Source organism: Camellia sinensis, chromosome 2, assembly GCF_055761805.1.
Source record: "Camellia sinensis isolate YWXY chromosome 2, ASM5576180v1, whole genome shotgun sequence".
In the NCBI taxonomy this organism is placed as follows: domain Eukaryota; kingdom Viridiplantae; phylum Streptophyta; class Magnoliopsida; order Ericales; family Theaceae; genus Camellia; species Camellia sinensis.
Window position 1 is genome coordinate 192,562,520 of NC_138962.1, and position 72,089 is coordinate 192,634,608.

Here is a 72,089-nt window from a genome sequence, read left to right on the forward strand (position 1 = left end):
GCATTGGTATTGGCATTGTAGTTCGAGACAATATAGGAATAGTGATTGCTTATCTTTCAAAGCCCATTTAGTACTGGATGAAGGCGGATTGCACTGAATTGTGTCTTCAGAACATCCACCTTAATGACGACTCACTCATTGTTGTCAAATGCTCTTCGAGATGGCTCATATCTGCTGTCATCTTCTGGACATATTTTGCGCTTTTGACGAGTAGATTTGCAATGAGCTCTTGACGAGTAGAGTTGTAAACGAATTGAGCTGTTTGCGAGCTGGTTTGACTCACTAGGCTCGTCAAGCTCAACACGTTTATCTTTATTTAAATTATATAATAAATATATTATTTATATATTAAATAATAGCATAAATATATTATTTATGTATTGAATAATATAAATAATATTTTTTATTTAAATAATATAAATAATAATAACAATCTTATCGAGCCGAGCCGAACTGAGCCAAGCTTGAGTTTCATTAATATCATAGAGCCGAGCTGAGCCGAGTCGAGCTAAGCTCGAGCCCAGTTAATTATCGAGTCAAGCTCAAGCTTGAGAAGTAAACAAGCTTGAGTTCAACAAAACTCGGTTCAGCTTGACTCGACTCAATTGCAGCCTTTTCAAAGAAATCCATTGATTTAGCCAATTTCAGATATCTCATATCCCGTGTCTTGGGAATTGAGTGGCGCATGGTTTGGCTCGCATGGTAGTGCAATTTTCTAGCCTATCTGTATGAATGAAAGACGTCTCTCTGTTTCATTTCCTTTGGTTCTTGATGAAACTGTGTAGTTAGTTCTTTAGACTTTATTTTGAGAAGTGTTTATTTTTTTTGCTTGTTGGCTTATTAAGAAAAAATATACAAAAAAAACAGAGAGATGATATGACCTAAATAAGCCAATAAAAGGAATTTTTTTTTTTTTGTTGCCTTCTCAAAAGAGACCTTAGTTTATCCTTTTTATTTATTTATTTATTTATTTAAAAAGAAAGATAGCTATCATGTAACCAATTTCAAAATTTTAATTCATTATTGGGTAAATTAAATTTGTGTAGGTACTAAGGGTGGACAAATGTCGGGACAGGTTAGTGACAAGCCGACACTATATAATAACGGACGCTCGGCCCTTCCCTAATATCGAGTCTCTATATTTGCCCAAGTCCAGTCCTAAAAACAATTATAAATGTCAAGTCTACCTATCAAGCTATATGTTAAAAAAAAAAATAATTAAAAAATTCAATAATAAAATTCAATCACATATTCTATTTCTTAAATAAATATATTGACATAATTATAAATTGAAAGATTTTGTGTATAAATTGAAGGGTTTTTTAAATAAATTCAATCACACATATTCACAAATGTGAGTTTAAATAAAATCAACAAAGATAGAATCTAAATCCCAACAAAAAATATATATTTTAATGTATTATAAATAAATAAACAATTAATTAATTTAATAACGGGCCGAACTGGGTTGAAGTATAAATCCCAAGTCTAACCTATTAATATTTCAGACTAAAAATGTTGGCTCTAGCTCAGACGTATGGGCTAAAACAACCTACCCAAACTTTAGAAAAATAGGATTGGGTTAGACCGGCCAACGGGCCAATGTCTACCCTTAGTAGGCACAACATCGTGCTGTGAGTTTGTGAGGTTTATCCTGAATCTATTTCGATGGTTTAAATCGTTAATATTATATGATTAGTCGAGTAGATTACCTATAAAAAAAAATTCATATTTATTAGACATTTATAATCCATACAAGACACATTTATGTTCTAAAAAAACTAGTGTATGATTTTAATAATTTTTTAAAAACCAATTAGTGTGTGATCATAGAATTATGCATGTTCGATTAATTTCATTTTTTCTATTGATGATATACTCGATGAACTTTATAATATAAACTATTCGAATCACTAAAAAAAAATCAAGATAAATCTTAGCAAAGGTGTTCCCTTATGTAAATAAATCGATGTGGTGCGTTAACTTGAATATTATTAGCTAAAATAGTGACGCACACCACCTTGTGTTCTCATTTGAGAAGATAACAAAGCACTTGTCTACACACAAATGATATGAAATAATACTACAAGATTATCAAATAACTTCCAGACTTAACTGATCAACTTTCGTACAAATCGTTCAAATATTTATTTTTTGTTTTAAGTTTTTTTTTTACTTTTTAATTTAATTTATTTTTAGTCATTTTTCTAAAACTTAACTTAAAAATAATTTTATTTTAGATTCATCTTTAAATGATTGAAGTTTAAAAATGATATATATATATATATATATATTTTTAAACAATTTAAAAAAAAACAAAAATGCCCCAAAATATAAATCAATAAAATAACTGAACAAATGAAGTCGGTGGAGTGGTCTTAATTTGTAAAACGGTCGAACCGGCAATGCAACTCGTAACCCGCTAAAATCAATCCCGGTTCACAATGATCGGCTGGTTTAACCAATATATTATTCAATTTAGGGCTCAAATTTTTACTCTCTCTCTCATTTTTGATTTTATCGCTTATCAGCCGCTTCAGCAACACAGCCACTAGCAGCTTCTTCTCCGGCGAAGCATTCCGGCGAATTTCTCTGGTTCCGGCATCTCTACGGCACTACACAGTCCAGGTAACCACTCTTCGCCTCCGCTCTCCTCCCTACGCCGCCACTTCCCGCCACCGCTACTACCACCACCACCACCACCACCACCACCACCTCCTCTTCCCCTTTCCTAGCTATGTATTTTTTTTAGTTTTCTTTGCTGGTTTTTTTATTTTTGTATGTATATACTCTGTTGCCTTGTTGCCATGTTGGAATTTTGACAAAACTTGATATAATTTCTTAAATGAATTCTTGGCATCAAGAACGAATGCTATATATTTGTGTGTGTGCTTTTAAACCTTTAAAATATAAATTTTGATTTTGATTTAAAAGTATATATGTTGTGTGCGGCTCAAGTAATGAAGATATTATTTTCAAAAATCAAAATGTCACATTGTGTCAATACCATCTCAAGCATTTACATATATAATAGTATAAATAGAAAGAAGATACATAATAGTGTATATATATGTTTGTATGTATGTATACTAGCGGTTGTGCAAATGCGATGAATTTGAATTTTATATTGAAATTTTTGAATGGTTTGATAATTAAGGACAGTTTAATGATGAAGAAAAATCATTATTGGATGTGAATTGACAAAATTTACAATGGCTCAAGAATCTTGTATAAGTTTCGTAAGAAGAATTTACAAGATAGAACTAATTGATCATAGATCAAGTTCAAAAGCTTCATGAATAGGGGGAGCATAATTTTAATATAGATTTATGTAGTGAGTCGAATATAGACACTAATTTTAGTATCATAATACTATAATGACTACATTTGTGTTTCATATTTTGTTTTCCATTTCATGTATTACCACTATATTGATTGAATGAGTTCTACCATTCATGTCCGTTGCTAATACAGTGATGACACATGAGATGATGGTAAATTAAATATGGTGCATAAATAATCATCACAACAGTATTATAGTTATTATATATCTAAGTTGTTTTAGTTATAAAATAACAAGTTGCAAACGAAGTTTTAGCTGGCCCTTAGTAGAGGGAAGTTATCTTTTCTCTAGCGGAGGGAAGTTTTTGTTAAACCTTACTAGTGAATAGGTATGTTTGGTTTGAATTTGTAGAGTGATTTTGGAAAAAAATTTCTAAAAAACTTGTTTGGTTGATAATTTTTCCAAAATAATTTTCAAAATCACTTTCTCTTTCTTACACATCAATCAATCACTTTTTCTCTCTCCTCTCTCATTCTCAATCACTTTTTCTTTCACACACATCTACTCAATTACAACAAAATATCAAATCATTCCAAACTCCCAAACTCCAAAACTACTTTCAAAATGCACAACCAAGCAAACCAAAAAATTTCTAAACTTTCTCCCCAAAACAACTTTTAAAAACTACTCTCTCAAAATCAAACCAAACATACCCATATATCTAAGCTGTTTTAGTTATAAAGCCCTCACCATTATACAAGAGTTCTTGTTGGACTAGGTTAAACGTCAATTGTGAAATCAATGTTCAAAAAATTCGACTAATTTTTTGAAAAAAAAGATATATATATATATTTTATAGAATGGTAAACCATTTGCAGCATCAAAAAATCCAAATTATAGTTCACCGAGTCCAAACCCTTGAACTATTACCAAATAAGAAAGAATGCCAGTCCAACCTAGTAGGGTATAACAATGGTGGCTCCAGATAATATTGTTAGGGTAGACATTTTCTTAATATTATTAGAAAGGAACTTTTTTAATTGGATATTTTTATTTTTAGTATTTTTTAAAAATATTTCTTCGTTATATATGAAGAAAAATTGAGAAATTCACTAAAGAGGACAAAAGTTGATTATTGACAAAAGAATTTTTATTTGCTTTTCTTCGTTTTTGGTAGATTTATTTATTTGTAATTCTACTTCAAAAAATTATTTTCTAGGATTTTTTAGTCCAAAAATAATAAATCAGAGGATCCAGAAGCTCAAGATGTGCAATTTGTTATAAGGGATTTGTACTTGAGATGATACTATCAACATTGCTTTGCAAATCTTTTAAATTTTAATGGCCTACTTAATATTTACATAAACTTTTTTTAAATTTTTTTTGAGTAGGTTTGGTTGAACATAAAAAGTGTATTCAATATTTGGTGTAGTGAGCTCACATAAACTAACAACTAAGGCGTTCAAATATTTTTTTGAGGGGTAACAAATGACAATCCAATGAGCTGAAGGGGTTTAAATTTTTTTCAGGGATGACAAATGACAATGCAATTAGCTTGAGGTTGTGTTAAAAAAATTTTCAAGGGTGACAATTGATAATCCAAGTAGCTTAGGGTGTTCAAAAGCTTATTTTGGAGGTGACAAATATCAAATAAACAAAATGCATTAAATGTATGAAAAGCAAACAAATTGAGGGTGTTAAAAAATTTCTTTTAGAGGTGGCCCAATAACAAATAGACAAAATGCATGCATTATATGTATGGGAAAAAAAATTAGGGGTAGTTATGAGCCGGTTATTTATCAAAAAATCCTATTCAACTTTCAGTGATAATTTATCATTGTAAAATTATTTAAAAAAAAAAAATATAATTCAACTACTTATATTTCCCACATCATATTTCAATATAAATTAACACAAATAAATTAAAAATAAATCATAATTCACAAACAAAAGTCAAAATATATCAATCATTTATCAGTGTCATTACCAGTACCAAATAATCATTGTACAAACATAAAACATATTTAAAAAGTCTCAAAATTTTCTCATTATCAAAATGAGGGGCAAATAGGTTAAAAAAAACTTAGGATTTATGAATAAGTTTAGTTAATAGGACCTGCGGGTAATTATCTCTAAAAAAATCGAGAACTTACGTGTATGTTCTATGATAGTTAATGGCTTTTCATCAAACACTACTAAAAAACGTCACTAGTTTTTAATTTTTAGCGACAGTTTGAAAATTTTGTCGTAAAAAATATCACTAATTATAAGTTTTAGTGATAGTTTAAAAAAAGTATCACAAAAGAATCACTAATTTTCAATTTTCAGCGACAATTTAAAAAATTTGTCATAGGAAAACATTACTAATTGTAAGTTTAGCGATAATTTATAAAAACGTGACAAAAAAAAGTCATTAATTGTCAATTTTTAGCGACATGCAAAAAATCATCACAAAAAAAAATTTTAAAGACGATTTTACTAGGACTTGATGAAAATTAAATCCAACTATTAAGGTGTCGTTTGGTTTTGGCTTTTTTAGTTGGTTTTTTTGACTTTTTTAGCCTGAGACTTTTTTAGTCGTTTGGTATTCTTGTTTGGCTTTTTTGACTTTTTGGCTTTAGAATGACAAAATTGCCTAGAATAATGCTTTTTTGACCTTTTGTTTGTATATGGGGTAGTTTGGTACTTTTGTAGCTTTTTTGTTTTTTTGTGATTTTGTAACTTTTTTTTTTTGTCTTTTGTGATTATATAGCCTACAAAGAAAACCAAACGAAGGCTAAGACCTATTGGTAGTTTACCTTAAAAAAAATTTGAGGGCCCCATACATGTGGCATTGCCCCTAGGGTCTAATGGTGAACTGAATTACTTATTGGCCTTGTATATATATATATATATTTAGTACACATAAGAAGAATAGTTACATTAAGGGTCTGTAACAGCCCGTTTGGATTGGATTTGGAAAGAAAAGAAAAGATAAGAAAATACATTTCTTTTGGTCCACATCACTTGTTTGGATAAGTAAAGAGGAGAGAAACGAATTGAAATGAGAAGAAATAGAGAGAAATCCATTTCTCTTATAACCCTCACTTTGAATCTCTCCAAAAGTGGAGAGATTGGGAGAGAAAAGAAATCAACTAATCACTATTTTATTATAATATCAAAACTGCCCCTTTAGATATAGAAGAAATAAAAAAGTGACACCTATAAAAGGCTATTTTGGTAATATAATATGAAACAATTTCTTTTATTTTCTTCTATCTAGTTTAACCAAACAAGATAGGAGAGAAATCATTATCTTTTCTTTTATTTTCTCTCCTATTTATCCAAACATGAGGGAGAGAAACCACAATCTTTTCTCTCCTAAATTATGTAGTTATTTATTTTCTTTTCTCTCCTAGGTTCCCAAACAAAGTAGAGTATGTTCTTGGTTGCATTTTTAGTCATCAAACTTTTTCTTTTGGATAAATACTTTTAGTTATCAATCTTTTGATTTCATCAATCTGATCCCCAAATTACAAAATGTGCGTTAAAATGGTCGTCAATGGTCATGCCATCTAAGTTGATTTAAGAGGAGCAGGGATTACATAAATAGCCCAACTTTCGTTAGGGACCATTTAAACTCACAAATAGTAGTTTGAGGACTAAATTGACAAGATTAAAAGATTGATGACTAAAGTGCAACAAAAGCATACTTCCCTAACTATTCGTGTAATTAGTCCTTTAACAACTATAGTGTTAGGTTTGCAAGGATAGTTCTTATTGGTTTTAAGCCAAAAAAATTTGTGAATGATAATTGATAGATACAATTTAATTTCTCGACATTGCCACTTCACCATGTCTCTTGCCTATCTCTTTATCTCCGTATTAACATATAGGCATATATTATACCATTGGTCCCTCTAGTTAGAACGGAATTTCACTTTGCTCCTTATAGTTTCAATTTAATCAATTTAAACCTAGTACTTTTATTTTCATTTTAATTCTATCCCTTCGTCAGTTGTCGTTAACATTTTGGATAGAAAAGCAACACGTGCAAAACTAGAGTGACCAAATTGGAATTCAAATGAAACTATAGGGACTACGAGTGTAATTTGTTCATTTTTCTTTATTGTGTTGGAATTGCTAAAATTTTCACTTGAGTTGTACGTGGCCTTTTTCCATCGAAAGTGCTAATGGGAATTGATGGAGGGACCAAATTGAAACATAATTGGAGGTGTGGGGTTTAAATTGATGAAATTGAAACTACGAGGACTAAAGTGAAACTTCACTCAAATTAAAGTGGTCAACAATGTAATTTGCGATGGATTGATAATCTTCATGTTATCTCAAATATTTTGCTTATTTGTTTTGTCCTGGCATCTTGATTTTAGTATCTTTCCCTTTCTCTCCAATATGAGAGAGAATTATTTTAGGTTCTTGATAAAACAAAGAAAGCTTGTTACATAAAAAATTATGCTTCTTGTAATTTCTAGTTTTGGGAGTATTGAAGGAGAAAGTAGCAATTATGGCTTAAGTTGTTTAATTTCATGTGTTGAGTTCTTGAACATAGACGCTAGAGTGATAGTATCCTGAGTTGTTTTATGGGTTTTGAATTTTTTTTTTTTTTGTAGAGATAGTCAATAATTTTGGGTACATATTTTTATATTTGGAGAATTTAATAGCATCCATGAACAAACAAATTCAATAAGCATGGTGTTAATAAAATAAAAAATGACTATTGGTTATGCTTTATTTTATGCTATTTTTACTGATATCTTTTAGTGTGTTTATGAAATCATTATGATGTGATTGCTTTAAACTAGTAAGCTCTTTCTGCTGTGTGTGTGTGTGTGTGTGTGTGTGTTTATATGTGTATGTTACATATAATTATTTTAACAAATATGTCATGATGTGATTGCTTTAAACTAGTAAGCTCGTTCTGTTGTGTGTGCGTGTGTGTGTTTATATGTGTTTGTTACATATAATTATTTTAACAAAAATGTCATGTAAAGAGAGATTCAACATAATCTGCGAAGTATGGGTATTTTGAAAAATATGTCGTATCTGTACTGGGTATTTATCGGTGTATGGTACTTCGTATGGTATTTCTGCATACATATTGGGTATACGAAACGTGTACCTAAATTTTTTCTTTTTAATTTTTGGTATACCCAGATGTACCTAGTATATACCCAAGCCATATCGCTCCTTAGTTAAAACAATATTTTCTTCTACTATAGAGATAAAATTTCTTTCACTTGGCTTCTTTTTTATTTTTAATTTTATGCTTAGCATAATTTTAAAATTAAATTATGGTTTGTAAGTTATTTAATATATTGACATTTAATTTTGATTTATACATTTGTTTTTGATATTAAATGTTAATTATAGGTTGGATCTTAGTAAATTAAATCATTTAATTAATTTTTGCATTACTTAAAATTTAAAATAAATATTTTTTTACAAGCGTACTAAACCCAAGCCGTACCCATACTTGTACCCTACTTTTCTTGAATTTTACCGTATCGACGTACTTGTATTATACCCATACCCGTGCTCGTACCCGTACTCGACCCGTGCTTTATAAAACATAATCTACCCGTAGAAGATATTGTTGTAGTAGTTTTGAAATTAAAATCAGAGTGCTGGTATTTTGTTTTTTTAATTGATTGGAGACACCATTGGGCTTATAGGTTAGGTGGTATGTGGTTGGTGGAGTCAAGGACCCGAGATCCTTTATTTAAAAAAAAGGTTGATTAGGAGTTGAATGAACCACATTATTTATGGCCCAGTTTGGTAGGGCTTTTTTCTAATTTATTTTAGCTTTTAGCTTATAGCTTAATTTAAGTTATTTTGATGTGTTTGGTTCAGCCTAACAGTACAGCTTATAGCTTTTTGTAAGTCAAAAATTAACTTATTCTTTGGGTGGAAGAGAAAAAGCTTAATTTATAAGTAAAAAATCAGCTTATGTTCACAGTTATAAGCTGTTAGGCTATAAGTTATAATCACTTTCCCACAGCTCCACCAAACGAGGCCTATGTATCAAATATATGCATATATATATATATATATTTAAATTTCTATTCTTTGGTATAGATAGCCTTCCGCTCAATTCAATATATATGGTTTAGCATATTACTTTGGTTTGCTACCATTCATTGGATTCTGTTATGTCATTTATTTATTATACCATATGATATGGTTTTTATTTATAATACTATATTCATTTTTATGGTTTTTAGGATTCTTTATTCACTTTTACTTCAAAAATTGTTTTATGGTTTGATTGTATAATAGCCTTGATTATTCAAATTTAATATTGGGTAAATTACATTGACTTCTCCTGAGGTTTACACTGACTTCCTTTTTTAGTAAGGCTAAAGGGACTGGAATTAATGCAGATGGTATGAAGGCACAAGGGTAAACAAGGAAAAATATACATTTCAGTATAAAAAAGATGATACTATCATTTTCCCATCTATATGACTAAACAAATTATTGATGAAAAAGGGGGTTAAGTGTTATGTGAATTTAAACTTTATGGGAACCCAATGTAATTATGTCAAAATTGTGTGACTTGCTATATTTTCTCTAAATCTATGGGGAGGTTAGTGTAATTTATCATTTAATATTTTAGAACTATTTGGAAAAGTCCCCATGGCACAGACTCTTCTTGCTTGTTGGTTGTGTTTACATTTTTTGTTTTCCTACTCCATTTCTTGTTTTATACCAAAAAAGTGCTTTTCTATTTTCATTTTCTAAGAAATAATTTGGAAACTTGGTTTTATTTTTCGAATCATCCAAAAGATGTAGCCTATTTTTCTAATCGGAACTCTGAAAAAAGAGCAAAATGAAAACACGAGGCTACATTTATCGTAACCTTATTCCCTCTATGTAAATTAGAGAGGGGTTTCGATTGGACAGAGTTGGATTTGGGCTAGACTTACTCTATATAGGAAGAACATGTGTCATTTCAAGCCTAGCCCAACTCGACATTAGGCCTAATTTAACAATCCCAAGCTTGTCCACTTAACTCAGTATATATGAGTATTAATTTTTTTCTGGATCTTGGAGCCTTAAATGAGTTTGGCCCTTTTAAAATTTATTTTAATTGAGGCTATTAACAAAATTCAAATTATAAATGATTTTTTGTATTTTACACAAATGTTTGAATTTAAGCTTTTAAAAAAATGTAATTTTTCTTATTTTTTTTATATTTTATTACTTTAGTATGTAACTAAATAATAAAATTAAAATTAATCTTTTTAATTTTTGGGCTGGGCCGGGCCGGGCTGGGGCGAAAAATAAATGAACTCAAAAACTTGGTCTAGTCTAATTTTATGAATTAAAAAATATATTTTAAATCTTAAAAATATCGAATTGGGTTAGGTGGACCGCAAAGCCACCAGCCCTCATGTCCACCCCTAATTATAAACCAACAAAAATCCATTTCTCACTTTTCCTTTGAAACCCCTCTTGATTTCCTTACACTGGAATCAAACGAAAGGCAGTGACAATCACAGATCGGGAATCCTGTGGTTCATATCAGTTGATTCCTCTACGAAGAAGGTATGAGTTCTTTTCAAATCTATGGTTGGATTCATGTGTCCTGCCCTGCAGTGCTGTACAAACCACATGAAGAAGAAGGGATGACCCTATGCTATATTACTTTGAAACTCATTTTTCTTTTTTGACTGTAAAAAATGGGTTTAATGCCAGGAGAGAGACACAATAAAATGGGTTAATGTGCATTTCATCATTATTTAAAATTCTGTCTCCCTTTCAGTTGGCCTGTAAATAGAAGCTCTGGAAACTTGAAAACACAATGGTATTTGCAGTTAACTTATCTAAAGATTTCTCTAGGTTATGGGGGTTATATAGTACTTTTTCATTCGAATTGAACTCATTGTACAAATGGGTAAGAATCTTTTTTACAGACACTACATCAAAGCATTTTAAACGAAGAATGAAAATCACACATAAAAACCGTTGACATATAACCAATTGAACTATTGTTGATGAATCGGACTGAGCTTATTGCCTCCAGAACTTCACCTGTAGCCAATTATAATCATGAAATGGTTGGAATTGGACATTAGCTAACATCAACCATGCTCATTTATTTTCTTTATGGAAAATAATGGTGTGTTTAGTTAACCAATAAAATATATTGATATGTTTCGTAATGCTACAGAGGGATTGGTCTCACCGAAAGCTGTATTAATGATGTCTCAATGAATGCTTAGGATCTATTCAATGTGTACAATTATGTTTGATCATTGATATCTTCATACATCATACATCTTACTTACAACCCCCCCCCCCCCCCCCCCCCCCCCCCCCAAACCCCCAAAAAAAAAAATTTAAATCTTGCCACAAAACGTGTTTCCACTATTTTACTTGTTTCCGGAATTGCTACACCAAACCCATTTTTCTGAGTTTTCTGTTTTTGGATGTAGCTACCAAATGCATTTTCACTGATTTCAAAATTCAAAACTTTGTTCTCAAGAACGCTTCCTTTATTATAGAAAACGATAAGGGATAATGGAAACACAACCAAATAGGCCTTTCAATTTTTGTTTTCCTATAGCATCGAAGTTGAGGAATGTAGTTTTATTTTATTTTATTTATTTGGATGAAGATCATTTAATCATAACCCTGCCTTTCCACCATTTAGGTAACAAATTTTTTTTTTAAAATTCCAGGTTATTTGGATTGGAATACTGAACTCCTGCTCCACTTATGCATGCTTTTCAGAGCAAGCACTCAAAACATAAATCTAGACATGTTAGCTTATGGTGTCTTAATTGTATATGGTCTAAAATCAGAATGACCTAGAGAAAGGGAGTTGGTATTAACTGATGTTCTAGTCCTACTTTGTTTAGATTTCAGTTCTTGCTACCTTACTAAGTTGGAGGATTCATACTCTGATGGGAGAAATCGGAAAATTCAGACTTCCCATGCACCCTTTGTTCTTAAAGTTCTAGGAACAAATATAATGGCCCTGTTTGGTAGAGCTGTGGGAAAGTGCTTATAGCTTATGCCTCAACAGCTTATAGCTTACAACTTTCAGCTTAAGCTGATTTTCAGCTTATTCTTAAAGTATCTCCGGCCCCACTCAAAAAATAAGCTGATTTCTGACTTCCAAAAAGCTATAAGCTATAAGTTATAAGCTAAGCTAAACTAAACACATCAAAATAGCTTAAATTAAGCTGAAAGCTGAAATAAGCTGTAATTAAGCTCTGCCAAACAGGCACAATATCATCCCACCGAACAAGTAGGAATGCTACTCAAAACATAATATTTCCTTGTATCCTTGTAGATGGCCAGATGGGATGAGATTTTGTCGCTTCCTGTACAAAACCCTCCAACCTTGGAGTTCTCTGCTGTTGATATTGTGTGGACTAAGGTGGAAGGTTGGCGTGACAATATAGATAGAGTTGCTCTGATTCCCTTTGCTAGAGTGGATGATTTTGTGCGTGGTGAATCCTCTAATAATGACTGCCCTACAAGATTTCATGTTGAAGCAAGGAGGCGTAGGCCTCCAGAGATGCCTTACAAACCAAAGGTTGATGGCATTCTTGAGTATATCTTGTAAGTGTTTGACTTTTTTTTTCTTTTTCCCTCCAATAATTCCTAGTAACCAGTCTTGTGCCACCAAGATGTAATTGATCTTGTTGATTCTGTAGGTATTGGTGTTCGTTTGGTCCAGATGATCACAGAAAGGGCGGCATTGTTCGACCCAGCAGGAGTACTTACGTCCCGAAAAAGAAACCTGCTGGTCGGCCAAATACAAAGAGAGGGTGCACCTGTCACTTTATTGTGAAACGCTTAATTGCTGAGCCGTCAGTTGCACTTATCATATATAATCAGGATAAGCATGTGGATAAGAAAGGGTTGCCGTGCCATGGTCCACAGGACAAGAAGGCTGCTGGAACTCGTGCTATGTATGCCCCATATATCTCAGAGGATCTCCGCCTCCGCGTCTTATCTCTACTATATGTTGGGGTTTCTGTAGAAACCATAATGCAGAGACACAATGAATCAGTGGAAAGACAAGGGGGGCCATGTAATCGTGATGACCTTTTAACTCACAGATATGTGCGGAGACAGGAGAGGAGCATCAGGCGTTCTACATATGAAATGGATGCAGATGATGCAGTCAGCATCAGCATGTGGGTTGAAAGCCACCAGAATAATGTTTTCTTTTATGAAGATTACTCTGATTCCGATCCTTTTGTCTTGGGTATTCAAACAGAGTGGCAATTGCAACAAATGATACGGTTTGGAAATCGTGGCCTTGTGGCTTCAGATTCAAGGTTTGGAACAAATAAATTGAAGGTCTGTTTTTTCAGTTTGTGCTCTACTTTCTTATGCTGTCATTGTCCATATTTGCCTGGTGCTTTAATACATCAGAAGCTCACTATTCTCTTTTCTGCATTTTTATACAGTATCCCATTCATAGTCTTCTTGTGTTCAACTCAGACAACAAGGCCATCCCAGTAGCATGGATAATAGCACCAAGATTTGCATGTGGGGATACCCATAGATGGATGAGGGCTCTTTATAACAGAGTTCACACAAAAGATCCCATGTGGAAGTTGGCTGGGTTCATAGTGGATGATCCTTTGGCTGACATCCTCACAATCAGGTTGGCTGCTTAGCTTTTCATCTGACTTAACTGGGATGATAAGATGGTCCAGTCATTACCTTCAGTTTATATGTATTCCTGGATCCATAGCCTAACAGTAGTGCAATTGATACCTGACTGTCCTTTTGATTAATATGTCTACGGTTTTTAAATATTGAGTCCAGCTCTTTTGATGAGTCTTCACTAGTGGGTAGGGTCTGGGGCCATGCTGTCAGCATTGGATCCATTGGATCTCAGCATAGACATATATATTGTTGAAGAAAATTGTTGGGTGTCTAAATAAATTGATTCCAGATGAAAATTAGTTTTCTAACACCCTCATTCCCTGCAATGGTCCGTCTCTGCTTGCTTAACACTAAGGGCACGTGCTTGTTGATTTGGATAATCTTTCTGATGCCCCACCTCTTTATCCATTTTGGTCCAAAAGTTTTCTTAACAATGTGATCCCAACTGTCTAAAGTATTGAACTTCATCGCATAGCATTGCTCATGGAAAGGTTCGATGACATGCTGAATGTTTGGTAGTTCTGTTTTTTGGTTTTACAGTTCACATCCAGCCCCCGAGAGGTAGCATTAGAAAGTTCAGATCAACGAGTGTGTAGACAACTCATTGCAATGCAGCAGGTCATTGTAGAATGTAGAGATAAAACATTGTGCGTTTTCCTAGCAAATATTACTTGCATGGTGTGGTATATCTTTGTCTGCAGGGAGGATACTTATAAAAAATTGTTTTACGCAGGGAAGTGTTTCAGTGCTCTGCATTGATATCCTTTTGGCGGGTTCGTCATGCATGGCATAAGAACTTAATAAAGAGATGTTCGGAGATTGAGATGCGTGCTGAGATATCAAGACGGCTTGGTCAGGCAGTGTACAGCATCTGTAGAGGACATGGAACCATGGATTTGTTTGATAATTTTATGGAAGATTTCATTGATGGAGCAGATTTCATGGATTATTTCAAGGCGATTTGGTATCCTAGAATAGGTTAGACATTTATCTACTCTTAATCTTTTTTCAGAATAAGGGATTTTTATTTTCTATTCTTTTCCCTCTCACAATAAATTTAGTGACATTGGGATTTCTTATTCCAATTCATCAAGCATGCATTGCCATCATTGGGATTGGTGAATTGGTGAACCGCTTGTCAGGTGGACCATAAAACCCGGAATATACCTGTTTGGATATCCTGTTCAGCTAAATCATATTCTAAAATCTCTACAACATTAATAATAATTGATCTGGTTGTTTGTATTATCTTCTTTTCGGGGGATATTATCAATTCCGACGAATTAGAATTTTAATTGGGGCAAGCTTGGTAAGGAGATCAAATTATTTTTTTATATGGTGAATGTGTGTAACAGTAATAGCTTGCTCGTTTTCTTTCTCTTCCCACTCCCCCATTTATCCTATGTGACAGTCAATTTTATTTTATTTATAAATAATTTGCTGTCTGACTCAGGTTCATGGACTACTATCCTCAAAACTCTTCCGCTTGCAAGCCAAGAGACTTGTGCAGCTATGGAATTTTACCATAACCAAATGAAGCTTAGGTTGCTAAATGATAATGATTCTGGTGTTTATCAACGTGCTGATTGGTTGGTTGATAAGTTGGGTACTAAAGTGCATTCCTACTTCTGGCTTGATGAGTATTCAGGAAAAGATGATTTTGCACGATATTGGAAGGATGAATGGATGAGTGGTTTAACATCTTGGCGCAAATCCTTGAAGATTCCCGACTCTGATGTTGTCATGGTGGGTAAATGTGCAAAAGTTGTTGACCAGGAAGATCGAAAAAGAGCTCATGTTGTATTTAACCCAGGTACAGAGTTTGCAATCTGTGATTGCAGTTGGGCAGAAATGGGCAACGTCTGTGAGCATGTGTTCAAAATTATTAAGGTTTTTCGCAATAAAGGGTTAAGTTTACCATCTATCAGCATGTTTCAATATAACCAGGCTTTGATTAATATGTTACACTGCCCACCCCATGACTCTCTGATTCGGGATCATGCTGTTTCTCTTGCTGTCTGGGTACAAAGTCAGTTAAACACACTGGTTGATCAAGAGAGCGTACAGACCATTGTGGATCCTACTGAGCAACAAACCGTTGGGCTGCTTGCTGCTAATCAAGAGAGAGATAAGATAAATGAGAACCATTGTACAAATGAGAACATCTCATCTTGTGCAGAAAATGGTTCTGCAATTGGCCAGAAGGTTCCAGAGCGTATCATGGATGATTTGGGTGGTTCCTTGCTTGATCAGGTAGCAAGTGAAAATGGCATTTGTAGTGAAAGAGACGGAGTAGAAGTTTCTTGTGCTGAGATGGAAGTTGATCCAGCATCCCTCTGTACCCCCTCATCAGGATTATTTTCTGTTGCCACAGAAAACGGAGAGAGAGTGTTGATTGATGCAGGCCCAGACATAACTAAGAATCTTCCATCTACAGATGATTCATTTACAAGTCTAAATGGTTTTGAAGATGATATCCTGGACAAAGATTCTGGTGAAATTGCTATGGATATGGAGCCACAATTTGTACCTACACTGGAGTTACAAGACCAGTGCACAATGGTCAATGAGATTGGTGTTTACACAAATGACGACGAACTGTCAGCTGTTCCTCACCAAGTTCATGTTGAACCCAAAATTGACAATACTGCTGGATCCATATCCATCCCTGTTGATTCACAGCTAGTCAATGTGGTTGAAACTGCAGGTCAAATTGAAGAGAATAGAGGGACGGGCTTGCAAAATGAGAATGGAAGCACAAGTCAAAACTTACACTCCACGAATGATGATGTCCCATTAGCAGGATTTCAAAATAGCATGGCAGAAGGTTCCAGCCTTGGTCACAATGCAAAGGAAGTGAATTTTGCTTCAAAGAGTGACGATACTTCTGCAGTGATCTCTGACTCCAGTAATCCACAGCTCGTTGATATGGTTGAAGCTGCAGGTGGAATTGAAGAGAATCGAGGGATGTTCTTTCAAAATGATAGTAGAATCACAATTCATAACGTAAACCCCATGGATGATGCTGTTGTCCCATTAGCAGGAATTCAAGATAGCATTGCAGAAGATTCCAATCTTGGTCATGATGCAAAGGAAGCAAATTTCAACCCCGAAATTTACAATACTTTTGCATCCACATCAGTCTCTGCCTCCGTTGATTCGCCTCTGGTCAATACGGTTGAAGCTGCAGGTGGAACTGAAGAGAATGGACAGATGTGCGCGCAAAATGAGAATGGAAGCACTAGTTGGATCCTACCCTCCATGGATGGTGACATGCCAGTAAAAGAGTTTCAAGATAGCATGGCAGAAAATTCCAATCTTGATCATGATACGAAGGGAGCTGGCAGTGTGATGGCTGTGCGCCCAGAATCAAATCAAGACTTTTCATCAAAGTCAAATTCTAGTGAGTCACATCCCCGTGTTGACCCCACCGCTCGTGAAACCTCTGCGGAGCTGTCTTCTATTGATGAACCTTTCGTTGTTAGATGTGGGGCTCAAGATCACGTTGAAGTGATCAGCCAGCAGGAAACTGTTAACGATGGCAATGGTCCTGTGCCTGAGGAAACTGTTTCAGCAGAGTGTCTGCCTACCTCTCCTGTAAGGCAGGAGAATCAGAAAGCTGCTGATGTTGCAACTGGTGATGGATAATATTCTTGCTCTCTCTCCATGTACATACACGATTACATGTAGATGGACTCATTTGTAATATTATCTCAATTCAAACAAAAAGTGGTTTTTTGAAATTCTACATTATCTTGTTAAGCCTTCTACAATTTTGAAGGTAAGGTTTTTAATGTTGTTGCAATATTATAATTGTTTCAATCACTTCTGGCCCTTACAGGTGGAGACTAGGTTCCTTTTGCCTTGGCAGCTGAGCTGATAAATAGTATGGTTTTGAGCTTTTTGTAGTACCAAAATTTGTTTCTATCAGTTTCTTGGACAAACAAATGCTTGAAACAGGATGAGTATAAGAGATGGGTCAAGTGAAGCAAGTGATGAAGTTAATATATATTTTGTATACTACCATGAACATTGATTTGTCTTTGGGGAAAAGAAGGTTGTAGCATTTATGCATACATTAACCGAAGGCATTTGGTGGTTGTTATTCTACTGCTGTCTTGGTTATTTGTTGTTTTATATTGTTCTTGGCATACTTCCATATCCATCCTACAAAAGCTTTTAAAGTAATGACAGGCTTGTTTTGCATCTGAATCACCATATTTTGGAAATGAGAAAGATTCAGTTATTAAGAGAAATAAGGATTATTTTTGGTCATTTTTTATTCGTTAATTGTAAATTATTTGCATCTCTAGGGAAGCATGGCCATTGCAGCTTGTTCAATTTGGTACAACTATGGCGGCTTCACTTCTTCAACATTTCAGGAGGTACTGTTTGTTTATGTGTCATATCGATTGTTTGGACATATTATAAGTGGATCAAGTTCTTATTTTGTTTTATTTTTTTTGCCAGAGAATTTCATTACGAAACTGAAAGGATATACGATGGAGCTCAATACATCAAAGCAGGCAGCCTCTAATAACTACAAGGGGCAACAAACTCTGACCAGGTACTCTTTGCACCCAATTGAAATCTGGCCATATCTATTACACCTTATAGTAAAATAGTTGCATACAGATGTTTGGTGAAGTTGTTGAGTGTGGCTACTGTGAATATACAAGCTAAAAAATAAAGAAGCTTAAACATGTCCTGGAAAATCCCCAAACAATACTGTAGCAGTGTAACTGTCTGGGTTGGCTAAGATGGTGATCTCCTTGGTCATTGGATCAGTGGTGGTGGATAATCCAGTATAAATTTTTTTTGGCTTTTCTTTTGCTGAATTTTTTGTATGCATCAATAACTATAATTGGAGTGCAACAAATAATTTGCAGTATTTCACACAAACATATTTTCTTAACCTTTGTTGCTTGTCATGTTTGTCATGGAATTGGTTCCCAAACACCTTCATTAATGATGCTGTGTTTGGATCTTGGATTGGTGAAGGGATTTGGTGAGGGATTTCTCATCCCTTTTCTTTTTCCTCCACAAATCCATGATCCAAACACGGTATAAAGACAACATAAGTTTCTATTTTAAGAACCGTCAGAATGATGAGAATGATTCTGTAAGGAATGTTGAGAGGAGATTCCCTGGAGCTTGTATTCTGTTTGATTATTTGGAGAGCCTCAACATTCCATTGGGTGATGTTGGGATCAAGAAGGATGCTCTCACTCTCAGTGTTAAACCCTCTAAAGCTCCTGGCCCTGATGGGTTCCAGAGTTAAGACGGATATGGACAAATGACACGACATGGATATGACACGGACACACTAACATGACAATTTTAAAAAAATACAGGATACATGTGGGGGACATCTACATAAATATATGATTTTATATAGTTATTACATGTCATGTATATAAATATTTATTGCATGTTACATATTTGTTTGAAGTTAATAAAAATATACAAAAGAACATGAGTTTCTAAAGTTTAAAGGAGAATTGATTAATAGGTATAAATTTACATCAATTTTCTTTTATTGTTAGTTCCTAATTTATTTTGTTTGAACTTATAATGTGTTTCATGATTAGTCTAAGTGGACATATGTGGCCTCTTAAGTGTCCAAAACAATGTCTAAGTAAAGAATTAAAATAAAATAATAGCTCACAATTAGATGCATGTCGTCGGAAGTGTCTGATGAATGTTGGGAAGTGTTCAACACACGGACACCGCACCTTTTTATGAGCGCCCATAGCTTTTAGGTTCCAGTCCACTTTCTTACCACAGATCCCGGGGTGTGGTTGTGTAATTACTAATGAGTTGTTTCAATAATGGTGTTATACTGTTAATCCCGAAGAGATCAAAAAGACTTCTATTGCTTTTATTTCCAAAATTGAAAATCTGGATACTATTTCTGGAGTTAGACCTAATGTTCATTCTAAAATCTTAACTAAAATAATTGTCAATAAAATTAGACCTTTAATGGACAAAGCTTATCTCCCCCTCCAGAGTAGTTTTACCCCAGAGATTCTCCTCTCTATAAGGTATTGAAGATATTTGATGAAAATATAAGAAACTTTCTAATAAAAGAAAAATATAGATAAATATCAAAATTGATAGACCACGCCAAAAAAACATAACTGTATTAAAGTGAATCCAACAACCCATCATTTACCTGAAGTAAAGTAAAGCACCAAGCCTATGGGATGAAAATAAATAGATACACTTAATTATTACGATGAATTATATTTGTTCGATTGAAAGTAAGGAGGGAGATGCTGACATGATCTTTTCTGGATGCGTTTGGAATGCCAATGCTGATCTTGGTAACATATCACAGCTTCCTCTTGTACCACCATATTTTGGTTTGGAAGGATGTTGAAAAGGGAGACAATGAGAAACCAGTGACCTTGGACAGCTCCTTCAACAACTTCTCAACTGTTATGTTTGATCACATCAACCCACGCAGACAGTCCAATGGTTAAAGGGGTGAACTCTGGAGCGAATCGTAAACTCTGACATCTTAACTTTTGCTGGTGTTTGTGTGATTTAGGGTTTACCTTGCAGCTAAGTGGTGATGTATGGGGCACAAAGGACAAAGGTTCATTTCATGTGAATTGAGGAAAAAGTTAACCAAACCTCTTCTAATGTTCTTAGCTACAAATTGGACAGATGGTTATGATTGTTATTGCTATGTATTCTCTGTTCTAAAACCCCTTTTCTGTGATCTAAATTTGACAGATTGCCTCTTCTCTTTCTTAGGGTAAGATTGGTGCCCCATGGATTGACATATAAACATGGATTGACATATAAAATAGCTCACTGTAAGTTCCATTCTTCCTACGACACTAGTTATTTCAACCATAACATTCTTGTTCTTCAATAAAAGTGTTTGCTCAGAATATTCTATTAACAACTCTCTCTAATGTTCTGTAATCTGTAATATATGAATATCTGCAATTGATAATGAGATTTGGATTGCTACCATCTATTTGTTTCAGAACCTCTTGCTATGTCACAATCCAGAGGGGCTAAACATTTTAAGTCACTGAACATCAGGCTTATGTGATTTTTGACATGGTATACACGTTTGTTTAGGCTATTGAGAAAGGGTAGAGAATGATTATTTTAAATTAATTACTCATATCATATATATATCATGATAATCTTTTTGTCCTCGTGTAGAGTACTTATGTGATGCAACATATACATATATTGGTGGATTTATGATGACCCTTTATTCTAGTGTAATATGTTGGTTGTCTCAATTTTGAAAAGGATGTTGTCCTAGAACAAAAGCGGAGAGATTCAACCAAGCACATGCTAAGTTAAGAAATGTGATCTAACATGCTTTTGGCGTATTAAGGCTCGTTTTTAATAATAAAGAAGATGTTGCCTTATCCTTCTAGTACACAAAAAAAGATTGTTATTGCTTGTATTAGCGTACACAATTATCTTACGAAAACCTTAGATGCGTTTTTTGATCGATTTAATGATATGAATGTTTCTTATGGTGACCTCCAACATGAGAATAATTTAAAAAGCGTAAGAGTAGGTGTTGGGATTATTTTGTCTATTTGATAAAACAATAATTAATGATTTATCTTGATATTGAGAGCTGTACGGTTGAACAGTGTTTTTAGTGCTAATGCATTGTTTTGTAGCAATGTTCTTGGGAGTTAAACAGTCTGCACAGGCCAGCTTGGGAAATCAAAAGGCAAAGGAGTGTCTTTGTTTTTCTTTTCAGACACATAGCTATCAGAGCTGGTAATTGGGAGATGGAGATGGGGTGTTGGCTGGAGAAGATAAATGAAGAATATTAGATATTCTTTGTAACTAACTTCTAAATTATATATTCTGATGTGATGGGACTTGGTTTGATAGTGGGCACAGTGCATGTAAGGGGAAGGGTAATACACAATTGGGTTTGTGTGTGATAACAATGTGTATTTTTGTGGGGTAATTTTATTAATATAATTACAAAAAAATTTAGTACACATTATTTTACTGTTTAGATATAAATTTTTAAACAAAAGTCAAATCTTCCACCATCACAACTATCATCGTTGTCGCCACTTGAACACTATACTATCACCATTAACCAACACAAAATAAAGGGTAAGAATTTATATATAAATTCAAAAAAAAAAGTCCCACAATGGTTTCCCTCTTCTAGAAAGAGCTTGAAAATTCAAGCTAGTGACTTGTAAATAAAATTTTCATTCTTTATTTAAAAGAGTGATAGTTTAAAGTTTAAGAAATTATAATTGTAATTCCAAATAATGATCAGAATTGTCCTAAAGCTACAAGGCCATTTATATAATGCAACCACCAGCTCTGCAAAGCACAAAAATAACCAAGAAGCAAACATCATCTGATGCATTTCAAGAGCAAAACCACCTATTTATTTTTATTGTCAACATTCATACATTTTCAATCACCAGCTGTCCAAAAATACAATGAACCAAAAAAACCAAAAACAAAAATAGATAAAGTAATTATTGAAATAATCGTGACACCATCAAACAAATTTTGTTAAACCTGCGGAGCACCAGGAGGATGTAGGATGTCCCCGAAAGGAATTCTGATGTGACAATAAATGGATGAAGGAATTCTTCAAGAGGGGATTATCTCAGCCAAAGGATCACCTCCGACCTTGTCCATGTTGCTTGGGTAGTAGCTGATACCGGTTTGAGTCTTGTGTATGAGCACCTCAAATTCTCCGGCAGTAAATGACTTGTTCTCACCAACAGAGACGGATCTTTGTAAGTGTGAGTATGCACAATACTCTACTTCATATACATTAATGTCCTTCATGAATTCAGAAACCGCAACCCCGACTCCTTCCCCTGCATATGCATAACACTGTTACTAATCAAAACACATGTGCATGCTGTGGTGGAGCCAGGAATTCATCTAATGATGCAAAATTGTTCATATTATGGAAGGGCTAGAACAAATTTTCCGATTTTGAGGAGGCCAAAAATATAATATCATATATAGATATCTGAAATAGTCTAGAGCTAATAGGCATCTTTCTGAAATTTGAAGGGGCTAAACAGCTAATTTCTTATATAAATACCTAAAAATAGTGTTATATGGGATTTTCTGAAGTTTAGGGGCTGTTGCTCGGCTTGGCTCAGTAAGCATTTGACTCGGTTCGGTTCCTTATGTATATAAAGGAGCTCAAGCCAAATTTATAGAATTTTTTGATAAACAAGTCATTTAAATAATAAGATAAATATATTACTTATGTATTCAATGATATAAAATGTATTATACATGTATATTTAATGTAGAATAAACAAGCAAACAGAACTTGATTCGAGCTGAACTTTTTCTTTATTGTCAAGCTTTGAGCCGAGCTTGAGCATGACTTTCGAACTTGATAAACAAATGGGCCAAGCTTGAACCTTGCAAAGCTAGACTCAACTTGGCTCATTTGTAGCCCTAGCCATGGCCCCTTCCCGCCACCGCCTGTGTCTGCCAGTAGGTGCACGATTGAAAAATGCATGAAAACGAATCAGATTTTAGATCACACATACAAGCAAACATCTCATTCTGTTTTTCTATGACTATCGGATCTGAAAGAAGGGTTGTACTGAAAAATTGAAACTACATTTGTTCAAATCCTAAACATACAAACCAGAAGCAGAGTCATTTTGAATGAATGCCATGCACACATTTGATCAAGAAAATTGCTAAAAAACAAAGGGAAAAAAGCATAGCATTCTTGTTTGATATCATCAACAAAGATATGGGATCCAAATATAGTTTTTTAATTTTTTTTGTTTTTGTTTTATGTTCAAGTTCGTAAAGCAGAGATCATATCTTGTCCTGAACAAAGCAACCAGATAGTATCTTAGCTGTCAATTAGAATCCAAGAAATAACCCCACCAAAACGAAGCTTACCATGTGTGACAAACAACAAATTTTCTGAAGGGAATTTATCTGCCAGGGCCCTAATAATTTGGGCATATCTACGCCTCGCACCAATCACTGTCTCTTCCCATCGTGGCAACTGTAGTAGGTCAAGCAATAATCTGTCAGCACCAACAATAACTTTGCAAAGCAATCTAGGAACATGGAAACCGATCACAGAACCGGACACAATCCTCTCACATGAGGTGGGTCCCACACTCATGTGAGAGAGTTGTGTCTAGTTTTGTGATTGGTTTTTGTGCAAATAGAAGAACTGTAATTTTGCAGATGCTGCATCTTTAATATACATGGAAAGAAATTTTCAAGTAAAAAAGAAGCTTCTTGTTTTTTATTTTTTATTTTTTATTTTTTGGTAGGAGTTAGAAGGGAAAATGGAAAAGCTAGATTCTACTGTCTAAACATACCTCTTCATACACTGGTTCCACAGAGTGATCGATTGTCCCAGCAGGAAACTTTGCTTCAAGCTCTGAGGTATGGAAACCAAAATCTCCATCTTTAGGAGCCACGTTAGGTCTTATGGCTTCCCTGTTCAACATCTCACACAGTCCATACTCAATAGAGACCTGAAAAAAGTGCAAAACAAGTTCAAGCAGAAAACTATATGACTTGTGGATCTGATGATTACTGAATGTCAACAAAAACAGATAGAACTTATGCAAAGGTACCCTCTTGATATAATAACAAATACCATTTACATGAATAACCCGACACATTTTCATTGATTTGATTTCATCTTTGCATATGCAGAGGGGATTGTCTACAAATCACTTTAAGGATCACATAGCCTTTCCATATGGCCAAAACCAAATTGAATCCAAAATGATACCGCTTTGGTGTACTAGCAATTATTTCCAATGAATTGCAATGATTGAACTGAATCTTCCTTTTTCTAGTTATTCAGTCATTTCCTTTTTGAGAGGATAAATTATAGGGTGCCAATTACAATTTGCAAAGTAATTATAGGAACAACCCCAAGCTCACCAAGTTGGGTGAAGCTTATAGCTATATGAGGAAAATGACTTTTTTACCATTTGATCCCAAAGAGAACACAAACTTAAGCTTAGAGCTCTATGCTCTAAGAGAAAGTGGTTGCTTTTACCATCAGATTTCCTAAGGCTAATTTTGGATGACAGGAATCTTGAGGGGGAATGGAAATGTGATTCCGGATCTGAATGATTCCGGCGTTTGTATTATGAAAGTGATTCCTGATTATCTATTCAGTAGAACTCAAATTCCCAAACTAAGTAGGAATCCAATTCTCCCAGTTCCGCATGAATCTTACATTCCCAGAGTAATGTTAGCCATTTAAGAGAAAAATAATAATTGGGCCCACAATATTTGTAATTTTATTATTTTCCCATTGTGGATTCCTAATGAAATCAAACATTTGAATATCATTGACAGAGTTTTATTACTAGTAATAAGATTACCATTCCCCACAAGATTCCTATCATCCAAACATAGCCAAAAAGCTTTCCTATTAAGAGAAAGAACAAAGCATGAAGGTGAATAGTAACTGCTTGAAAATGGGTTACAAACTTTAAATAGAGAACCTGAGCTGCAACAACTGTTTCAATGGAGAACAGATTCTGCTAGCCGAAAAGATTAACTCAATTACGAGGTGAAACTACTAGAGGCAACAATGAACAATGAAAGAATCAATGGTGGCCTTTGGCTGTAACCAAATTGGTAAGGCATGTCAAATAACAGCAAGTACAGGCAATAACTATTTTTTTGATCAGCAGTTCATGCAATGACTTTGTTCAGAATAAAGGTTCTTTAATCTACAACATGGCACACAAAGGGAGAGTGTCAAGAATAAGGTACTCTCTCTCTCTCTCTCTCACACACACACACACACACATTCACACACACACACATTAATGATGCTCTGACCAAGATGAGCAATGCAACGCTGGTTTCAAGGGGGTGGGATACCACGTCAGAGAACCCAACTCTAGCCATTGATTCCTTAGCCAGTGTCCCTACTTGAAGTCTTGGGATGCTGACTTACACTAAACTCAAAGTCCATAAACTTCTCCATAAGATCAACCAAATATAAGGCTTAACATTTTTTTTGGGTTGGTGGGGGGCGTGGAGGTCGTACAGTCCTTCCTTTCTTTCTCCTCAATAGGAACATACTGGTTAATGCCATTATCTACGTTTCTTTACATGAATGTAACAATTAAAGATGACTACTGATTTAATATTTTGGACAGTTCCAGAGTCATAAAACCACGAAAATTCCAGGAGGTAACCATCTTCATTGGAAACTCAACAAGTAATTAAAATTTTCAATCTTCATAGCTTCAAATTTTAACTAAATACACCCGTCAAATTTAATCACCATCAATCATTGCAATACACATTCTAAATAAATTCACAAATCAGTCGATTGCTTTTACAATTGTAGGCATGCACATTTAGCCAAATACAAGACATCAATTTTTTTTTAGCAAAATACAAATTGCCACGTGTTACAAAGGCCTAAAGATATGACATAATTGTTGGCAAATTAAATATTGCCAATTTGCCACCTGTCTAATAGGTCACAAATTAAGCTCCGTGGGACGTAAGGTTGATAATGCTATTCTGGGAAATCCATTGCACCCTTCCATGTCTCAAGAATCGGCTAAACAGTGTTGAATTCATAAAGATCATGAAGAGGACGGCGAGTTAAGTAGCTCTGACTCTACCTCTACTTGACACTCCCCAATCAAAGCTCAATTTATTTCATGCTTCTACTGGATCTTTCGCTTTACTATCATACCTGTTATGACAACAAACATTCTTGCTTTGGAAGAATAAGTTGCTCCCTTAAAAACTATTGACGAACTATGCAAGTATGTGCAAGATCGTGATGTCTAAATTGCATCCCTAATGAATAAGATAGAGAATATAGGAGAATCAAGCCACCGCAAATCCACCAAAGCCTCAAAATATTGTTGAAACTTTCAACAAGCAACAACAGACACAAAAACCTGCAGGTTTTTGGGTGATGTTCGCATTGATCAGCTGAAGAACTTCATTTTAGGTGTAATTAAGGATAAATATGAGGGAGCCCAAAATCTTCTCTGTCATATGCTAAACCCTACACTCAAATGGTTGATTAATTGAAGATACATGTTGGTTACCAACCACCAAAATTCCATCAATTCAATGGCAAGCGTAATCCAAAGCAACATATTGCTTACTTTGTAGAAACATGTAATAACAATGGAACTGATGGAGATCTTCTTGTCAAACAGTTTGTTCTAACACTCAAGAGAAATACTTTTGATTGGTATTGTGATCTTTGGCCTGGTATGATTGATAGTTGGGAGCAATTGAAACAAAATTTCTTAATCAGTTTTACAGCATGCGTCATACTGTCAATATGATTGGGCTTACCAATTCTCGCTGATGGAAAGATAACATGCCATCAATTACATTAATAGATGGAGAAATTCAAATCTTAATTGCAAGCATAGGTTATGCAAACTTCTGCAATTGAGATTTGTATTCCGAATATGCATTTGGATATACAGAATATTCTTTAAGGAATCAAGCTTGAAACCTTGGAAGAATTGGTTACATGCCTTGCCATGATATGAAATTCAACATTGCAACAAATGGAAGTCAAGGACTGCCTGTCCAAGATCCTTGTAAAGTAGGGAATAAACAAGACAACTATAAGGGGGCAAAGCCCTCACCTAAGCTTCATATTTAAGCCAAAGAAGAATGAAATAGAAAAGGTTGATTCTAACCAAGGAAGAAGTTTAGTTTTTGCTCTTCCAACCTTGGGCATTTGTTTTGAATCAACCATTATTGAGCTTTTATTCTCGGTATTCCTTGGGAATTAATGAGTCTAGAGAAGGATTTTTCTTTCGGTATTCATTCTAAATCAACAGACTCTAAGATCGTTACTATTTTGCTTTTTTTGCTACATCAATATGATAGTAGTGAGCAGAGTGATACCAACTTAGGAAGTGAGTGCATAGGTGACCCAAAAGTTAGGCTACCAAGCAAGTTATGGCTAAGCGGGTGAGATTGGCTCCATCGCTATGTTGCGAGCCATGCATTGAGCTCTTCATATTCACTTTGGAGCTCTTGCCTGCTAGGGTGGCAACCATGCTAGTGAGTTGGGCAGCAATACTCGGTGGTATTTACGCCCTCGCTTCAGCTAGGCATACAAACCCAATTAGTCTTGTAAGGACATCATGGTGCTTCAAGGGTTTGCCACGTGGAAATATGATGATACTGTCCTACTGCTCATAGAGCTCACTATGTGTCGGGCGCAGTAGACAAATTACAAACTCTTACCTTAAAGATAATAATCATTGGGCTAATCAAATTACGCCATTTTCCATACATGGCATACAAGAGAGGAAATCAAACATCTCCTCCAATAAAATTTGACTACACATAGTTAATTAATTATTAATTTTTATCTCTTTAAAATTAATAAATATAGAGATACTTATCAAACAGATAGAATCCAAAACTCTCTTTCACCCACATTTATAATAAGATCAAAGCTTCTACCTAAGGCCTTAAAGAAATTTCTCATTTGAGTAATCTTGTCGCTGTTTCTCGGTCGCTACTTGTAGAAGATTCTACCACATATGAGTCAAATGTATGGAAGAGAAGAATCAGATCATTAATTTTATTTAAAAGATATGTACTCAAAAACCAATTAATTAAAAAACTTGTCTTGATTTTCAAACAAGAAATTTGTGTACACAATGATTTCAATAATTAACTCACAAACATCCCAATTAAATCCATCAATCATTAAACATTTTTTCCAAGTAAATCCTAACACCAAACAAACTTGAATCAAACACTTACCACAATTAATCAGTCACCTTATACACACCAATTGCACCCACACACACAGGCATACATACATATACTTTCATATATATATATATAAATATAGAGAGAGAGAGGAGAGAGAGATGTGACCTTGAGCTTGGAGGGATCGAGTTTGAGGCCATCGGAGGTCATGACGGTGGGGTCGACATCATCGACGGCGCAGAGGGCGGAGATGACTTGGGAGGCGGTTTGGAGGCAGCGGAGGAAGGGGGAGACGAAGACACGGTGGATCGGGAAGCCGAGTTGGGTCCGGAACTTGCGGCCCGTGCAGAAGGCTCGGACCAAGCCAGCATCAACTAGGGGTGGGTCCCAAGGACGAGCCGCAGAAGCCGACCAGAGCGGCTCGAAGTTGTCAATGCGATCGCCGTGCCTCATTACGACGACGTTCTGGCTTAGCTTCCCCTCTACGGTTCTCACAGACGAGCCCATCGGTTTCGGGTCAATGGTTTCAGATCACACCAAAACAAGCAACGCAACGCAACGCAACGCAACAATCTTAGAGAGAGAAAGAGAGAGAGAGAAACAATAGTATATATATATATACACAGACGTAGAGAGAGAGAGAGAGAGTGAGAGAGAGCAAAATGAAGTCGACATGGTAGGGAGATGACGTGGCAAATCGTACGGTCCAAAAACTGGATTCGGTCACGTGGTTTCGTTGCTCTTTCGTTGAAAGAGCCCCTCATTTTATAAATAAATAAGAAAATAAGAATAAACACATTAATTGCTATGTGATGTTTTTGAAAGAGGCCCACAATTTTTTTTTTTTTTTTGTGAATTTTTGTGTAAAAAAAGTTAGAAAGTTCAAAAATTAATTTTTTTAAGTTTTTCCCAAAATGTCTCTATGTGTATAACAGATGATATAATATAATTTTAAAGATTTTAATTTATTATAATTTGTAAAATAGGTGAGATTTATAATTTTAAAGTGATAATATTATAGGATATGTTAGTATATTAATTTGTATAACAATTGATACATGTAACACTACTGAATATATAAAGAGGAAGGCTTCTCTGTCCAATTCAGATTAGAGAGTGTTATTGGACCTATGTGGGTTCATTATGGAGTTCGCAACAATGATCCGAATTATTCAAGGTGTAAGATTCGTTGTGTATTTCATTTCTATAAAAAATTATATTGATTGTAAATTGATAGCCACTTAATTTGTTTACATTTGTATTAACGGTAAATATAATTCTTAAAATAAATTACTTATACAAATATAATATGATTAAGTGACTATTGATATCCGATCAATGTAATTTTTTATAAAGATAAAATACTCGACGAGTTTTACATATTAAATAATTTGGATCATCGATACAGGCTTTGTGATGGGTGCATAGAGGCCCAACAACACCCAACTAGAGAGAACCCTTCTCCATAAATAAATAAATAAATTACATGTTTTCTTAATATTTGGAAAAAATATAATTGGCCATGTTTGATTTGTATTTGTGAAATAATTTTTTAAAAAGAATTTACAAAATTTAAAAATTTGTTTGGTTGTATATTTTGAAAATAGTTTTAAAATTTCGGATGATTTAAATTTTTTTGTAATTGAATAGATAAATGTAAGAGAAAAATTGAGTGATTGATGAATAGGATGTGAGAGAACAGGAGAGGAGAGAGAAAAAATTCTTGATTAATTTGTAGTAGAAAAAAAAGTGGTTTTGATTTTTTTTTTTTCCAAAATTTTTCAACCAAACAAATTTTAAATTTTTTTTTTTCAAAAATTGTTTCTCAAGAGATAAGGCCAATAAATTTGAGGGGAAATTTCAGCAGAGTGTACACTTTTAAAAAAATTACCGATAAATGGTCAATTTTATACAAATTAATAATTATAATTATAATTTTTTTTTTATAAATTGGTAATAATTTTTTGATAATATGACTTAGGGGTAAATTCTATTAAATTTTATAATTTTAATACTATTATATTGATCTCTTCCTTAATAATATTAAAGAGATCAAAATTAATGCAAATGATAGGAGACAGACACTGAGAGGGTAATTTTTGGAAAAATTGGGCCGAGCTTCGAGTTGGGTTTTGAGGCCCAAAACGCAGAGGACTAGGTAAAAAGGCCGTACTGAATACTCCGGCCTAGAGGGCAAGGTTACTCCGGCCTTGGGGAGACAAAGTTACTTCGGCCCAAGGAGGTGAGTTTATTCCGGCTCAAGAAGAGGTAGTGGCTTCGGCCCAAGGAAGAGTAAGGCTACTCCGGTCCAGAGACAACTCGGAGTAGGGCCGGTCTTAGAGTTAGTCCGATCGCAGTATGTTCTGGGAAGACCGGTTTCAGAATTAGTCCGGTCGTGACACAATCTGGTTAGGTCGGTCAAAACTTGTTACTTGGAAGTTTGATCTAAGCACACCAAAGTTGAACAGGGGCAGCCGAAGTAATGAGTTAAAGGAGAAGACCGAGCTAAGGATAGTTCGGCCTTCTCTGTGGCTCAGCATAGCCAGTGTTATTTCGGCCGTGTGGTAGTTCGGCTATGGAGAAAACCATCCCACTTGGTTTAAGCAGTGGGGGAGGGTGTGAAAGGATAAGCATTATCCTTAAGAGTATGAATCCTAGGAGGACTCTACATGGAGAAATACAAGTCCTACTAGGATTGTGCCATATGAAACTTATAAAAGCTCACAAGCATCACCTTGGATGAGGTAATTGAACACAATCTTTCTGAGAACTTAGAGCTTTGTCTATTTGTCAAGTTTTCTGACTTAGGCATCGGAGAGGTTTCCGGCACACACCCGCCGGCTAGCTCACGTTTGTGTTTTCAGGTGACAAAGCGACGTCGTACGGAGAAGCGTGGACTTGGTCAACAGGATTATACGAGGACAATTATATTGATCTCTTCCTTAATAATATTAAAGAGATCAAAATTAATGCAAATGATAGGAGACAGACACGAAGATACACAATGCAAAATATATATTTCAATGTTAAAGAAATAATATTATTTCTTTATTCATGCGACTAATGAATTTTTGATGAAAAAAGAATCAAGTGTTATACAAAATAAAATTAAAAAAAAACCTATTGTAAAATTGCTAAATTTGTAGAGTTTAGTATATTTTCTCCCAGCATCGAGAAAGATTAGAGTATAATTTATCCATTAAAAAAATTATATGAGGAGGCAGGATATATAAAGTGCCATGAGGTGTTCGGTAAGCAAGTGAGCCCCAATAATTGTTTTTGGTTGATAAGAATGTCTTAGAAAATTGGGGAATTCCATTGATATTGTATTAGTGGAAATATTTAAAAAAAAGTGAAAAAATATTATAAATATTAATAATTATATTATTTGTAATTAACTTTTACTGATTCCACTGATGTATTGTTTCCCTTAAAAAAAATTATGGCTAACTGATAGAATTTTCCTACATTGATTATTGGCTGACTGATTATTGATTTGATTTTTCACACTATTTACGCTAGTTTCTTACATATTATACCATTTTGAAGAGAGTTTAGATTTATTAAAGTTGAAGATTTGAATTTCACGGTGAAATTAATTTATGATTGAATTAATTTGGACGTATTTGGTGATCAAAACCGTTCATTTTTCACACTATTTATGTTAGTTTCTTGCATATTATGCCATTTTGAAGAGAGTTTTGATTTATTGAAGTTGAAGATTTGAATTTCACGATGAAATTAATTTATTATCGAATTAATTTGGACAAATTTGGTGATTAAAACTGTTCATCTTATATATTGTCTAAGTAAAATAAGTTGATTCAACATCGATTGTGATGTTATTAGATAATTTTTATCTATATAGTCGATATATTTTTAAGAATATGCCATTCGTGTGTAATAATATATATAATTTGATTGTGTAATTAATTATATTTGATAATTTAAATTATATATATATATATATATATATTCTTAAATTGTCATATAAAATAAACGATTTAAACCATTAATCTAAATATAGATGAGTCCTCCAATCCATCAAATTAAGATTTTCAAATTTGAAATTATTTCGAAGGAGATATTATTTGGGTAAATTACCTTACATCTCCTAAGATTTGAGTTTAATACATATCACCAATGACGTTTGAGAAATTACACCAACCTCCCTGTTATTGTAAATATTTAGATGGAATGAAAATATTGAACTCATGCACTCTCTATTTTCTTGTTTAGCTTTACTTCTTCTTTTTTTTTTTTTTTCAATATAATTTCTTATGTTTTTTACTAAGAGTTTTTGTCTTTTATATAAGCATGTATTTGTGAAATGAGACTATTAACTACAATAATAGAAATATAATTTTCAGAATGTCAAGAAATGAGATATAATTAGTTCAAACATTAGGGTGCCAGTATAATTTACCCATATTATTTTGACATATATTCTAACAGGAACTTCCACGAAGTTAAGGTGGCAATGTGAGACACGAAATGTTGTCATAAATGTGTTTTGTAGTGCTTATCTTTTGGACAAAAATTAGACACGAAATGTAGTGACAAATGTGTTTTGTAGTGCTTATCTTTTGGACAAAATGTACTAAGCCAAAAATAGCAAAACCTAATTAAATGGACAACTGTGTAATATAAATACAATTAAGTTGTTGTCACGTGTCCAAAAGGAAAGTTTTAAAAAGAAAATCCAAAGCTATCATCAAATTATTAATAATAATAATGAAATGATCTAACAAATTTGTCTCTCTATTCATTTGAAATAAATATGCACGCACATAAATAATAAAGTTTTAAAAAGAAAATCAAAACTATCAAATTAAATGATCTAGCAAATTTGTCACTATTCATTTGCAATAAATATATTAATGTGAAAAATGTATTGTATAAATGAGATTCATTCTGAATATAGACACATCATTTAAAAGTGTAAAATTTTAGTAAATTTCAGTTAAAATCATAGATAAAAGTCTTGAAAGTCGGGATAAGAAGTCGCTTTAGCAATTTTTCAATGCGTTCATAAATAAATTTTCAGTTAAATCATAGATAACAATCTTGAAAGTCGGGGATAAGATGTCGCTTTAGGAATTTTTCAATGTGTTTTGAAGTGTAATTTTTTTTTTGGGGGGGGGGGGGGGTTTAATGCCATCTGTAACAAGGTGTAAAATATGTATCTTTTGATATGGAATTGGCACAAATTCTTTAACAACAAACTCCTTTTTAGAGGGATTTTTGACTCTTCTATGAAACTAATAACTTACAGAATATACGAAAATATTATATACTATATAATAATGGGCATTTTTTTTTTAACTTCTCATATCATTTTGTGTTAAATTATTATAATATTGCGATATGAACAAAAAAACAAAGTTTCATTAAGATGACTTATATTTTCAAAATTACACCATTTTGATTAAATTAACTTTCTCTTTATCAAGGAAAAATGACTCACAACCATACTTTTTATTTTTATTTTTATTTTTATATATAAGAAGTGATAATTTTAAAAGGGCAACAACCCTTATGTTATTGTTCTTAGGTTAAGCGACAATAATGTAGCTTTTTTTTTTTTTGATAAATTAAACAAAATACTTTCCTTAAAATCAAAAAATTACATCAATAAAAAGCCGCGAAAAGGCCATTTTGCTAATCATATCATCACAAAAGATGGTAAATATGATGTGTTGTCTAAAACCCACATTATTTTATTGAGAAATATTAAGGATTATGAAATTTTTTTTCATAAAAATGATCATGAAAAATTTGTGACCCGTAGATTACTTTAATTAGTGTGTGGTGCTTTATTCTAAGTGTAATCCAAAGGTCAAAAATATTTCATGATCATTTTCATGAAAGACTTTTCATGATACCTAGCATTGTTATATTTTATTACAACAAGAAGGTAATAGAAGCAAAACCAAAAGTTCTCAAGTAAAAAAAGACGCATAATATAATAAAAGTAAAACATTCTCAAGTAAAAAAAGATTAGATAATAGATAAATATGAGATCTAACGGCCACGATTGCTGCGATTGTATTTCTTGCACCAAATAGTCCTTCCAAAAACAGTGAACCTGACTTCATCTCGACCGTTGAGAATGGCAGCAGGCACGAATGAAGCTTTGAAAGTGATCTTCCCAAACAATGGAACACTGTCTCTTGGTTTGTGTATATATATCTTCTCCACGTACTGCCCAAATTCCATGCTGCATCAAAACAAATATTATTATATATATATTAATTATAAAATAAATAATTAGGTTTTGTGTTTATGCAAGAAGAGTTTTCAAAAATTCGAATTTAACATTTTGGTGTATCAATAAAATTAAGAATTGGGTTGTTATATTTTTTTCAAAATAGTTTTTGAAAGCTTTGTCAAACAATTTTTTTTTTAAATTTTAATTTTTAGAAAATACAACTAAATTTACATGTCTAATAAAAAAATTTCAAATTTAATTGGTAAATCCATGTTTGTCAAATCAATACCTTGTGGCCACAGTCCCACAAGTATGAAAATAATGTTTTGGTATTTTTTTTTTTTTGTTAAAAACACAGAATTTAAATATATAAATAAGATTTATTCTATTTTTTTTTTTTTGAACGGCAATAAGATTTATTCTACCTGACACTGACTTTATGGATAATTTTTTTATGATTCCTAGAATTATTGTTTTAAAATTGGGTTGTTTATAGAATTTTTTTCCTTTTCTTTCAGAAAGCCAACAAATTTTATATTTAAAAAAAGAAAAGAGAATGCTGTAGTTGAATATATTGGTGGAAATAAGGGGAACAAAAAAAGTTTCTAGTGTGTATATTCAAGAACCCCGTTAAAAAAAAATAAAAAATAAATAAAATACTAAGAAATTATAAATTTGAATCCCATCTGTTCTAATTCAATCGTGTCAAGTGTTAAGCTAAACTATAAACAAGTTTTTCTGTGTACCTGAGGTCTTAATCCCAGAAGATAGAAAAATGCATAAATCTGTAAATATATGTATGTGTGTTATGTATATGAAAAAAATGGTAACTAATATCCATAACCTAACATGGTGTAATTTGGTGGTAAAGTGTGTGTAGTCAGTGATTAGATTACAACAATGGAACTCTATAACACTGACCTAGTAAAAAAACACAGACTGAACTGTTTTCCCTTAAATTTGTCTACAAATACAATAAAAAATATACACTTACGATGAAAAAAATAAGTAAATTTGATTCTCGGAAAGAGGATAGCCGTTTGAGAAGGTGATGTACAAACACCGGCTTTCCTCATCGGTACCATCACTCGGAGGAGGGTACCATTCCCTTGCATTAGGGTTCAGTTTGAACCCTGACCCCTCCATTTTAGGGTTATCACCACCTTCTGCGTCTGTCCCCAAGCCACTAGACTCGGTGTCACCACCACTGGGCACCACCATAGCCCCCCCTTTTTTACTAGTACCCTTACTGAAAACCCTTTTTATTTTTTCAATCCATTCCTTTTCAAAAGGGTTGAGTTTGTGTTCAGACTTGCTGTCGCTATAGGAATCTTCCTCTTCCTCTTCCTCTTCTTCTTCTTCTTCCTCTTCCTCTTTCTCTCTCACTTTCTCTCCTTCAACATTCTCATTCCCACCCCTCAAACCTCTCTCCTCCAAAATATCCTCAAAAATCACACTGCAAACACCCTCATAGAAGTAAGACACCCCTCTGGAGACTCTCTCTTTATCCTCAACAATCTCATAGATAGAGGAACTAAGGTTTGCAAGTTGGAAAGTCCTCGGGGAGGTGGACGAAATGGGTGTTACTGAATCGGGTTCAAGGGTTGCCAAGGCCGACTCAGCCTCCCCATAGAGTAGCAAAATGAAATCATCGTCATGAGATGATAGATTCTTGAGAAAATCTTTGCACCCTAATGACTCTAAGTACATCCAATGGGCCATGATCCTCCTTGCCTTGTCCACTTCCATTTCTAGATCAATCATTCTAGAGAAAACACTCCTTTCTGGTGCGTACTCATCCAAGAATGCCCTCACTGTGTCCATTTGGGATTTGTGTGGAGAAAAAAAGAGAGAGCGGGGGAAAAGGTGTGGTGTGTGTTTGGTGAGTGAGAAAGAGGGAGAAAAAGATGCGTGCCTCTGTGGAAAGAGAGTGAGAGAGAGAATGTGGGTTGTGGGGGAGAGAATTGGGAATGGGGTTTCAATTAATAGGGATAATGTTGAAAAGTTGTGATTGTTCAATGAATGGGTGTTTAAGGTTTAGGGTATCATTTCTCGAAGGGTTGTCTGATACACCCTGGACATATATATCGCGCGGGTGCAACGGTTGGAAAAATTGGAATTTATTGAAAATAATGTACTTTCTATTAACGGTGGATCGACGACTCCGTTGTTTTGTAAGGAGTGTTTTGGTTTGATTTTTAATGGATTCATTTTTAGTTTTCATGATAATTCGGTTTTGAAATTAAAAAAAATAAATTGATATACAAACTCACTTTTTAAACCATTTTTTAGATTCAATAATATGGAAGTTGTGATATATTGGTTGGCGATTAGAGAAAATATGAGAAAGAGTATTATTTTTAATATTTGATTGTCATATCACTAGACTTAAAAATTAGGTTTAATTTTTAGTTCTGAATAAAAATTACTATGTTTGTTTCCAGTTTTTTGAAAACATTTTTCAGAAAATTTTACTTTTATTATTTTTCATATTTTTTTTGTTTTTACTAATTTTTTTTATATATTATTTTAAGTAATTTTTAATTTTTTTTTATACACCTAATATAAATACACTTAAAAAGTATAATTGTTGTAAAAAAATCTTAAAAAAATTCACTAACTATCAAAAATACAAAAAAATATGAAAATTCAGTATATTTCTCGTATTTATGTGTATTTATTAATTTTTTAAAATATTTTTTTTACAAATATTTTACTTTTTAGATACATCTAAATAAGGTGCATCTAAAAAAGTAAAAAAAAATGCTTAAAATTTTAAAAATATTCACCAAAAATAAAAAAACACGAAAAAATAAAAAACTTAGTTTTCAGAAAACTGAAACCAAATATACTGAATATTTTTTAAAAAATGGGGAGTTGATGAAATTTTTGACATCATATCTATCTTTTGTTTTTTTTGTTGGATGGATAAATTTCACTTTCCATTTAATTTTATTTTACTATTGACCTTTTAATTGTCCAAATCAATCGACTAGATTTCAAGTCAAATTATAAATGTATTTATTTATGAGGTTGTGAATTTAATAGGTAAGTGATAATAATATAGAAAATATATACAAAATAATGAGGTGATAGAGTTGTGAATTGATCATTGGCAATAAAAATCATCACTTAAAAAAAAAAAATAAATCCATCCAGATGTCTCGTAATATCTAAATTATTATTTACAAATCATTCTCGTAAATAATTATGTATTAAATTTTTAGAAATGGACACTTTTTCATAAAATGCCTTTTCACTTATTTATGTTCTATTTAATTTACATTATTTTCTTAAGTTTTAATAAGTCTTATAGGTGACATAGTTACCAAAATACCCCTAATAATAATATTCACATTTACAGTGTGAATGTTCCATGATTTGAATGTTCACACCATCAATGTGAATGTTAACATGTCAATGTAAATATTAACATTATCAATGTGAACATTCACACGTCAATGTAAATATTCACATTGTAAAATACGAATATTCACATTACCAAATTGCTAACTGTTTAAAAAATGTTTGTAAGGATAGAAATGTCCATAAAATACCTTAAATATGAGAATTAAGATTTGGTGGATCACATGTCCAAATAATAGGACTTATTAGAATACAAGAATATCTTATACACTAATTAAAATACAAATACTTGAAAAAAGATTTTCTAATAAATCTCTCATTTAAAAAATAACATTTTCCTAATATTATTAACTCTGTTTGGTTTGAAATTTTCAAAAAAGAAAAAAAGAAAAAAAATATTTATTAGAGTTTTCAATCCTTATATTTTTTAGTGAATTATATATATATATATATATATATATTTTACTTTATAGATTCACTAAATCTAGAAACACTTAAAAATTATAAAATAAAATCTGTATAAAATTATTTAAAAAATTTATTGAATACAATAAAATATAAAAATATAGTGAATTTTTATATTTTTGTGTTAAATAAATGAATTTTTAAATAACTTTTGAGTAAATTATATATTTTTTAAATGTATCTAGATTATTTGAATCAATTTTTTTTTTAAAAATAATTAAAATATTAAAAAACTGACTAAAAAAATAAAATACAAATTAAAAATTTTAAAAATTATTTTTAAAAATTTCATATAAAACAGAGTGATTGGTATTATATCATTCAATAAAAATAGATTTTAAATATTATTTATTTATGTCATATTATTATTATTTTTAACGGAATAAAAATATCTTTAGTTGTCGTTTACAGTCAGTGGTAAATAATTTAAAATTTAAAATTTCAATACAAATGTAAACATCAAAAAAAAGAAAAAAGAAAAAAAAAGAAAATCAGTGGTAAGATAAAAGAAAGTGCAAAATCATGAAATTTTTTATCACTTTAATTATTAAAGTTAATAAATTTTGTCACTGATTTACAATTTATTTTGGAAACTAATTACAATTTTCCCATATACATAAATTGGTGCAATCTTCTAAATCTAAAGACAAAAAATGTCTCTCTTTTTCAACTCACGCGCCTACTGTCTCCCTATCTTCTCTTAACCCAACCCCCCCCCCCCTCCTTTTTATTTTTTATTTTTTATTTTTTTAGTGATATTATTATCACCTCACTTATTATTTTAAATCTTTTATTTTTTGAATTTCCAATTATAAATTTTAAAATTTTAAATTTTTTTTCTTTCCTAAATAATATCAAAATTATCTTTATGAAAATTTCATCCCTACTCAAATGCACACCCCTTCTAAAATCATTATCTCTTAAAACCTTCAAAAAAAAAAAAAAAAAAAAAAAGCTCTTCAAAATCCATTCTCTCTCATGACGGCAGAGGAAAAATGTTTATGAAGTGAATCAATCGATGTAAGGAACATGTTCTTTGTGATCTTTATTATTTTTTCTTTGCATTAGGTGCATATGTCTTCTTTCAATTCCATCAATTTCTTTGATCAAACCTTAAACCCTAAAAACTACGGATATATGTGTGTGTGTGTATGTATAGTTCGAATGGAGCAAATTTGCATTTTGCTCAGTCTCAATCTCACTCCTCTCCTATCTCTCAAAGTCTGTCTCCTCTCTCTTTCACTTAGAATATTCGAACTTGTGTTCTAGAAAACATAAGCTATGTTTAGACCTGATAAAACAAAAACTCCTGCAGATGTGAACAATTTTAACCCTTCAAAGAGTATCAAATTTTTATGTTTGGATTTGTGTCCTCGAATAAATAACCAATGTTCAAGTCTATGTTCTCCAAAAAATAAGCAATGATCGGACATGTTTTCTTGAATTTTGGTCATATGTTTGGGAATTCAGTACCGAAAAAAATACGAATAATTTTACCATTTTTGATGTGTTTTTCAAGAAACTTACCCTTACAAGGCCAATCTCATCTGAGCTGAGAACACCATCAAAGATATAAACCTCTTCTAAACTTACGTTGTTGTATTCCTCTTGTCTCATTAAGTTGTGGTTACTGGATTTTTTTTTACTTAGTGCCATTGCCGAACAAGTGTGGGCAATTGAATGGTTGTCATTGTTGCCACTGGAATATCACCGCAGAAGGGTTCTCAATGTTTTGAGGGTGGGATTTAGAGAAGATGGATGAGTGGTGATGGAGATGGGTACTCTGATAAACTTATCTCATGATTTACGTGTAGGTTTAATTGTAAGATAGGGTGTTTCAAAATGATTAACATCTTCTTTAGTAATTTCATTTAAGATTATTATTATATTAAAACAAGGGTCAAAAAATGGGAGGTCCAAAATAATAAATGGGGTGTTAATAGCAGTATTATTTTTTTCTTTGGTAAATTATTGTAATGAGTTGAATCAAATTGAATTTTGCCATTATTATTATTGTTGTGGTATCATGGACCATTCTATTTAAATTGGTAAAAACAAATTATATTACTTGTTGATTTCGACTTCGTAAGGCCTATTTGGCAAATTTTTTTTTTTTGAGTTTTAATTATTCTTGAGTCTTGAGTAATAAATGAGATATAAATTTAATTTTTAGGACTTATTTGATTAGTCCATACTTAATCATTTTGGTTCATATTTAATTATGTGAATGGTGGGGACCACCTTAAGTCTTTTAAAATTTATTTATATTTTAATCTCAATTGGAGATTTGTTTTAAATTATTAAATTCTATTCATTTTGGACCCAATTGATTGAATCATGACCCGTTTGTAACAATGTATTGTTGTTGTTGTTATTATTATTATTTATTTTATAATCTTGAGAGAGTTACTAATATTTATGGTGTGCATCATCAAACAAAATATATTTTGTGGTGAGAAAATATTATATCATTTTTATCATTTATGTTACTAAATATTATAAAGATGTTGAAACATAATTTTAATTGATATATGAAAAATGCTTGAGAGCACTAAAAAAGGATCACTAGAGGGAGCACTAATGATGTGGCAGTGGGCCCCGCCCACTTTCTATGCCTTGTTTTTATTTATTTATTTATTTTTTTACCATTCCGAATGTATTAGTGCTATTAGTGATGTATTTTTTATTAGTCTAAATCATTGTTGTTGATATATATATATATATATATATAGGTGTATATGTATAGATAGATGTTTGAAATAAAATAAAAATAAAATATATTTATCAAGAGAGGCAGCATGTGGGCTACTCCCCTCCTCTCTTTTTCCCTTTACTTTGATTTCCTTTCTTTCTGTTTTGGAGAAGCAGAGCTTCGTCCTCTCTCTTTCTCTTGCTCTCTCAAATTTCTTTTAGGTTTATCATGAGACCTTTTTGATCCACCAAAATCTATTAGGTTTTAGACCCACGTTCTTGAGACTAAAGTGAAGAGCTTGGTTAGAGCAACGTTTTGATTGGTGGAGATCAAAATCCGACAAAGTTGAAAATTGGGGTTTTTGCTTGTTTCCTCTTCTAGCTTTTGAGGTAGGGATTTTCTAAACATTGTGTATGTGTTTTAGCTTTATTATGTGTTATTTTGATAGTGTAATATTTGAAAAGATTAGGGTTTTATTAATGGTATATTAAATGTAAAAAAAATGGGAAGTTCTCAATTTTGTTTAAAAAAAAATCTCTTGCTAGTTGAGTTTGGTTTTTGTATGACTCATGGATGTTGAGAAATGTATTTTATTTTATTTTGAGAAATCCCCAAATTTTAATAAAACCTAGAAATTTAAATGTTAAGATTTAGATTTTTGGGATGAGTTTGTGAAAAGCTTACGAGAGTTAAAAATATATGTTTATTTGAACAAATGAGAATTTGAAAGTGGATGCTTATAGAGATGAGAATGTTGTTGGGAATATTGAAAACCATTGAGGTTTCTTTTGAAAATTGTTAAATTTGAAAATAGTGAACTTTTGAGAAAGATGAGAATATCTGTCATGTTGAGATATGGAGAATTGTTGAAAGAAAATATCTTATTTTTGGCATTATGTAAATTCTTGATGAATTCTTGAGTTTGAATAAAAAGGGAAGATTGATGATTTTTTTTAAAGAATATTATGATTCTTGATTGAGTTGGGAAAGAGGAGATTGAACATGTGATTGTTATTCCTATATTGAAATTATTAAAAAGATGAGATTAAGAGTAATATTTGTTTCTTAAAATTTATATTTTGTTTAGAGATAATTGGTTTGGCAACCGATAGAGGGTTGTATTGATTGTTGTAGAAATTACATGTGAATTAGATAAATTGAAATATTTGCAAATTCATGCATGGCATTGGACATTGCATAATCTCATGATTTAATCTTTGCATTGGATTTTAGAAATTGATTTTCAAATTGATTCTTTGGGAATATTTGAAATGTGTTGAGTTATGGGGTAAATACGTTTGGTAAGTCCGGATAGGGGGTGTAATTTGATGTTGGTTAAGTTGGCCTGAGTGTCTAGGGTGAAAGACCGAAAATACGTGCCGAGGAGGTACTACTACCCTTCCAGTGAGAGACCGGTAAAGTGGGAATTTGGTAGTGCTCGATATGTCTACTTGCAGATACCAGCCTAGAGATTACCAGTGTCGTATTTACCGCCCTTTTGTTCTATGAAATGGATAATTGAATTGGTTATACTTTTAAACAAATACACGGCATGAGAATTTCGAAATGAGAAAACTTATGATTTTTGGCATTGGCATCTCATATGCATTACACCTTATAATATTGTTAAACTGCATGCACTTTATTTAGATTATCTCTGCTGGGCTTTCTGCTCATCCCTTAGTGGAAACCATTTTTCAGATGATTATGGTGTGCCTCTGCCAAAGTGAAGACGTGGAGGATCTTTTGGAGCACAATGCTCAATTATTTATTTGTTTTATTTTCTTGCAAGCCAAGGGCTATCTATGTATGGGTTTGAAAACCATTTTGTCATAACCGGGCAAAGCCTTGGAACTTGTAGCTGTTAAGGCATAAATTTGTATTTTGTTGCTTTAATTTGTTATTATCACACGCTATAAACTCATATCTTAAGGATGATGAATGTATTAATGCAAGTGGCCTCTCTTTTGTGAAATCTCATGTTGGATATCGTTAATAGAAAAATGGTGATTTAGTATGAATGTTAATAGAAAAATGGTGATTTAGTATGAATGTTGACTGTTGAAATGTCTATGTTATTCAATGTTCTTGTATCTAATAATGAGAAGTAATGAGATTTAGATTATGCCTATGAGTTAATCTAGATATATCAGATGTCAATATTTTTGGGGGCGTTACAATTACAATGACACCCTGGAAATTTGCTTAAAATACCAATCATTTCTTGTAATTTCAGAAATTACAACTCGCCCCATTAAGTTTCTAATTTCATAGCAAATTGCTCATTTTATTAACAAATTATCAAGTTAATTAACAATTTTTAATGACGTCAATAAATTTATTTCAATTAATAATTTAGATAATTTTATTATTGTATAAGAGAGCAGTTAGAAATTTTATTTTTTTAATTAATTATGTTAAATAAAAAATTCTGACAAAGGAATATTTGTAATTTTTCAAATGACAGGGGACAATTTGTATTTTAAATAAACCTCAAGAGATGTATTTGTAATTTCCTATGCTTTCTTGTTTTCCCTTTCTTTGTCTCTTTTCTTTTCTTTTCTTTTTTTTTTGTTGGTATTTTTATTTTATTTTGATGATTTTGATAAACTATGTACAAATTTTATTATATAAATTCAATTTTTTTAATTTATAAAATTTGCATAGTTAAAAAAATTGATCATATCTTTAAAATGAAACTAATATTAAATATATAAATTAACAATTAAAAAAATAAAAAGTTATGTATTTTGGTAAAAAAATTACAAATGAGATATATCGGCTCTATTTGATTTGGTTTTCAGAATTTATTTTTAAAAATTAAAATAAATAAAAATAAAAATAATAAAAAACACTTATCATTTTATATAATTCTTTTTTTTGGGATGGTAGAAATAATTTTTTAAAATTTAAAAAATATTTTTTTGATGTTTATTTTTGTTAAATTAATTTTTATTTTCTTAAAAATAATTTAAAAATAATTTGAGAAACTCAAACCAAGCATGTGACCATCATTTCTGACTAACACAACAACTCTAGTACATGTGATGACCGGGTACGTAATTCGCCTCATCCTTTTTGAGTTATGTTGGGTTTACTTTTCTTAGAGTGTCGGGTTTTAATGTGAGGTCTTGTCAACTGTTGGTTTCGTTGTTTTTGAAAAACTTTTTCTCAAAATTCTCGTTATTATTTATTCCAATTCCGAGTTTCACTTGTTTCGGAAGGTGCGAGATTGGATCTGAGGTGTCACGGGTTGAGCTAGGAAATTTTTTGGTTGGAAGGTAGAATTGCACGTGCGGGGGTTTGGACTGCACGTGCGGGAGGTGATACCGCACGTGCGAAGAAAATAGGGGTGTCAATGGTGCATTCTACTTTATATGCACGAGCAAAAAGAGGTGCGGGGGTGAGAGCCACACGTGCGGATGGGGGTGCTGCAGGTGCGGGATAAAACTAAGTTTGAAAATTTGCTTTTTTTCTTCTTCTTGGACTGAGTGTATATCACTTCTACACATCTTTCTCTCACTCTAAAATTATCTTTTGCTTCCCCTTCTCTCTAAAAACCTCCACCAAACACCATAAACTCTTGATTTCTTCCAATCCATTGCAGTTTTGACCCAACATCCTTCACTAATTTTGGAGAGCTAAGCGAGGGCTTCATTGTGTACGGTGGATATCGGGTTTAGACACTGTTGGATTTGAGACCATCATCTTTTTTTCCTTCAAGAACTTGAGGTAGAGATTTTCTCAGAGTTATATATACGTTTTTGTAAGATTGTGTTGATTTGGAACTCTTTTGGGAAGTATATAAACTTTGCTTTTGGCTCATGTGTGTTAATGATTTTAAAAGTGGGTTTACATCTCTTTTTCTTCTTTTTTTTTTTATTATAAATTCTTGAGAGCTTGAACTACATTGTGAGAAAGGATGCTTTGGAAAGATTTTTCTTTCAAAAGAGGAGGAAATGGCTAGCTGGTGAAAACTTAGAAATTTGGGAATTTTTTTGATAGAAATTGAAAACTTATAATTTTGCTCTATAAAGTGTTAGAATGAATGGAGGATTATGAAATTCTTATTGTTGGATGTATATATGAAATATCCCATGGAATGTATGAAATAGTGGTTTTGAAGTTGTTATTCAAAAATGTGAGTACAGTCACAAAATGATTAAATTGTTGAGGATGTGTGAAATGTGGAAGTGTTGCTACTCTTGAGTAGATATAAATTATTATATGTTTATGTTGTGAGATTGCATTGAAAAGGGAAATGGAAATTGTGAATCGAAATGGAGGAATTGTGTGGAAATGCTGCAAGTGGAAGACTATTATAATTGCCTTGATATATGTTGCATTGGTATTTTAATTTATTTGATTGTTAAAAAAAAATTTAAATTTGAGATTTGAAAACATTTGCATTGAGAAAAGAATGTTGTGAAATAAGATATCATTGAAATGTTTTGGGGTAAATACGTTGGTAAATCCAGATAGGGGGTGTAGATGAAATTGATTAAGTTGGCCTGAGTGTCCAGGGTGAAAGACTGAAAACACATGCGGAGGAGGTACCACGTCCCTTCCAGTTAGCTACCGGTAAAGTGGGGGTTTTGGCAGTACTGGTTATGCCTATTTGTAGACACGAACCCAGGGATTACTTGAGTCGTATTTACCGCCCCTTTGAATTTGATTTAAATTGTTGAATTTTGTTGAAATTTTAAGATTTCATTGTGCATGATGGTTTTCAAAGGATGAAGATGAGACTTTCTTTTAAAGGCATGGCATAACATGTATATTCCATTTCATGAGACTTGTATAAAATGTGTATACTTTGTTAAGATTTTTGTCACGACCCGAACCCGCCCCCATGGGTTAAGGACATAACCAGCCAATAATCATGAGATTACCTACGGCCTCAAACCATTTCAGACTTAACTCATCAGAGTAAAGGGGCCAAACGGAAGCAAAATTTAAAACTTTGTCCATAGAGCTGTGCTTACATAACACATCATAACAAACCATACACAGACATATTAATAACTCACAACAGAAAACACAGTAACATAAAGTTCTGTACAAGCAGGATCATTTAAGTCTAAGTCAACCCATGAAACTATGTACAACAGATTCAAAGTCTTCGCCAACATGACAAAATATAAATACATAACAAAAGGGCGAAGACGAGTCTCGTGCGTGAGACGCAAGGGCTGACTCTTCAAAACCTTGGTTGTTCCACACAGACTTCACTAAGGTTGGGTCTGGACCTCTCTTGGCTCACCTACAAACACATGAATGAGCGTGAGCGAAAGCCCAGTGAATAATATCAATTAAAGAAGATGCATTGGAACAATATACATCGGACGGCCTTAGGCCCAATTCATATTTCTATCTAGTATATAAATAGACATGGATCAAGTAACTTCGGTTCCAAACACTTCGGATGGCCTCGGGCCCAATCCATTCATGTTAAACTGGCCTTTGGCCCATTTGTCTTTCATTCATGTCAGATTGGCCTCTGGCCCATTTGTCTTTCATTCATGTCAGAATGGCCTCTGGCCCATTCATACTTTCATTCAAATCATATTGGCCTCTGGCCCATTCATTCTATCATTCAGATTGTACTGGCCTCTGGCCCAGTTATTCATTTATGTCAAACTAGCCTTTGGCCCATTCATTCATTCATTTATGTCAAACTAGCCTTTGGCCCATTCATACTTTCATGTCAAACTGGCCTTTGGTCCATTCATTTGGCATAACAAACATTGTCCACCAATCAAATCAACAAACTTATAAACTTATATAGAAGTAAGCAATTGGACAACAACATGTTTCAGATATCTTTGTCAAGATATTACTCACAGTGATCGGTTGGTCGGTTTACCCTGGAGCTTGACCCTACACATCACATAACACATACGGGTCACAAATGATTCAATTCGTTCTTTAATTCACATATTCCTCTTTAGGCTTTATTCCTATCCCTTTAATTCAATTACAATGCTCAATGCATGCCTAAGAGTACTTAGAAGTAAAAGAGAACGGAAAACGAAACACAGAATGCACTTTCAAAATTTTCAGAAACAAGGTCCCCGCTCGAGCGGACCCATGAGGTCTGCAAAAGTGCTGGATGCATGAAAATTACGCTCGAGCGTGAAGTCGGGCGCTCGAGCTGAAGGTCTGTCTACATAGCTCCCTGCTCGAGTGTGAACTTCCCCCGCTCGAGCGGACACCTTGTCTGCACAAAAAAATACTGGGAGCTCGTATTTCCCGCTCGAGCGGTGGTTCTCCCGCTCGAGTGGACATCAAAATTTCTGGGTTTTCCAGCAATGTTCTTGAGCTCAAATTCAACCTTCAAATCAACACATCTTGCATTTTATGGCTCAATCTTCACATAAACATGTGCTAACATGGTACAAACACCAAATTATAATAAATTCCATGAATTACTTACATGCATAACCCAAATTACCCCAACTTGCTTTCATGATAACAATTCCATGTATTTCAAACTCATTTCCTCACAAATTGTACATGCATGTGGAATATAACTCCAATTTCAACTCAAATGGTGCAAATGGTGATCACAAGCATGAGTTCTAACCAAAATTCTACATGGATCATATTTTTCATACTCAACTATACAAATTCATGGCAATTATACACATGCATGCATTCCATGACTTCAAACTCAACAAAACCAACTCAATTCCATCACAATCAATTTAATTCATGTTCTTGACTATTAATCAAACTTGAATTCACAAAATTGCAATTTAAGGTCCATGAATTCACTTACCTAGAGGCTTAATTCTTACAATTTATGGTAAATTCTTAAGTGTGCCTTCAAGATCACCAAGCTTCTTGAGCAAAATTACACAATTCTCCTCTCTCTCTCTCTCTCTTTCTCTCTCTCTCTCTCTATAACCGGCCTTCTCTCCCTCACAAATGTATAACTCAGATTTTGAGCTCAAAAGAAACAAATGAGAGTGTATATGGCCCTTTAAATAAAAGTCCCACTAACCAAAATTATAAATATTAAATAATTGGGCACTACATCCTTAATTTAATCTAATTAATTTGATCAGAATCAATTTCCAATTAAATTTCACCGTAGGCTCTAAAAATTATGTCAGTCACAATGGCGCAATCAATTTCAGTTTCTGTGGCTGATAAGGCATTTAATTTAAATTCCAAAGTAGATAATCACACAGATATTCCTACGGTGAACAGATAGAAATTCAAAACCACATATTTTCACATAATGGCACACAAAATCATATCAAACACATAATCATATTCATATTAAGGACCAATTAGCATACTACGGAACAGGGATATCACAATTTTCCTACTGGGCTTTATGCTCACCCTATGGGATTTTGGTGCATGAAAAGATGTGGTGATTCTGTCAAACTAAGTGCGTGGATATATGTGTTGAGCGCACAAGGCTTTTGTTTTGTTGTGATTATAAATTTTTGCATTGTAAATTTTTGCAAGCCGAGGGCTATACTTGTATGGGTTCAAGCAATCGTTTTGTGTAATCGAACTTAAGCCTTGGAATTTGTAGCCCTTGAGGGCATTTATTTATTTTGACTAGATGTTTTACATACTAAAGATTCATGTACCGAAGTTATTGAATATATATCAGCATGTGGGACTATTTTGTAAACACTTTATGATCATGTATTCAAGTGTTGGAGAATTATTTTTGTTATCATAAAGAACGGCGGTTGATGGACTTTTATTGTGTATTTTCTTGGGGCGTTACAACTTGGTATCAAAGCTACCGGGTTTGAATACTTGGGGCTCGTGGGAAGTGGTTGTTTTGGCCATGTTTGGTAGGGCTTATTTCCAGTTTATTTCAGCTTTTACCTTAATTTAAGCTATTTTGATGTGTTTAGTTCAGCTTAACAATACAACTTATAGCTTTTTGTAAGTCAAAAATCAACTTATTCTTTGAGTGGGGGACGAGAAGCTTAATTTATAAGTCAAAAATCAGTTTATGTTCACAGTTATAAGCTATAAGCTATTAAGCTATTAAGCTATAAGCTATAATCACTTTCTCACAGCTCTACCAAACGGGGCCTTTGTCATAATGGGTTCATTTTGCATGATTAGGAGATGTTATATATTTCGTAGTTATGTGATAACATGTTTATATGACTATATGGGCATGGGGTTGGACTTTTGAGATGTGGTTCGCGCCTATTAAATTCCTTGAGGTCATATTAGAAGGGTACTTAATCAATACTCGTTCTACTAAGAATTCTTGATATTTCGTGGGACGAATTTCATCGTAAAGGAATAATCCGTATGTGTTTACATGACTAAGTGCTTATGTGGAGTGAAACTAAATTGTTTATATGGTAGAGAGATATATAGAATTGTTGTGGTCAAACGTATGAGGCAAGTTGTGGGCACATTTGAGGTTATATGCTAAATTGTTTACTTTATTCCTTAATTAGGATATCAGGAAGGGGTCAAGCCCGTGGTGGTAGAGGTGGCAGGCGCGGTAGGCCTCGCCGAGGTGTACATGAAGTACCGGTCCATGAGGTTCCGGTGCAAGAGGAAGGGTTTGGCCAAGCTAATGCGGCCGAGTAAGCAGGCCAAGCTAATGTGGTCGAGCAAATAGGGCAAGCAGGGATTTTGGAGCAAGCGGGTCAAGCCACAATGGGGGCCTTAGCCCGAGAAATTGCAGGGGCTTTGAGAGAATCCATGAATTTGTTAAGGGCGGAGAACCAAGCCTAAGAGAACATCGTGGAGACAATGGCGAGTTTTCTCACTAGGGAGTTCTTGCGGGCCAAACCGGATGAGTTCCATGGTGGCCCCGAGCCCAAAAAAGCAGATGAGTGGCTCAAGCAAACGGTGAAGACATTTGAGATGCTTCACATTGAAGATAGTGAGTTAAGAGTGGCTCTAGCGAGCTACTACCTCAAGGGGGATACGGGCCAATGGTGGAAGTGTGCTAAGGGTAGAGTGGAGCCGATATGGGAAGCCTTTGTGGTTGCTTTCCATGACAAGTATTTACCTCCCACTGCTAGGGAGAGATTGAGGCAAGAGTTTTAAGACCTCAAGCAACTTGACCTATCTGTGGCCGAGTTTGAGGCGGCCTTCACTAGTTTGTCTCGGTTTGCGTCGGAGTTGGTGGCAACGGAAGAGCGCCGTTGCATAGAATTTGAGAAGAGGTTGAGGACAAAAATTTTGTTCAAAGTTGCTGGAAATATGATTTGGAACTATGACCGTCTTGTGGAGGCGGCGACACATGTAGAGATTACTGTGCAGGCCGAGGAGGAGAGAATTCGGGGTTTGAGGTCTAGGGGCCAGGAGTCACAGGGAGAATTTAGACCTAGTAAGAAGAATAGGGGCACCTTTTCATCCCAGTCCCAACCACAACCGTCTAGATCTACTTTTCCTTTGCCTAATGCGAGCTCGGGAAAGAATGCATTGGGTACTTTTTCATGTTTCAAGTGTGGCCAACCGGGTCACAAGGCCTTTTCATGCCCATAGAAGGGAGGATAGTAGATGTTACCACCACCACCACCTAACTGATCTCAGAGTCAGTCTCAGAACAGAAGGCAAGGACTTACTTGTTTTCAGTGTGGTCAGTTGGGGCATATGAGGAGAGCTTGCCCGCAATTGAGAGGCACATCTGGCGTATCAAGGTCGAGGCAAACTCAGAGTCACTAGTAGGCTCATTCAGTTCAGACTTCACGAGTTAATCAGGAAGCCACTTCGGCTCAGTCAGTGCAACAGGCCTATGCTTCGAGAGATGAACAGGTTGATCAGAGGCCATAGGAGCACGTGTATGCCGTTACTGCGCCAAAGCAGCTACCTAGATCCTCAGTTGTGAGAGGTATTTTTGTTGTGTGCAATTCCTTGGCTAATGTGTTTATAGATATGGGTGCATCTCATTTATTTATATTTACTGCATTTGCTTCTGCAATAGGGTTAGAAGTGGCACGGTTAGCGTCTCCGCTCAGGGTAGAGTCACTAGTTGGGGGTACGGTTGACTTAGACCGAGGATGTCACGGTTGTGAGATTGAGGTTGTCGGGCGCCGTCTTCCATTTTCTTTTGTGTTGCTAGACATGTCAAGTTTTGATGTCATTTTAGGCATGGACTGGTTGTCTTCATACCGTGCTGTGACTGATTGTTATCGTCAGAGAGTCGCAGTGTGCACCTCGAGTGGTGAATGTTTTTATTTTCTAGAGGACTGAGTTGATAGGGTCTTGTCACCAGTTTTTGACCCTTGTAGTAGGAGCAAGCTTAGTGTTCTTCTTGTGACTCTCTTGGATAGCGAGAGTGATGAGGCTCATGTTGAATTACCAAGGGTAGTTTGTGAATACCCAGATGCCTTTCCTGAGGATCTTACTAATTTGCCACCCCACCGGGAGATTGAGTTTTCTATTAACTTATTGCTTGGCACGACACCGATTTCCATGGCGCCATATAGATTTGCACCCGCCGAATTGCTTGAGTTAAAGATTCAACTCTAAGAACTTTTAGATAAGGGCTTCATTCGCCCTAGCACATCACCTTGGGGAACGCCGACTTTCTTTGTGAAGAAGAATGATGGGGTCATTGCGGTTATGTATTGATTACTACAAGTTGAATCGGGTTACCATTAAGAACAAATATCCTCAACCCAAAATAGATGATTTATTTGACCAACTTAGAGGGTCTCACTGCTTCTCGAAGATAGATTTGAGTAGGGGTGTAAAAATGGCCCGAGGCCCGTGGGCAGCCCGAAGCCTGCGGCGGGCCCGACCTGTTTCGGCCCGGTTAAGCCCGAGCCCAGCCCAATACATTGGGCCTGGGCCTTCTATTTTGGGGCCCGGGCCGGCCTGCTAGCCCGGCCCGGCCCAAAAAATTTCGGGCCCTTCGGGCGGCCCGCCCTAGCCTGGCAAATTTCAAAAAATAAAAATAAAAAACAACTTACAATAGTTAAATAATCAAAATAAATAAATAAATAAATTGATCTTAAAAAAATAAATAAATTGATCTTATAAAAATAAAAAAATAAAATAATTGATCTTATAAAAATAAAAAAAATAAAAAGATTGATCTTATAAAAATAAAAAAATAAAATAATTGATCTTATAAAAATAAAATAATAAAATAATTGATCTTACAAAAATAAAAAAATAATAATTAAATAAACAAAAAGATTGATATTATAAAAATAAAATAATTGATCTTATAAAAATAAAAAAAATAAAAAGATTAATCTTATAAAAATAAAATAATTAAATAAATAAAAAGATTGTTCTTATAAAAATAAAAACATAAAAAAATAAAAAAATTAAATAAAAATTAATATAATTAAATAAATAACATTAATAATTTAAAAATAAAACAAAATTTAATAATAATTTATTAAATTAAAATCAAATTATGAACTATTTAATGGAAAATGATGATATGATGTATCACTGTGTACACAGCAGCACAGTCTGTGTGTGTGGCTGGGAAAGTGGAAAAGTGCACCTAATAATATATATGGGAAAGTACACCTAAGGTCCTAAGCTCACGTGAAAGAAAAAAAAAATATATATATATATATATATGCTAAGTTAGAAGGTAATACTGGGTTTGTGGGGGCTCACCACAAACCCATTTTGATAATTCGAACCGTTAATGTATAGAACTTTTCTATTACTATATGCCTGTAAAAAATCACGTTAATCGGATATCGCTAACTACATGATCAAATCAATTTGGTATAAAAATGCATGGTGTTACAGTTAATGGTTTACAAAAAAAATTAATCCGATCAGATAGTTATAGATATTTGATCAACGTGATTTTTACAAATATATAATACTCGACGAGTTGTACACATTGAACGGTTCCGATTAGCAAAACGGGACCCGTGATGACTCCTATTGGCCAAAGAGCACCGTCCAAATGGTTGCCCGAGAAGGAGGCAACCATTTCCTAGCCTAGCCTCAATTTTGAGCCGTTGCAAACTCAAACGGATATTTATAAAACGGTCATAATAATTCAAACGGATAGATTTTAAACTAGTATAAATATATTTTAGTTTTCAAAATATATTTCACAACAAATCATTCTCTCTCTTTCTTCAACTCTCTCAATCTCTCTCAACTCTCAATTAATTTTGAAGTGCCATCCCTAAGTGGCTATTGCAATTGTGCAATAAGAAACTTTTAGCAGAAGAAGAAAATTTCTATATCGCATTCGCCAGTCGGTAACATTAATTAGTTTAATTAAATTTATGCACATATATTAATTATTATTTTTTACTGATTGAATTTACACATTATTTAAATTAATTGTTAATTCTTATTTATTGTTTTACTTGCATTACTATGGATCCTAATATGCCTAATGTTTATGTCGATGTTGATACATATACTACACCACATGAATCTATTGATTCTCCTTCTAATATCCCTATTCCAACAGTTGCATCATCATCTAGGAGCAGAAGTAGTAGTGTTTGGGAACATTTTGAAAAAATATCTATAAATAATCCTGATGGCACAATTACATTTAAAGCAAAATGTAAATATTGTGCACGTTTACTTAGTGCTGCATCTGCAGGGGGTACTAGTCATTTAAAAAGGCATTCTGACAAACATTTACAAAGTAAACAACCTGATATTCAAAGTCAAATGCAATTAGGGGCTTCATCAACTAGTAATTTGCAAACATTTTCATATGATCTTATACGTGCACAAAATTCTGTAGTTGATTATATTATTAAAAAAGAACAACCTTTTAGTACTAGTGAATGTCCTGATTTTACCGAAATGATTCACGAAAGTTTTATACCGTAATATCAAAGTTTTTCAAGAAATACTAATAGAAACAGGATTTTAAAGAAATTTGAGGATATTAAAAGTGAATTATTTGATATCTTTAAAAATTTGAATGGAAGAGTTTGTTTAACATCTGATCTGTGGTCAAATAATGGTTTTGAATATCAATGTATCACTGCATATTTTATTGATAATGATTGGAAATTAAATAAAAGAATTATTTCATTTAAATTAATTGAACTTCCATACACTGGTCATTCGCTTGGCTACACATTTTATTGATAATGATTGGAAATTAAATAAAAGAATTATTTCATTTAAATTAATTGAACTTCCATACACTGGTCATTCGCTTGGTGTAGAAATAAGAAATATATTATATGAGTGGGCTTTACAAAATAAAATATTTACGATTAGTTTAGATAATGCATCATATTATAATCAAACTGTAGCCCATTTAAAATCAATTTTACAATTACTTGTTGATGCTTGTAGACACCCCATTTTTGACCGCTCTTAAAACTTGGGCACTACTGATGGTTTACTTGGTGGTGAAAGGTGTGCAGGGAAAAAGTTTGATTTTTTCAGCAAGAGGAGAGTCAAATCCTAACCTCACATCCCATGTTGGACCAAAGCTATTTTGAATGGTTTTTAGAACTTAAAACTCTCTCTTTCAAAACCTTTTTGAAAATAAGTTCCTACGATGTCCCGGCGCTCGCATTTTGTTAAATATCGCGCCTTTTGGTAAACTGAGCAAGGACAGAGTGGAAATGAATGAAGGAGAGATGAAATCTTTGAAAAATCTTTCAAAACACCTTGCTTAGGGGTTTGGAGTTGAAGAAAACGGGAAAGGAGAGAAGAGGACTAGTTTGGGAGAAGTTCGGCATGACTCCGGGTAGGATCAAAACTGTGCGGCTTCACCAAAAGAGGGATATCTCTTAGCACAATTGGAGTTTTGATGCAAGGCTGCCACCATTGGAAAGCTTACTTCCGAAGCTTCAATTTGCATACAAGAATGACCTGAAAAGGCATCCAGATGAAGGAGTTAGGCTTTCTTCAAGTCGGGGACTAAGGCTGATTTTTGATGCTGGCCTCTATGGAAGTGTGCCGGCCATTAATGGCCGATGCCTGCCCCATGCCGGCCAAAAATGATAGGGTGCCGGCCAACAATGATAAGGTGCCGGCCATTGATGCCAGAAAGCAGATTTCAACAGATATTTTATCTCCAGCTGGCACAGCTGTCTTGGCTGAGATATTTTCAACCAAACCTTTGCTTTTTGCTATATATGAGGCCACATATCATATATTCAAGGGGGTTAGAACACTTAGAACTTCTTGAGCAAGTTTTGAGAGCCTCTCTCTCTACATTCCTCTCCCTCAAGAACTCTTGAGCATTTGTGCTAGAAGACTTGCATACAATCATCTTCAACCTATCAACTCTTGAGAAGAGTTGATCACCATTGGCTTGAGGTCCCTTAGAACTTACTTTTGGGCTGATTGAAGGTTGTTTGGCTCAGATTTGGGGCTGTTTTGCTGCTGTCCTTCAAGGTTCTTCAAGGGTAAGCACTTGCTCTTTTGAAGCTTTGTTTTGCATGCTTGTTTTACTACCATTTCAAACTGTTTTTGTCTTGGTTTTGAACTGAAGAAAGGTCTGATTTTCAGTCCTAAAAGTCTTGGTTTAAGCCTTGTTTGGCTAGGGGGTTGTCTCTCCCTTTTGTTCCTTAGCTTGTTTAGCTTTTGAGCCATCTTTCAAGGCCTTTCAAAACAAATTTTTGTGGCCTTTTGACCACTGAAATCTAGAGGATTTTCAGTGGTAAAAACCCTATTTTGAGGCTCAAAATAGGAGGGGGTGGTCCCCCCCTCCTCTTGTCTTGTTTACTTGCATATTTGGCCTTCCAAAGGACCGTCCCTCTATGTATCTTTGAGGCTTGGTTCAGGCCCTTTTTTGTGACTTTTAGGACCTACCATAAGTCTATCCATGGCTGGTTTGGTCACTTTTTGCATGCATCTAGTATGTGTAGTGTAACTCCATTCATAGCTCATCAAAGTAGCATGTGTGCTTAGCTTGTGTTGAGTCCATTTCAGTAGGTTTTTGGTGATGTTTTACCATGCCATGAATCTGTTTTGGGTTGGTTTTGTCACTCCATGCTTGCATGATACACTTGTAGTGTAAATCCCCTAAACTAGCTTCATATGCTCCATGCTTTGCCATGTCATGTTAGCTTGTTTGGTTTACATTTCAGCATGTATTTGGTCATCATTTGGCATGTCATGACCCTATCCACAGTTGGTTTGATCATCCTTTGCATGTTCCATATAGGTATAGAACAAATCTTGTTTACTAGCCTCTTGTGCATGATGTTTTGACTCATCATACTAGCATATTTTGACTTTGCTCTAACATGATTTTATGCTTATTTTGGGCTATCCTAGGACTGTTTTGGGCTGCCATGGCCATATCACTCATGCTTTGTATAGCTATAGTGTAAATACTTAGGCTAGTCTTAGGTTTTGAGGCCCCTACCATGCCATACATGTGATGTTTGCATGTCTTGCCCTTATTCCACATGCTATTTCAGTTCATGAAATGTTGTCATACACTTGCATTTGACATGCCTTGAATGCTTTATAGAGCTTGTGCTTTATGCCTCAAGAATGAGCTTTTGTGCATGCCATTAAGCCTAAGCCTTTGGCTTATCATTTCAGCGCATTTTGGGTCCTATTATACCATGACGTAACTCTGTTTTATATCTCCCAAGTCATGCCATGATTGGTTCCAATAGGTGTAGTGCATTGCCTCTTTTGTAGCCTTGCATGCTCCATGTTTTTGGCTTTGTGTTCTAGCCTTTGTTGGCTAGCTTTGAGCTTAGTTTTGGTCTTGTTTGGACCTACCCTAGGACTGTTTTAGGTCCCCTCGGCCCCTTGGGGCTTGCCTTGTATGGCCGTGGCTTAAGTCCCTTTGCTTACCTTGAGCTTTGAGCATCATGACATGATATGCTTGCATGGTTGATTTGATTTGGCATCACTTTACATGAAATTTCAGAGCTTACCTCATTGTCATACATTCGTGTTTGTTGCTCCCTAAGTGTGCTTAAGAGTTGTCCTCCTTGTGCCTTAATACTTGAGCCACTTGGCATACATGTTTGCCTTGCCATTTCATGCTTTTCATGCCATCAATTCATCACTTATGGCTACTGATTTGGACCTATTTGAGAGCTGTCCATCTTTGGTGTAAGCCTATCTTACCATGTTGTCGCATGCTTGTTTCATCTTGTATGTGGTTGTATACTTGTCCACCTTTGCGTGCCTTGCATGTTTGCATATCCATGTTGCATTTTGCCATGTTGTTCAAGGTTGTCACCTCACATCATGCATATGTGCTTGTTGCATGTCATTAGCCTTGTTAGGTTATTCACATTGCATGTTTGCCATCCTTACGTGTTGCATTGTTTGGATTAAGTGTTAATCCGAACACGAGGAACGAAGGGCGTTTCATACTCTAAGTGATGGAACATGTCTCAATTCTCGGTCGCCGAAGCTCTTGATGATTCATGATAAAGTTCTAGGCTTTACTTGCTTTATTTGTGCATTCATTTTCATATTGATTTGCACAAGTTGGATCTTTGGCCATCATGCATCGGGATGCGTGATTGATGGTCGTGGATCCCACTAGGCCTCTCCCTTGATGTTTTGAGGTGATTTGGGGTGGCATGGTGCGTATATACCCTTTGGGAGACCCTCCCATTCCTCTATTTTGTGCTTTGTTGCAGTTTGGTATCACAGCACACCAGTGGCTGGCAGTGCCCTGTTGTTGGCCGGCATCTCTCCTTTCATGGCCGACAGGCCACTGGTGAATTCCCCAGCAGTGTTTTAGTAAGTTGCAGCAACAAACACTGGAAGACACCCTGCAAACAGAGCCTCTAAAGAGCAATCGGAAGGCGTTTCGAGGCAAGGAACCGAAGCGAGCATGCATACCCTCATCTTCTTCAAATAGAGCAAGAGCAATTCTCTTTTACTACTTACTTATTAGTTAGTAGTTGTGTAATAATTAGTTGTAGCTAGTTATTCATAGGGTTTTGTAATAATTAATTAGCTTGTTAGCTAGTTAATTAGGCGGCTTGTATTATTTATTCGGACCCTCCGAGAGAGGGCCAATTTTGTAATAAGTGTGCGTGCGTGTGTTGTATGTCTTCCAACCTCCATCTCTTTCTCCCTTTTACTTACCCGCTTTTGTTGGTTAGTTTTAGGTCATTTTTCCATTAGCATACTTATGCTCTGCATGTTTGCATACATTCATCTGTATTGTATGTACCGGGCTCGGCGCATCATACTAACTGCATTGTATTTCAATTTTGAGTTGAATACTTGTTAGTTGTAGCATTTCACATACCATCCTTAGAATAGTCGAGCCTACTATAGTTGCATTTTGTATGTGTTGCATTAAGCATTTCTGTATATTTAGGATCATGCATGATTTCTAATCAGCTTCTGTTTTGGCTTGGAATACTCGGTAAGTCTTATGTTTTAGCATCCTTGCATGTGTGTGAGTGACTGCCATGATAGCATGCTTGCCATGAGGCTAACTGCTTATGTGATATAACTGCCTGAATGCCTGTGGGTGAAGGTTGGGTTATTTGGATTGGAACAATTCATTGATTGTGAGTTTTAAGCCCACTTGAGAGTGGCAAATCATCTTGTTTTCTAAGCCCACCCGAGGGTGGCAAATCCACGTCTTAGCCTACTTACGAGTAGCACCATCAAACCATTTTCAAATAAACAAACATGAGATGCTTTGTTCCAATTCGGGCGATCCAGTCCATACTTGTATGCTGTGCGCATCACATAGTAAATCTAGGCTAATAACCGGAATAAGAACGCATAATGTTTTCAAAACTCGATATCATGGTTTGTAGAGGTCGATCTTTTATCGGGCGAGCGGGGGTGCTCACGAAGTGACCTTCCCCAATCGTACCCAAGTTCCCAAGCCGAGGCAACTTTGGTGATGACAGACACGTGGCCTTAGGCACGAGTCAGGGTTTCCTAAATTTCCCCCAAAATAAAATATTTAGGTGGCGACTCTGTATCTGGCAAAGCAGTCCATGTTTGGCAGTTCTTTCAAAAAAATCTGTTTTCAAAAACGATTTGCCGGATTTGGACTCTTTGATGATTCATCGGTCTTGCATTGCACTCTGTGAGATTAGATATAGGACCGTGACTTTGAGTCCTGAACTGTAGTAAGCCCCAGATGAACAAAACGGGACTTCCCTCCCGGGACGTTCGGGGACGTCTACAATGGTGATTTATTTCATGTTCGTTGTTGTGCACATATTTTAAATTTGATTGTTAAAGAAGCTATGCATGTATACAAAACTTCTGTACTTGTAAGAAAAAATACAGTTGTTACTATTATGTCTTCTGGTAATCGAGTTTCAGAATATAAAAAAATTTGTCAACGAGAAAATATGTCATTTAAAAAACTAATTTTAGATGTAGATAGTAGGTGGAATTCAACATATAATATGTTAAAAATAGCTTGTAAACAAAGAAGAGCAATATATTTATTTTTTGCAACAACATCAACAGGAGAAGTACTGACACCCACTGAACTTAATTGGTGCCAAGTAGCCTTGTATAAAGATTTTTTAAAAGTTTCGATACTTCAACAAAATTATTTTCTTATATATATATTCCTACTTCACCATTTGTTTTACATATGCTAGCAGAAATAATTAAAGTTTTCATAAAATATATGGGTAATGAACTTTATGTAACCATTATTACTTCAATGAAAGAAAAATTTGATAAATATTTTTATCATTTGCCTCATCTATTAGGTTTAGCTATAATAATTGATCATAGGTGTAAAGAAGTTGGTTTACAAGAATTTTTAGAGCGTATTTTCGATGATCAAATACAGTTTGCCCCTATTATGCAAACATGCAACAGATTATTTCAAGAATACAGGGCAGCTGCAGCTGCATCTGCATCTATAAATACACCTACACACACTACACTAGCAGTCCAACAATCTCGAGGCGGCAGATTAAGTATTTTCACAACAATAAATAGTAGAAGAATATCTCAACATACAAGTGTAAGTAGTTCTGAACTGCAACGTTATTTGGAAAGCCCGTCAGTGGATGATTCCGATAATTTTGACATTTGGGAATGGTGGAAACAAAATGAATCTATGTGGCCTGTGCTTTCACATATGGCCCATGATATACTAACCGTTCCTATTTCTACAGTTGCTTCAGAAACAACTTTTAGTACAGGTGGACGGGTGCTGAGTGACTATATGAGCAGGCTTTCACCCGAAATGATTGAGGCATTGATGATATCTAGGGATCATATGCACGCGTTTACAAGAAGACAAAATTTTAGTGAAAAGGAGCGAATTCAATATGATTTGGATGACATATCATCGGGCAACGCGACTGAAATGTCTGTCTCCTCTAATGATTGATCAACAATTTATTTTTTTCTATTTCATTTCATTTCGTTTTTTTCTTTGTTTTTGTTTTTGTTTTTGTTTTTGTTTTTGTTTTTGTTTTTGTTTTTGTTTGTTTGCTTTTTTTTTTGTATTAGATTATTGAGGTGGAATATAATGCAAATGATTGGAAGGCTAGTAGGTGCCAACCTAGTTGGGATGTACTTGACTTATAGTGATGTAATTGTTAGACCATCATTAGTAATCTACACCTAATTTATTTAATAATATCAATTTTTGTAATATTTTATTTCATTTTGAAATAAAAATTATTCATTCAATAAATGTTATATAAATAATTTAATATTGCAATATTGAAAGTTTCAATTTCATATATATAAAATTATTCATTTCGAAAGAAAAAAAATTACATAATTGCATACTTTTTTAGTTATAAGTTCACAATTAAAAAAATATAAGTCATATATAATTAAATTTAAATATAACTATAAAACATTACATTACCAAACAAAATATCTCATTAATCGTAATTAAAAGACTTTAATATAATTTTTTTTTAATTTTTTATTTCTATTATTAAAAAAAAAGGTCGACTAGGCCGGGCCCGCGGGCTAAGGCCCGAGCCCTGAGTGGGCTTGGGCCCCACATTTTAGCCCATGGGCCGGCCCGACCCAGCCGGCTAAACAATCGCTAGCCCACAAAGCTCGAATGGGTTGGGCCAGGTCGGGCCGGGCCATTATTACACCATTAGATTTGAGGTCGGGATACCATCAGTTGAGAGTCCGGGAGGAGGACATCCAGAAAACAGCCTTTCGTACGCGTTATGGCCACTATGAATTTCTTGTAATGCCTTTTGGTTTGACTAATGCTCCTGTTTCCTTTATGGATTTGATGAACCGAATTTTTTGAGAATTCTTAGACCACTTCGTGGTCGTCTTTGTGGACGACATCATGATTTATTCCACCTTCGAGGAGGAACACGAGACTTACTTGCTGTTAGTACTTGATTTGCTTAGGGAGCACCGATTGTATGCCAAATTTGAGAAATGCGAGTTTTGGTTGATTGAAGTGAAGCTTTTGGGGCATGTGGTGTCAAGAGAAGGAGCCACTGTAGACTCTTCTAAGATAGATGCCGTATAGGATTGGGAATAACCTAAAAATGTTTTTGAGATCCGGAGTTTCTTAGGATTAGCCGGGTATTATCGCCGTTTTGTAAAGGACTTCTCTAGACTAGCCGTACCTTTGACTAGGTTGACAATGAAGGGTGTCAAATTTGTGTGGAGTGAAGCTTGTGAAAGGTCATTCTAAGAACTTAAGACTAGATTGACCACCGCATCGGTCTTGACAATTCCGGAAAGAGGTTTGGGTTACATTGTCTATTGTGACGCTTCCTGGGATGGGCTTGGTTGTCTCTTGATGCAAGAGGGAAAAGTTGTGGCCTATGGTTCACGACAATTGAAAACTCATGAGAAAAACTACCCCACCCATGATTTAGAATTAGCAGCGGTAATTTTTTCCTTGAAGATTTGGAGGCACTATTTGTATGGTGAGAAGTTTGAGGTTTTCTCCGATCATATAGCCTAAAGTATTTGTTTTCCCCAAAAGACTTGAATTTATACCAACGGAGGTGGATGGAATTTATGGAGGATTATGATTTTGAAACTATCATTCGGGGAAGGCCAATGTAGTGGCCGATGCCTTGAGTTGAAAACCTGTGAGTAGTTTGGCAAGTGTAGCCATTTAGCAATGGGATATGTTAGGCGATATCGGCAAGTTTGATTTGCATTTCGGTGAGTCTAGCGAGTATGCTATCTTGTTTACTTTGGTTGCTCAACCTACCTTGATTAGTAAGGTCATAGAGGCACAATAGAGAAACTGTGAGGTGGAGTTAATCCATGATAGAATTTCCAACGGGAAGGAAGAGAAGGGTTTGAACATCCACTCGGATCTAAGTGTACGTTATCTAGACCATTTGTTTGTACCAGAATCTTGTAAAGAGGAAGTACTTCAAGAATTCCATCACTCATGCCTTACGGTGCATTCGAGAGGCACCAAAATATACCATGATCTTAGTCACCAGTTTTGGTGGAGGGGTATGAAGCGGGATGTCGCCTTATTTGTATCGAAGTGCCTTACTTGTCAACAAGTGAAGGCCGAACACCAATGACCAACGAGTTTGCTATAACCCTTATCGATAGCTGAGTGAAAATGGGAGCATGTTACTATAGACTTTGTAGTTAGGCTTCCTAGAACATAGCGAGGCAATGATGTCGTTTGGGTGATTGTTAATAGGTTGACTAAGTCTACATATTTCATTCCGATGCGCACCGGTGACTCAGTTGAGCACTTGGCAGAGTTGTACATTAGAGAGATAGTTTGATTTCATGGGGTCCCTGTAACCGTTGTATCGGATAGAGATCCTCGTTTTACTGCCCGGTTGTGGCAAAGCCTTCAAGAGGCGTTGGGGACTAAGTTGACCTTTAGCACCGCTTATCACCCACAAACCGATTGGCATTCGGAGTGTACCATTCAGATTTTGAAGGACATGCTTAGAGCTTGCGTCCTTGATTTCAAAGGGTCTCGGGAGAGATACTTACTATTGATCGAGTTTGCCTATAACAATAGTTATCAAGCTAGCATTGAGATGACACCATTTGAGGCCTTGTATGGCTGACCTTGTAAATCACCGGTTTGTTGGGCCGAAGTGGGTAATGCACCGTTGTTGGGTTCGAAAATTGTTAGATAGACAATCAAGAAAGTTGCTCTCATTCGGAAGAGGTTAGCTACGACCCAAAGCTGACAGAAGAGTTATGCCGATAAGAGGAGACGACCTTTATCCTTCGAGGCTGGTGACCACGTGTTCCTTAAGATCTCACCTAGGCGGGGTTTGATGAGATTTGGCAAGAGTGGTAAATTATCTCCAAGGTTCATTGGGCCTTTCAAGATATTGGAGCGAATTGGGGAAGTGGCATACCGGCTAGCCTTACCGCCACAACTTTCAGGGGTTCACAACGTGTTTCATGTATCTACGCTTAGGAAGTATGAACCCGACCCTTCTCATGTCCTAGATTGGGTTGAATTGGAGGTAGATGAGGATGTCTCTTACGAAGAGCGACCGATGCAAATTTCAGACACCCGGGAGCAAGTGTTGAGGGAGAAAGACCATACTGTTGGTAAAGGTGTTTGGAGGCACCATGGGATTGGGGAAGCGACTTGGGAACGGGAGACGGAGGTCCGTTCCAAGTATCCGGATTTGTTTGAAAATGCTTAGTTATTTTAATTTGTAATATTCCTTAGTGTTTGAGGGAAATGTATTAAAATAATTAACCATGTGTTGTTATGTGTGTTGTTATTTTAAGGCATGAGATTACTATAAATTGCCATTATTGTTGTTGGAGAGTTTCAAGCTTATGTGGTATCATGAACCATTGTTATTAATATTGTGGCTTAGGCACATAGAAACCATGACGATAATGATAAATTTTGGTTAATAACTAATATTGTGATTTGAAATTGTGATAGCGTGGTTTTGATCGCTTGAAGCCCCTTTGTTTGGGTAGTTGGATTTAATTTCGAGGACAAAATTTCCTATGATGGAGAGGTTGTGATGATTGGGTACGTAATTTGCCTCATCCTCTTATGTTGGGTTTACTCTTGTTAGAGTGTCAGGTTTTAATGTGAGGTCTTTTCAACTGTTGGGTTCGTTGTTTTTGAAAAACTTTTTCTCAAAATTCTCATTCTTATTTATTTCAATTCCGAGTTTCACTTGTTTCGGAAGGTGCGAGGTTGGATCTGGGGTGTCACGGGTCGAGCCGGGAAATTTTCTGGCTGGGAGGCAGAACCGCGTGTGCGGGGGCTTGGACTACACGTGTGGAGTGGGGGTCGCACGTGAGGGAGGTGAGGCCGCACGTGCGGAGAAGAAAGGGTTGTCAATGGTGCATTCTGCTTTGTATGCACGAGCGGATAGGGGTGCCGCACATGCGAGATAAAGCTAGTCTGAAAATCTGCTTTTTTTTTCTTCTTGGGCTAAGTGTATATCACTTCTACACATCTCTCTCACTCTAAAATTATCTTTTGCGCCCCCTTCTCTCTAAAAACCTCCACCAAACACCATAAACTCTTGATTTTTTCCAATCCATTGGAGTTTTGACCCAACATCCTTCACTAATTTTGGAGAGCCAAGCGAGAGCTTCATTGTGTGCGGTAGAGATAGGGTTTCAACATTGTTGGATTTGGGGCCTTCATCTCTTTTTCCTTAAAGAACTTGAGGTAGAAATTTTCTCAGAGTTATATATATGTTTTGCAAGATTGTGTTGATTTGGAACTTTTTTGGGAAGTATAGAAACTTTGATTTGGGCTCGTGTGTGTAGATGATTTTAAAAGTGGGTTTACACCTTGTTTTTTAAAAATTCTTGAGAGCTTGAACTATATTGTGAGAAAGGATGCTTTGGAGAGATTTTTCTTTTAAAAGAGGAGGAAATGGCTAGTTGGTGAAAACCTAGAAATTTGGGAATTTTTTTGATAGAAATTGAAAACTTATAATTTTGCTCTATAAAGTTTTAGAATGAATGGAGGATTGAGAAATTCTTATTGTTGGATGTATATATGAAAAATCCCATGGAATGTATGAAATAGTGGTTTTGAAGTTGTTATTAAAAATGTGAGTATAGTCAAGAAATGATTAAATTGTTGAGGATGCGCGAAATGTGAAAATGTTGCTACTCTTGAGTAGATATAAATTATTATATGTTTATGTTGTGAGATTGCATTGAAAAGGGAAATGGGAATTGTGAATCGAAATGGAAGAATTGTGTGGAAATGTTGCAAGTGGAAGACTATTATAATTGCCTTGATATATGTTGCATTGGAATTTTAATTTATTTGATTGTTAAAAAAAAAAAATTTGAATTTGAGATTTAAAAACATTTGCATTGAGAAATGAATGTTGTGAAATAAGATATCATTGAAATGTTTTGGGGTAAATACGTTAGTAAATTCGAATAGGGGGTGCAGATGAAATTGATTAAGTTGACCTAAGTGTCCAGGGTGAAAGATTGAAAAAATACGCGGAGGAGGTACCACGTGCCTGCCGGTTAGTTATTGGTAAAGTAGGGGGTTTTGGTAGTGCTAGTTATGCCTATTTGCAGACACCAACCCAAGGATTACCTGAGTTATATTTACCGCCCCTTTGAACTTGATTTAAATTGTTGAATTTTGTTGAAATTTTAAGATTTTATTATGCATGGTGGTTTTCAAAGGATGAAGATGAGACTTTCTGTTAAAGGCATGGCATAGCATGTACATTCCATTTCATGAGACTTGTACAAAATGTATATACTTTGTTAAGATTTTCCTATTGGGCTTTATGCTCACCCTATGGGATTTTGGTGAATGAAAAGATGTGGTGATTCCGCCAAACTAAGTGCGTGGATATATGTGTTGAGAACACAAGGCTCTTGTTTTGTTGTAATTATAAATTTTTGCAAGCCAAAGGCTATACTTGTATGGGTTCGAGCAACTATTTTGTGTAACCGAGCTTAAGGGTTGGACTTTGTAGCCCTGAGGGCATTTATTTGTTTTGACTAGATGTCTTACATGCTATAGATTCATGTACCAAAGTCATTGAATGTATATCTGCACGTGGGACTATTTTGTAAACACCTTATGATCATGTATTCAAGTGTTGGAGAATTACTTCTGTTATCATAAAGAGCGGTGGTTGATGTACTTTTATTGTGTATTTTCTTGGGGCGTTACAGTACAACTTTCACCACCAGGATCTCTTTCAAACACGACATGTACCACCATATTTTTGAAAATAGTGAAAAAAGTGTTAAATTTAAATTCGAACGACCAGTGTGAAATAAGTAAATAATTTTTAAAACTTTGTTTGGTTTAAAGTATCAAAAAGATACGAAAATGTATTAAACTTTGGTATATTTGTTAGTATTTATTGAATTTTCAAAAGATTTTTTTTTAAAATTGTATACGTTTTAAGTGTATTTAAATTGAGTGAATATAAGACCTTAAAATATTGATTAAAATATTTAAAAAGTTCATTACAAACAAAGTATATTTATATTATATACATTTAAAAAGTATATTTACATTAGGTGCATTTAAAAAGTAAAAAAAAATATTGACTAAAATACGAAAAAGTTGTCTAAAGACAACCAAACATCAAAAATAAAAAATTCAAAAACTAGTTTGTAGACCGCCCGAACTTTCTCCGCGCGCCCCCTTTTTCGGAGAGGGCGCGGATTTGGGTTTATGCTACTACAGTTCGGACTCCTGTCATGGTTCTGAATTTAATCTCACAAAGTGCAATGTAAGACCGATAAATCACCAAAGAGTCTAAATCTGGCAAATCGTTTTGGAAAATCGATTTTAATAAAAAAACGCCAAACATGGACTGCTTTGCCAGATTTCAGAGTCACCACCTAAATATTTTATTTTGGGAAATTTAGGAAACCCTGACTTGTGCCTAAGGCCACGTGTCTGTCGTCACCAAAGTTGCCTTGGCTCGGGAACTTGGGTACGAGAGGGGAAGGTCCTGAAATGGGCACCCCCACTCGCCCGATTAAAGATCAGCCTCTACTAACATGATATGTTATTTTTGAAAATACATGTGTTCTTATTCTGATTTATTAGCTAACTTACTATGTCATGCGCACAGCATACAAGTATAGACTAAATCGCTTGATTTGGAACAAAACATCTCATGTTTGTTTTTTTCGAAAATGGTTTGAATTTGCCATCCTCAAGCAGGCTTAGAAATGCGGATTTGCCACCAAACAAGGTGGGCTTAAAACATGATGATTTGCCATTCCTCAAAGTGGGCTTCAAAACATACATTTGATGAATTGTTCTAATTCAAGTAATAAAGCCTTCATCCACAGGCATTCATGCAGTTAATCATTCAAGCACATAGCCTCATGGCAAGCATGCTAAACATGGCAATCACTTACACTCATGCAAGGATGCTAAAGCGTAAAACACTTACAGTGTACTTCGAGCCAAAACAGAAAGCTAGTTAGAAATCATGCATGATCCTAACTATTCAAGATGCTTAATGCAACACATGCAGTAATGCAACTAATAGGCTCGACTATCTAAAGTGGCATATGAATGCAACACTTGATAACATGCTGTTAAACATGTATTCAAGTAAATGTATTGAAATACAATGCAGTTTGAATGATGCACCGAGCCCGGTGCATGCAAGACGAATGAATGAATGCAAGTATGCAAGCATAAGGTATGCTAATTGAAGAATGTCTTAAAACTAACTAACCATCAAAAGCGGTTAAGTAAAAGGGAGAAAGAAATGGGGTTGGAAGACATGCACACACACACGCACACTTATTACAACATTATGCCCTATTGCAAGAGGGTCTGAATAAAAGCTAAGCTAATCTAAGCTAAGCTAATCAACTAATCTAATTAAGCTAATTAGACTAATTATTACAAATCAAATTGAATAACAAGTAAACTACTTACTAATTATTACAACAATCAACTAATTAGCACACTAATTCATTAAATTACAAAACCAAATGTACATCAAATAAACAAATAAAATGCTAACTCCACTGCCTCAGCACTGTTTTAAGAAGTTGAACATGCATGCATTCGGTTTTCGCCTCGAAACGCCTTCCGATTTGCTCTTGAGAGGCTCTGTTTACAGGGTGTCTTTAGGAACTTTCTGCTCCACCTTACCAAACCAACTCTGAGGAATCCACCAGTGGCCTGCTGGCCATTGGGGCTTACTGCCAACCACTTGCTAGCCAAGGATGGCCTCTGCCGGCCATCTGTGAAGCACTGCCGGCCACTGGTGTACTGTGACACCAAACTGCAACAGAGCACAAAACAGAGGAAAGAGAGGGTCTCCCTAGGGCATGTATGTGCTGTGCCACTCTTTATCATCTCAAAACATCAAGGGAGAGAGGCACAATTGGATCCAAAACCATCAATCAAGCATGCAATGCATGATGGCCAAAGATCCAATTTACACGCATTTCAATAAATACAAGACAAACAAGACTCTAGGACCATCACCTTATCATGAAAGATCAAAGGCAATAGAGACAAAAGGGATTGGCTCACTTTCATCACTTTGAGTATGAAGTGAACCAATCCACCTTGTGTTCAACATAACGTCCGGTTGAACACAATGTAATGCACTCATGCAACATGCTATGCAAACAACATGCGAATCTTGGCATGTTTTACTTGATTGATTCTTGTTTACACCTTTTACATTACCAAGCCATTCCTTAATTGATTTGTCCGATGTGAAAGTCCTCTAATGAGAGGGAGGTCAACCAAGAGAATGGTTTAAGGCATAGAAGAAACCATGCCTTTAACTAGGAGGAACCCTCAAAAGAGGGTTAAAGCCATTTAAGCATTAGCCTCAATCCCGTGCATTAAACTCAAACTCAAGACCAACCAATCCCCAAAACAAATCAAAAGTGAAGAAATGAGAGAGATGACAGATTTTTCAGTGCTAAAGTGGCATGAAATACAAGACTCTGACATGCAAACACTTCATGTACAACATGCTAGAAGGCTTAAGCATTAAAACTAGTGAAGAGTTTTACACTAGGACTATGTAAAATCAATCACAAAGGACCAAACCAGCCCTAGACAGACCTCAAGCATGCCAAAATAGTAGCCAAAATGAGCTAAAATGATAGCATGAAAGGCAAGAAATGCATGCTCATGCATTGGCTTATAAATAAGGCATAAAGGCACAACTCTCAAACATAATGAAGAAGTGATAAATGTGGGAGTGTGATAGAGGTACAAGCTCTGAAATCACATACAAAATGATGTTATATCATGCAAACGTCTCAAGTAAAGCATGTTAGAGGCCTCAAGACTCAATGCTAGTTAAGGCATTTGCACTATAGCTATGCAATACAAAGCTCAATAGGGACAAACAGTCCAAAACAATCCTAAAACAGCTTAAATGAAGTTCTGAAACCTGCTTGAAGTAGGCTAAAAAGAGCTAGAATGAGAGGCTAAAACAATAGCACATGTTAGGTAATTTAGAACACTTGCACTACAAGCATACAAAGCAAAGCTTGAGTGATCAAACCAGCTCAAAACAGAGCTTAAACATGCCAAAACATTAGCAAAAACATGCTGGTGTGTAGCCAAAACAAGCTAGAACAATAGGCCAAAATACCAAGTATGCTAGGCTAGTGAGCAAGATTGTACTACAAGTGCAAAAACCAAGCAAGAGGTGACCCCACCAACCAAAATCAGAGTTAAATCATGTCAAAATAACACAAAAAACATGCTTGAACTAAGCCACAAAAGAGTAGAAAGATGGGCTAACCCATTAGGCATGTTAAGCTAGTAAGCAAGATTACTCTACAAGTGTAAGACGCAAGCAATGAGTGGCCAAACCAGCCAAAAACAGAGTTATAACATGGAAAATCAATGGCAAAACATGCTTAAATCAAGCTTCGAAAGGATAGAAAAGCATGCTCATTTGGTAGGCCAATAACACATATAAACAAAGCACAAGGAGAGCGGATCACCCCCTCCTATTTTAGGTCTCAAAACAACCTTTCCATCACTGAAATTCCTTTGAATTTCAGTGATTAAAAGGCCAAACAAAGATCATTTCAAAAGCTTTGAAAGGTGGCTCGAAAGGCTTTGCAAGCCAAAGAGCAAAGGGAGAGACAACCCCCTAACACAAACAAGGCTTAAACTAACATTTTTAAACCTTAAACACAGAGGTTTTTACAGTTGAAAACCAGCCTCAAAATAGTCCAAAACAATGGAAAAAGGATGGTGAAGCAAGTGTGCAAAACAAGTACAATAGGGGAGAGTTATACCTCTTGATGCTTAGCAGCAAAACAACTACTTTCTTGGCTCAAATGACCCTTCAACAGCCCAAAATAAGTCCCATGAGGCCTCAGCTCCAAGGTGGTTCAATTTGGTTAAGGGTCTCTTTGCAAAAGTGTAGAGGATTCAAAGCTTAAGGCTCAAATCAAGAGGAGAGAGAGGCTCATTGAGAGAGAGGTAGAGATTTAGCTCTGAAAATTTTGTAGAGAGAAAGGGATTTTAGTGTGAGAAGCTCCCAAACTCGCTAACTTGTTCTAACCTCTCAAACCATAGAGAATGGCCTCTATATATAGCAAAACATGGCTTTAGGTTGAAAATATCAAGCCAAAGACAGCTGGAGCAATATGGAGACAGCTAGAGGCAAATATCTACAAAAAAAATGAGCTTTTCCACCGTTGTCCGATAGAGGATCATAGATGGCCAGCACTATAGCATTTCTGGCCAGCAAGGACCATCAATGACCGGCACTGCATCATCCATGGCCAGCACCCTTCACCAGTGGCCGGCAGAGAAAATATGCTCTTCAGGTCCAACTTCAAATGGACATAACTCCTTCATCTGACTCCTTTTCAGGTCATTCTTGTGTCCAAATTGAAGCCCCAGAAGTAAGCTTTCCAATGGTAGCATCCTCACTTCAAAATTCCAAGTGTGCAAAAAAGTTATGCCTGTTTTAGTAAAGACTGCTCAGTTTCAATCCTGCCGGGATTCATGCCAAACTTCTCCTCCAACTTGTTTTCTTCTCTCCTCTCCTCTTTTCTTCAACTCCAAACCCCTAAATAAGGTGTTTTGAAATATTTTTCAAAGAGTTCATCTCTCTTTCATTCATTTCCACTTTGTCCTTGCTTGGTTTATCGAAAAGCGTAACATTTAACAAAATGTGAGCGTCGGAACATTGTAAAAATTTTGTTTCAAAAATATTTTAAAAGAGAGGGTTTCAAGGTCTAAAACTTTGGTCAAAATATTTTTGGTCCAAAATGGGGTGTGAGGTTTGAATTTAACACTCTCCTCTTGCCGAAGAAATCAAACCTTTGCATAGCATAGCCTACACCATCAAGTAAGCAATCAGTAATGGCCAAGTCTTAAGAGCGGTCAAAAAATGGGGTGTCTACATAGTTATGAAAACTCAAAACCAAACAAGTATTGGCTTTTCAACTTTTTTAAAAACTATTTTGAAAATATACAACTAAATAAATTTTCAAATTTGATAACTCTTTTTAAAAAGTTATCTTTCAAAATTCATTCTGAAAACTAAACTAAACGAACCTTAAAATTTCTAACTTTTTTTTATACAATAATAACATTTCTTAAATTATTAATTGAAATAAATTTATTACATTATTTAAAACTGTTAATTGACTCGATGATGAAATCAAAAACTTTAAGGAGCATGATATAATTTTTAAAATTATAGGAACAATTCGTATTTTAAACAACTCTCAAAGGATGTCTTCATAATTTATCCATTAGTTTTTGGTTTTATCATTTATATAATTCGTTTGCAAAAATACAAAACATAAATTTTTAGAAAAAGAACAAAAAGTATTTTCACAAAAAACAAAAATGATATATATTTATCAAATTTGATTCTACTTACACCACTATTTAATCTCTTTACACCATCCATCTCATTACACTACTT

At 34.7% G+C, this 72,089-nt stretch overlaps 4 protein-coding genes across 5 annotated transcripts; 2 read left to right on the forward strand and 2 right to left on the reverse strand.

The window, feature by feature from the left end:
* The first annotated feature begins 2,501 nt into the window (after window positions 1-2,501).
* LOC114284476 (uncharacterized) lies at window positions 2,502-17,743 on the forward strand. 2 transcript variants are annotated; one of them, XM_028227393.2, is made up of 6 exons: window positions 2,502-2,628; window positions 12,585-12,856; window positions 12,952-13,603; window positions 13,714-13,913; window positions 14,652-14,896; window positions 15,372-17,743. In XM_028227393.2, exons 2-6 carry the CDS (start codon window positions 12,585-12,587, stop codon window positions 17,564-17,566), a joined length of 3,564 nt encoding a protein of 1,187 aa, XP_028083194.2. In that variant the 5' UTR covers window positions 2,502-2,628; the 3' UTR covers window positions 17,567-17,743. The 2 variants fall into 2 exon arrangements, with proteins under 2 accessions (XP_028083194.2, XP_028083197.2); XM_028227396.2 differs by lacking the exon at window positions 2,502-2,628 and adding an exon at window positions 9,875-10,831.
* Window positions 17,744-18,000: 257 nt separating this feature from the next.
* LOC145820516 (uncharacterized) lies at window positions 18,001-21,914 on the forward strand. The gene is made up of 4 exons (XM_082916472.1): window positions 18,001-18,303; window positions 18,389-18,485; window positions 20,660-20,742; window positions 21,583-21,914. The coding sequence occupies exons 1-4, from the start codon at window positions 18,147-18,149 to the stop codon at window positions 21,687-21,689; spliced, it is 444 nt and encodes a 147-aa protein (XP_082772598.1). The 5' UTR covers window positions 18,001-18,146; the 3' UTR covers window positions 21,690-21,914.
* A 386-nt stretch (window positions 21,915-22,300) lies between these two features.
* Window positions 22,301-29,430, reverse strand: LOC114284475 (uncharacterized). Its single transcript, XM_028227392.2, has 4 exons — window positions 28,808-29,430; window positions 24,265-24,423; window positions 23,831-23,939; window positions 22,301-22,767 (listed from the first exon to the last, which is right to left on the reverse strand). Exons 1-4 carry the CDS (start codon window positions 29,144-29,146, stop codon window positions 22,535-22,537), a joined length of 840 nt encoding a protein of 279 aa, XP_028083193.2. The 5' UTR covers window positions 29,147-29,430; the 3' UTR covers window positions 22,301-22,534.
* Window positions 29,431-34,663: 5,233 nt separating this feature from the next.
* Window positions 34,664-36,674, reverse strand: LOC114284464 (uncharacterized). The gene is made up of 3 exons (XM_028227358.1): window positions 36,237-36,674; window positions 35,845-36,131; window positions 34,664-34,859 (listed from the first exon to the last, which is right to left on the reverse strand). Exons 1-3 carry the CDS (start codon window positions 36,672-36,674, stop codon window positions 34,664-34,666), a joined length of 921 nt encoding a protein of 306 aa, XP_028083159.1.
* Window positions 36,675-72,089: the final 35,415 nt, after the last annotated feature.

Bases quoted from the DNA above. Each gene is read 5' to 3' on its own strand.
- LOC114284475 (XM_028227392.2), bottom strand. From the start codon at position 29,146: ATGGGCTCGTCTGTGAGAACCGTAGAGGGGAAGCTAAGCCAGAACGTC. The intron at 24,424-28,807 runs GTCACATCTCTC...CACTTTTTTCAG, and splicing joins TCGATCCCTCCAAGCTCAAG to GTCTCTATTGAGTATGGACT. The intron at 22,768-23,830 runs GTAAGCTTCGTT...ATGCATATGCAG, and splicing joins TTTGTTGTTTGTCACACATG to GGGAAGGAGTCGGGGTTGCG.
- LOC145820516 (XM_082916472.1), top strand. From the start codon at position 18,147: ATGAGAAAGATTCAGTTATTAAGAGAAATAAGGATTATTTTTGGTCAT. The intron at 18,486-20,659 runs GTACTCTTTGCA...TAAATTTGACAG, and splicing joins GGGCAACAAACTCTGACCAG to ATTGCCTCTTCTCTTTCTTA. The intron at 20,743-21,582 runs GTAAGTTCCATT...ATTGTTTTGTAG, and splicing joins GACATATAAAATAGCTCACT to CAATGTTCTTGGGAGTTAAA.
- LOC114284464 (XM_028227358.1), bottom strand. From the start codon at position 36,674: ATGGACACAGTGAGGGCATTCTTGGATGAGTACGCACCAGAAAGGAGT. The intron at 36,132-36,236 runs GTGAGAGAGAAA...CCTTTTGAAAAG, and splicing joins AGAATGTTGAAGGAGAGAAA to GAATGGATTGAAAAAATAAA. The intron at 34,860-35,844 runs GTAAGTGTATAT...GTTTTGATGCAG, and splicing joins ATTTACTTATTTTTTTCATC to CATGGAATTTGGGCAGTACG.
- LOC114284476 (XM_028227393.2), top strand. From the start codon at position 12,585: ATGGCCAGATGGGATGAGATTTTGTCGCTTCCTGTACAAAACCCTCCA. The intron at 12,857-12,951 runs GTAAGTGTTTGA...TTGATTCTGTAG, and splicing joins GGCATTCTTGAGTATATCTT to GTATTGGTGTTCGTTTGGTC. The intron at 13,604-13,713 runs GTCTGTTTTTTC...ATTTTTATACAG, and splicing joins TTGGAACAAATAAATTGAAG to TATCCCATTCATAGTCTTCT.